Genomic DNA, 72,089 nt, shown 5'->3' with positions numbered 1-72,089 from the left:
TTGGCACGGAAGCAGCAGGAGCAGTAAGCTCTACCACGGCGCGTGTCAGGCACCGGATTCAATGGCCCTGGGGGACTGGAATCGATGGTGCCGATGTCGTCGGTGCCTCTGCAGGTGCCGGTGCCAGGCGATCCGACTTAGACGAGCTCTCTGGCTGCGATGCAGGTGGCACGGAAGCAGCAGGAGCAGGGGGCTCAACCACGGCGCATGCCGGGGAGCCGTCAGGCACCAGCAGGAATCGTAGGCTTTCTCGACCTTGGAGGAAGGGAGCAGCGCCGAGTCGACTTCGGTGCCGGTGACGGCCGGTGCCGAAAGGCCATGGCAGTACCGGCGGGGTCCGGTGCCGAGGAGGCGCTTCTGCCAGCCGCTTGATCATTGCTCGGCACCCAAGGTGGAGGGGTAAGTGAAAGTCCCGCTCCTTTTTGTTCTCGGCTTAAAAGCCTTGCAAATGGGGCACTTAGCTGTCAAGTGTGATTCCCTGAGGCACTTCAAACAGGAGTCGTGTGGATCTCCCTTCGGCATCAGCTTCTGGCAGGCCAAGCCCATTTTAAAACCCGGTGAGCCGTGCATGGGCTCCGGCACCGGGTTCATGGAAGGGGCTACTTCCTGAACCCCGCTAACTATTACTAAACTAACTATGTTAGCAAAGAAAAAACGTATAACTATACAAATATATATATAAAAGGATTATAACTGCATAACTATATACGAGAACTACGAGTAGCTAGGGAAGTGGAGGTCAGCTAAGCCGCGCTCCACTGTTCCAACGACCGACACGGGCGGTAAGAAGGAACTGAGGAGCGGGTGGGCCGGCAGGGGTATATATCCGGTGCCATGGCGGCGCCACTCTAGGGGGCGACCTGCCGGCCCACTGAGTTGCTAGGGTAAAAGTTTTCCAATGAATGTGCACACGCGGCGCACACACCTAACTGGAATGGATATGAGCAATCACTCGAAGAAGAACCGCTTGTTAACTGGCTTCCCTGTGAGGGAAGCTTTGATGGGTTTCGGCTGGGAAGCGTGTAATTCCTGCTCCCGGCCACCGGGGGCGCTGCGCTGCGGGAGCCATGTGGGCTGCCTCCTGGCACTGTTGCTGCTGCTCCTTGGACCTCTGGCCCTGAGGCTCCGGCGGCTGCCTGGTGGGTTCCTGGCTGCTCTGCTGGGCCTGGGCTGCTCCCAGCCGCTCTCCTCAGCCCCTGCCCCCGCCTGCGCCCCCTGCCCACAGCCCCCCCGCCTGCACCCCCTGCCCACAGCCCCCCCGCCTGCGCCCCCTGCCCGCACCCCCTGCCCACAGCCCCCCCGCCTGCACCCCCTGCCCGCACCCCCTGCCCACAGCCCCCCCGCCTGCACCCCCTGCCCACAGCCCCCGCACCCCCTGCCCACAGCCCCCCCGCCTGCCCCCCCTGCCTGCACCCCCTGCCCACAGCCCCCCCGCCTGCACCCCCTGCCCGCACCCCCTGCCCACAGCCCCCCCGCCTGCACCCCCTGCCCACAGCCCCCGCACCCCCTGCCCACAGCCCCCCCGCCTGCCCCCCCTGCCCGCACCCCCTGCCCACAGCCCCCCCGCCTGCACCCCCTGCCCGCACCCCCTGCCCACAGCCCCCCCGCCTGCCCCCCCTGCCCACAGCCCCCGCACCCCCTGCCCACAGCCCCCCCGCCTGCCCCCCCTGCCCGCACCCCCTGCCCACAGCCCCCTGCCTGCACCCCCTGCCCACAGCCGCCCCCTGCCCACAGCCCCCGCACCCCCTGCCCACAGCCCCCCCGCCTGCACCCCCTGCCCGCACCCCCTGCCCACAGCCGCCTCCGCCTGCGCCCCCTGCCCACAGCCGCCCCCTGCCTGCACCCCCTGCCCACAGCCGCCTCCGCCTGCGCCCCCTGCCCACAGCCCCTGCCCGCAGCCAGCAGCTGTCTGCACCCCCTGCCCCCAGGCAGCCCCTGTCGCAGCCAGCCCATGTCACACTCCCTGCCTCCAGCTAGCCCTGCCCTACGCCCCTATCTGCAGCCAGTCCCATGTCCACTGGTGCCCTGCAGTTCTCAGGGCAGTAACTGTGCACACTTGCTTCAATGAGGGGGGACAGGGAGCAGCTGGGACCCACAAGTGCACACCCTAGGTTGACCAGACAGCAAGTGTGAAAAATCGGGACAGAGGGTGGGAGAGTAATAGGAGCCTATATAAAAAAAAGACCCAAAAATCAAGACTGTCCCTATAAAATTGGGACGTCTGGTCACCCTAGCACACCCCACGGGAGTGGTGGGGACCCACACATGTGAAACGGAGCTCATTTCTAGTTCAGGCCCATCTTTTTAAAAAAGAACTTTAGGTAGGGTTAACATACATCCGTATTTTCCCAGAGATGTCAGGCTTTTTGGTTCTTAAATTGCTGTCCGGGCAGAATTTTTAAAATTTAAAAATTCCCCCCGGGAAAATACAGACGTACAGTAACCCTATTGGTACAAAAAATACATACTGTGGCACATCCCTTAAATCAGAACTTTTTATAGGGAACCAGTTGTTAAGATTTTAGCAGCTCATCACTGGAGCTAGCTGTGATGTTACTGGGCCAGTCTGCCCATTTGTGAGCATCAAGCTCTGTGGCCAAACCAATTGCTGTAGTTTTGTGGTTCACATACCAGGTTGCCAACTCGTGTGATATTTGGGGGTTTTCTGGTTGTCCCAGCTCCTGGAATCATATGACTATGTGAGAATCTCAGATATATATATTTTTTTAATTTTATTTTTTAGTGGAAGTGCCTAGCGCTCATGGCTGCAAAGAAAAGAAAAGCTGGAAAATGTGAACTCTAAAGGTTCAAAACCAGAAGGCAATTAAAAAAATTATTTGTATAAGCTCATGATTTTTAAGGCAATCCCATGATGGGGGGGGGCGGGTTCTGACTCATGATTTAGTAATGTTTGGGGTTGGCAATATTGCTAGAGTAGGTGTGGGAAGGTCCATTGTGGCTGCTGTTGAGCTGAACATGTGCTTAGCCTTACACAAATTATCGCTGTGCTGAGTGAGTGTATTTTTGGAATCGTCCTGCTGCCTCGTTTTACCTCCTGAAAGTCCACTGAAGTCTGATGCCTGGGTGCAGCTAAGGTCAGAATTTGGCCTGGTTTCTCTATTGAAAAAAAATCTGCTTACTTCAGTATTTGTGATCCTCTCAGCAAGAATCTAGAGAATTTAGTAGGTTACTCAATCGGGTGAGGAATCTGTTTAACTCCTTCAGTGCTGCACTGGTGAAGTAACCATTGATATTGCTCAAAAGCTGACGATGGGAAAGTGATACTTCTAGCTCAAGCCCCACCAGAATCCACATCAAGATTGCTTCTAAATATGGCTCTTTCTTGTGTGGGTGTTCTGATTAGCAATGAGTCCCATGACAGTTATGGGTTTCTTTGCATATCATTGTCTGTCAGTAGGGGCAGAATGGATTTTAAGTTGTCACTTGACAGCACTAATTGCTGCAGTTAAAAACCTCTTTCAATTTATTTTAAACCTACCTTTGAAAATAATGGAATTACTTTAATGGAATTTAATACCGTAAGAGAATAGCATAGCTGAAGTCCACGTATCTTATTTTGACTTACCTCCCGTACTCATGGCGCTGGATCGACGGCCACGACTCCCCTGTCAACTCCACTTCCGCCTCTCGCCCTGGTGGAGTTCCGGAGTCAACAGGAAGTGCAGTGGGGATCGATTTATTGCGTCTAGATGAGACGCAATATATCGATCCCTGATAGGTCGATCGCTATCTGCCGGATCAGTGGGTAGCGATCGATCTATCAGGGATTGATCGCTACCTGCCAATCCAGCAGGTAGTGTGGATGTACCCTAAGACACCTTCAGCCAAATTCTGTTCTCTGTTGAAGCCATGAAAATGCAGAGTAACTCCACTGACTTCAGTTGGTTTAATTTTACACCCAGACTCTTGAGAGCAGAATTTGGCCCTGCTGCCCTTTACAAGCACTGTATGCAGTGTTGCTGTAGCAGTGTAGAAGTTGGTCCAATAAAGCTATTACCTCACCCACCTTGTCTCTTTACAAGTAATAGCATTCATAAGGTTTGTGGTACCCAGAGACCATGCACCTGTGCACTAAGATTATCTGACAGTCTATCTACATTACAGCAGTATAGTTACTGCAGTGGAACTGTTCCTATGTAGCACTGTAATGTTGATAGAAGGTTTGTTCCCATAGATGTAGTTAATCCGCCTCTCCAAGAAGCAGTCAGTAGGTGGATGGAAGAATTCTTCCATCAGCCTATCTGCATCCACACCAGGGATAGGTTGACCTAATTACAGCATGCAATGTGCGGAATTTTTTCACAGCCCTGAGCAATGTAGCTTGGTCAATCTAATTTTTAAGTGTAAATGAGGCCTAAGCCTCTTACTGCCCACTTGGAAAGTGTTCGGTTTCATAGCCCTTCCTGTCAGCAACTAGAGCTAATATATTTTGAGTCTTAGTTTCTATTAGACAGAGGTACCTGGAGAGGTATTTTTGTAAACTTCATCTGACTTGTTGCTGTGCATATAACCCCTGTGGTGTGCTGTTCAAAGGAAATATAACACAGCCATCTTGCTAACCCTTATCCGGGCTCCTGGATGTGGTTCAGTGCATCGTGGCCTGGGTCCACACCTGCATTTATGTGGACAATAGCGCTGCTGTACAGAGGCTGGTATGCAATTCGGGTTGAGAGAAAGACACAGTTTTTGGGAGCTCTTGCTTGGGAACTGCAAAGTTTCAAATGAGCAGAACAGATGGCGGCTGCAACCTTGGGCAGTGTTTTTACAAACCTAAAGGAGATGTTTCAAAAATGCATGTATGAAGTTTATTTGGCATGTTGAGCTATTAAACTATTTATTTAAAGCCAGGAAATGACCTCCCAGGGCATTATGTACAGTACTGCACATGCACCACACATACACTCCAAATAAACATCTGCCTTCCAAACTCCAATTTAGCACCCAACCTGGTTCCCCCCCAGGAAAATCTGGGAAAATAAGTGAGGCCTGCATCTTTCACTGAAGGTCACCAATTTTGTCAGATGAAAGCAGGGCGAGGGGGAAATGTCACACCAAGCCCCTCCCATTTAAAAGCCATTAGCTGTTAGCTTGGCGGCTCAACGGATTATAGCTGCCCTGGTATCTCAAGGTTGTAAGGACTCAAATCATTTAGGCCAAACTAACCTTAAATTTCACCTGGAAATCAATTTGTAGCTAATGCAGAGCATGCTGCATTGGGGTAATAGGCTCCCAATTTGAAATGGCCCTTGGTACAAAAAGTAAGTGCATTCAGTTGCAATTTCCAAATAGATTTAAGGTGTAGCCCTCTGTGGTTCACACAACTAATCTAACCTCCAAGAGGAAAAGGCCCCGGGGTGCCCCCAAAAGAAAACCACAGTGATCAAACAGACTCTTAGCAGCTGCTGCTAACAGGACATGCAGAAGCAGCTGGAGAACACACCAGGCCTCATGTGAGTAACAAGTTACTCAGCCAACCCCCGTCAAGGAAACTGATCTCATCTCTGGCATTTCTTTAAAACTTCTCCCCCAGCTTCAAAGCCCCACCTCAGTCTTATTCGGAACGGGTCTCCATGGGCTAGTTCTCACTCAGGCCTCAGCCTCTGCTGGACACTGGGCAAGCTTTAGTCTATTGTTTTTGTATCAATGTAAAATTGAAAGTAACTAGTCAGAGAACATTTCCTGCACCAGCCGTGTTGGATGCGCTAGAAATAGAGGGCCAGACCCTGAGCCCAGTAAAGGCAGCTGCAAGACTCTGGTGATGCAAATAGGGTGACCAGACAGCAAATGTGAAAAATCGAGACGGGGGTGGGGGTAATAGGAGCCTATATAAGAAAAAGACACAAAAATCAGGACTGTCCCTCTAAAATCAGGCCGTCTGGTCACCCTAGATGCAAAGCTGCCTAAAACCTGACTCAGCTGGCCAGGGAATGATTCCCTCTATATAAGGAAATCATACAGGAGCACAGAATTACCATAGTGGCTCCCCTGACACCCCCCCCCCCCAGTGGCCTCAGCAAAGAAGTGTGTGGCTGGGGAAAGCAGATGTTGCCAAAGCATCTCTTTGCTTGAGTGACCCTTGACTGCCAGCCCAGCCCCTGAGGAACAGTGGGCAGCTGTTTTACTTTATGCCAGAGATCAGGGCTTCTGTACTTGGCTCAACAGGGTTGAGGGAGGGTGTATAGGCAGCTTAAAGCTGCTATGATGCAGTTGAAGAGCTGACCCATAGAGATGGGTTTATCTGTATAATGAAAGCAATGCAACCCTCGACTCCAACAGCCCCACTATCCACAGTCATAGAATGGAACCCTGGTGCACCCTGCAGATGAGTAATTAGCTGTTGCTGTCTTCTAGGATGTCTGAGAAAGAAAGGAATGGGCTCACTCCATAACAGCTCCATCTGCCTCCCTAGGCAGGCCAAGTTGGCCAGCACCTCTTTATCCTCCATTGTGTCAAAGGCACCTGACAGATCTAAAAGAATCAGCATCTCCATCCATCCTCAGAACCCCTTGATAGCCAGCCAGTGTAGTCTGAGGGTCGCCAACTTTCTAATAGCACAAAACCAAACACCCCTGCCCTGTGGCCCTGCCCGTTCTCTGAGGCCCCACCCACTGTTCGCTCCAGCCCCTCTCCCTCTGTCGCTCACTCTCCCCCACCCTCACTCACTTTCACTGGGCTAGGGGTTGGGGTGAAGGGGGGGGCACGAGGGCTCCAGCTGGGGGTGCAGGCTCTGGGGTGAGGCTGGGGATGAAGGGTTTGGGGTGCAGAAGGGGACTCCAGGCTGGGACAGGGGGTTAGGTGCAGGGGGTGTGAGGGCGCCGGCTGGGGGTGCAGGCTCTAGAGTGGGGCTGGGGATGAGGGGGTTTGGGTGCAGGAGAGTGCTCTGGGCTGGAATCAAGGGATTTGGAGGACGGGAGGGAGATCAGGGCTGGGGCTGGGTTTGGGGTCTGGGTTTGGGGCCAGGGAAGAGGTTGGGGTGCAGACTCCGGGCCATGCTTACCTCAAGCAGCTCCCAGGAAATAGCGGCATGTCCCCACTCTAGCACCTACATGGAGGCACAGCCAGGCGTCTCTGCACGCTACCCTGTCTGCATGCACCCCCGCAGCTCCCTTTGGCCTTGACTCCCAGCCCATGGGAGCTGCAGGGGTGGAGTTTGGGGAGGGGTTAGCGTGCAGAGCCTCCTAAGTATCCCTATGCATAGGAGCCGGAGGGGGGACATGCCGCTGCTTCCCAGGAGCCGCATGGTGTGGAGGCTAGTAGGGAGCCTGCCAGCCCCGCTGCACGGCGCCACTAACCCGACAGTCAACAACCTGGTCACACTATGTAGACTTTATGTGGCATATTTTTAAAACAGCTGTTCCCTGGCTGAAATATTCTCTGAACTATTCTTTTCAGGAAAGGAGAGAGCATTCTGGGAAAGAAGTAGCCTAGAATGCTCGCCGCTTGCAGCACAGTGCTTCAGCACTACAGCTCCATCTTCAAGATGGAGGAAATGTTGGAGCCTTCTGAGAAAGAGGCAATGTTGGTGCTGAGGGTCCCAATTCCTGATGAGTTCAAGAAAGCTTTATTAGAAACAATACTCAACTTGCTGGATAAAGTTACTTTGTCCAGGCCTCCTTTGGAGTCTTCAGGGACATTCTTAAATTCCTGTGTAATAGGCAGAGTGGCTTTTTGCCTAATTACTCTCCATATTCTGCATTCTTAGGCCTTCTTGTTTGGGACAAAATGGTTATGTTTAATTTATTATCTAGCAATATGCAAACACATTCAGCAACATTTCACAACGACTAGGCATTTCCTAGCTTAGTTGGTACTGAGGCTATTAATCCTTGTAAATCTGCTGTAATAATTGTACACAGGCAATTTATAATGAAATCAGACAAATCACTGGGAAGCTTCTGTTGAAAAATCCCTGCTATGTATGTTCCAAGGCATGGTTCTGCCAAAAGTTGTCCTCAAGGATGCTGGAACAGGAGAGGTCGAGGTAGGGGTGAAAGTGAGCTGGTACGTGCTGGTACGGCATACTGGTAAGAACCCACGCCGGCCCGTATGCAGCCCACAGCAGCCACGGCAGCGCTTTAATGTCCCTGCCCCTTTTGCCTCTCCCATTGGTGGCCCTGCTGGTAGGGTCCATACTGGCAGAGGGGGAAGCAACGTTAAAACGCTGCTGCAGCAAAGGACCCTGCAGCACTTCAACATCCCTGCCCCTTTTGGCCCTGTCCCCAGCCACTGACGGGAGCAGGGGGGCAAAGGGAACAGCTGCCCCGGGGCCAGTGATTTAAAAGAGACCCACTGGAGCCCCGGGCGGCGAGGGCCAGGTGGCCTGGAAGGACTGGCTGGGGGTGCTGACCCCTCCCAGCCCCACCCCTTCTGCCTGAGGCCCCGCCCCTTCCGGGGCCAGATCCTGTCTCAGCCCCGTACCAGGAAGTGTCTGGAGTTTCTTTCACCCCTGGGTCGGGGCCATGGCCCCACCACTTTTTAAAGTGCTGAGAGATGGGGGTGGGGGGGAGAGGGGACAGAGAGGAGTGAGCCGGGGACAGGGGCTCAGGGGATGGGGTGCTGTGAGGGTGGGGGCTTGGGAAAAAGGTGTGGCATGGGGGCAGGGGCCCGGGGACAAGGGTTGATGTTGGGGCAGGGCCACAGTTCAAGTGCTGGTGCCCCCCCCCCACACGTTTAGGAAGCTTTCACTGCTCCTGGCTGACCTGTACTGCGTGTGTAATCAGGAGACGTTTGCTCTATTCCCTTCACTGCCATTCTCTTGCTCCTTTGCAGTGGGCAAAATACTAAGGGTACGTTTAAACTAGAGTGGCACAGCTATGGTACCATAGCGCCGGAGTACAGATACTTCCTACATAGATGGAGTAGGGGGGAGTTCTGTCAATGTAGTTAATCCTCCTCTCTAAAAGGGGGTAGCTAGGTTGATGGAAAAAAGTTTCTATCAACCTGGCAGCATCTACATAGGGGTTAGTTCAACCTAACTACAGCACTCAGGCTGCAAACTTTCTCACAGCCCTGAGCAATGGAGATAGGTAGATCTAATTTGTAGACTAGACCTTAACCTCTTGGTGTCGCCCTGTATATCCAGAAAATGGGGATCATGCCATCCTCATCCCATTGACCTCTGTAAAGCCAGTTTGGAGCTGTGTGTTCATATATGTCTGTACATGGGGGCTCCAATCTTGATTGGCGCTTCTGTGTGCTATTGAGCATTAAAAAATAAATAAGAAATACTGTACTGGAAAAATTTCATGGTATAAAACAGTGCTCTATAAGTAATAGTATCAGAGGGGTGGCTGTGTTAGTCTGGATCTGTAAAAAGCGACAAAGAGTCCCGTGGCACCTTATAGACTAACAGACGTATTGGAGCATGAGCTTTCGTGGGTGAATACCCACTTCGTCGGATGCATGTAATGGAAATTTCCAGAGGCAGGTATAAATAAGCAGGCCAGAATCAGTCTGGAGATAACGAGGTTAGTTCAATCAGGGAGGATGAGGCCTTCTTCTAACTGTTGAGGTGTGAACACCAAGGGAGGAGAAACTGCTAGAAGAGGGCCTCATCCTCTTTCACTAAAATATCAAGTCTCGCAAACTCCCTCTTAAAAATGATTTCCAGGGATTTTCTCCTTTATCTGAGTAATAAATTATAAAAGCAGTGATCTTGGAAATATAAAATTTGTTTTTGTGATATGCTTATTACACACTGTTTATTAATAATTATTATTTATCATTACATTACATTATTACATTATGAAAATGGCAACACTATTCCAAGATCTCACTTTCATAGCTTGTATCACTTTGAATAAGCCTGTTACAAGACAAGGCTTCTATGTTTTATCAAGGAGTATCAGATGGGAAACAGCAGGAAGGTATTTAAGAAGCCAACTCAAAGAGTTCCTCCTACACAAGAATTCAGGTCTTGAGCAGTCCAGGCAGATAATGCACGTTACAACAAAGCTTAAATTTGTTCTTCATAATAATTTAAAAAACAAGACTAGCTGCCTATTTAATTTAAAAAGCAGCAAAAAATCTCCTCCTCCCTTTCCATGTCTTATAAGGAGGCTTGAAGTTTGAATCTCCTCAGTGTGACAGACTGCTTGCTTTGATCTGCTTAGTTCTTGGAAGTCCAGGGGCTCCAGGTAGGTTGATCAGACAGCAAGTGTGAAAAATCGGGACAGGAGGTGCGGGGTACTAGGCACCTATATAAGAGAAAGCCCCAAATATTGGGACTGTCCCTATACAATTGGGACATCTGGTCACCCTAGCTCCAGGCTGCTGGCCCTGTGCTGCCCAGAGTCCCTAGGGACAGCTCTGTCTGCCATTAGGGAATTTTTTCTCAAGAACCCCCTGTAACATTTTGCAAACTCCAGTTTGGGAACCAAGGATCTAGCTTATTCCCCTCTTTATATGGGTATATAACCTATACTGGCATAAGCCCATTTAAACTGCTGCCATAACGAGTGAGGAGTGTACTGGTTTAATTATGCTCGTCCAGCTGAAGTTGTACAACTTTTGAATGTAGACAAGACCTTACATTTCCTGCCACACATGGGAGGCCATATTAGTCCAGGAGCAACAATTGTTTGTGCCATTTTATTTAACAACCTCCAGAAGAAACAAGACCTCCATCTGATGACAGTTAATTTTTACCCTCTTGCATAAGAGCTGGACTGGTTTCCAAGCCTAGCAGCAGCTAGTTTGAGTGTAAGGCCCTGTGATTAAAACCACATTATCAGCGGCATGGTTCTGGTCTGGTTCCTTGCAAACCATGCTATAACCATATTAATAAACTATGTTTTAGTCTATGTGGTGGGAGTTGTCACCTGTGTTCCCCCTCTGTGGTCCACTCCAGGAGTGCCCAGTCAGGTCTATCCTCATATTGACTGGGTACATGTCACCTCAGGAAGGGATACACAGCTAAAATTCTAGACACCATTAACTACTGCAGTCTTTATCTACCCCAAGTTCTTTCTTTGTCTTTTGGTCTCTGGAAAATCTAGTTTGAAAGAGTAGATGCAAACCACCAGGGGTGATGTATCTCTGGAGTGGTTTACAGTCTTAGCGACTCATCTTAATCAGATCTCCCCACTACTGTTTTCAGTTCTTGGAGAAGCTATGGTAACCCTCTCCCATGAGGGAAAACACAGTCTTACGTAAAACCTTCATAAATTTAATACAATGGTCCCTAAAGATAGGGCATGCTGTTGCAACATCTGTTACATGGTTTTCTATTACACAGTTTGGTTAGCACGGTCTGGAGAGAAAAATCTTCCTCTCTACAGTAGTTAGGAAAACTACTAGCACTAGCTATGCTTTAGCAACGAGCATGTTTCAACTTGTTTGATTTTAGCATATTTTAAGCCACTGTGGGAAACCGGGACCGTCCCAGTGTGTGGTAAGTGGGGCGCGCTGACACTGCCCTCACTGGAGATTTCCCAACACACCACACTAAATGCCCGCCATGCAATAGCAAACTGGGGTTGCAAGCTTTCAGATGGCAGTCACCACCCGTGAGGGCACTTCTCATCATGCTGGGGCCTGTGTGCTGCAGGGCTGGGTGGAGAGCTCAGCACAAGACTTGAGGAACGTGCCCTCCCATTGAGAGCTTTGAAGACACTGCTAGGCCATCCCAGCTTTGCATCATGATCTAGCCCCACCACTTGGTGCTTGGTTGGGTGCAGGCCCAAAATAACCGCATGCAACCAGTCAGTGAATACCTGAAGTAGCTGCCTGGTCACTTTATTCACTGTCCGTTCATCCGCAGCAGCGGCAGATAAGCCACTGGGCCAATGCAGCCTGTGTCCAGGGGCCCCAACCCGCTCCACCCACCTGGTGTTCCTGGAGGGTAGTAGGGTCAGGGTGCGGGGGCTTCCCTGCTCCCTTGCAGGAGTGCCAGGCGGGTGGAGTGGGGCAAGTCCAAGTGCCCCGACCCCATTTCCCTAGCAGGAGCAGGGGTGGGAAGAGACTGCAGGTGGAAGGAGTGGGGAGGGGCCCCCACTTGTTCTGGCCCAGGGCCCCACAAATTGGTAATCTGCCTCTGATCCTCAGTACCCTGTGTCTGAATGCTAGGCTCAATGAGTCACCTGCCTTGTCCTTCAAATAAACAAGAGAGCATTGCTGCTCTGTGCTGCTTCCATGTTTTTGGCAGTAAGCTTGAAAATGGCATGAAAAATAGAGAAGGAACCAAGGGATTTATGGGAATTTGGCTCCAAACTCCCACAATTCCCTGAAAGGCGTGAGGATATTGAGGTCACATAGGAAGTCTGTGATAGAACCAGGAACTAAACCCAGCTCTCCTGAATGCCACTCCATGTCTTCATCACTCCATTCTGATCTCTGTGCATGAAGTGCAGCCTTAAACTCTCTGCTATCCATACAAAAAGAAATCCTCAGTCATGGCTGTATTCTTAGGGTTTTTTACATTTGTACAAAAGTGAGATTAAGTCAATAAAGCTTAACTAGAGACTTAAAATGTGGTTATTGGTTATTACAAAATGGAAAATTGTGAGCAATTAGTCTATGTGCACTAATTGCTTTCAGTAATTAGAGGGGATAAATTAAACTGTCAAGAATTTGGAAAAGTGACTGACTCCAATGGGATTTGGTTCAATTAACTATCGGAGAATGATAAGTGTCAGTAGAGGCTGTTACTGAAATGGTGGGACGTGTTCTCAGTAAGAAAATCCCAGATATTTTCTTCTGTTCACATTAACATGCTGATTTATTTTCTTCTCCTTTGGAAGCAAAAGAGGAAGAGCCAGTTAATAGTAGCTTATAGTGGTGGTTTCTCTCCCCAGAGGCTGTAGTCTGAGATCTGCATACTTCACTCTTCCCGCATGTTTGTTACCCCTGACCAAAAAAAAAAAAATTAAAAAAAAAAAAGAGCCGCAATAAAATGTAATCAACAAAAATCTGGTAGAACAGGAAATAACAAGCTGTGTAAAGAAGTTTCCTAAGCACGAATGGTGTCACAGCCTAATTAACAGGCCCTCCTTCTGTCCTTGTTTAGTAGCACGCAGGAGTTGCCATACTTGCTCAGACCCAGGGTCTCTGCAGTCTCTGACAGTGGCTAGCACCAGATGGCCTTACAGTAGGTAGATGTGGGATAATCCACCCGCCACATTAGGCCTTTGGATTTAATTTTTTGGAACCAGACAACAGTCTTATTTAGCTTTGGATTCCAGTTCCATTTAAGCCTGTTTGTCAGTTCCATTTGAGCTGAATGGGAACCTGAGCTGACCTCCTGCAATTCTGATACAGGTTTGTTTTCTTTTGCCATTACAAGTGCAAAGAACACCCAAAGCAAGATCCTTGAATGGAAAACCACAAACAAAAAGCATTTGCATTTCAGGGTAGTGACTAATTTGTTGCACCTGTACTGGGTGTGACTCTGAAAGTGAACTAAAGTGCGTCAGATATGGGTGGGGCTGAATGGTGCAGTCACACCTGTACCAAGTTAATGAGCAAACTGCTTCTATTTAACCTGGGATGGGCGCTAAGGAAACCAAACTAAAAAAACAGAGCTTTAATCATTTTATAATTAATTAAACTCACTGCTGCTCATTTGTAATCTATTTCAGCGCTTATCATTTTCCTGGCAAGGCTCAGCTAAGCTTTATCAAAACCCATGATCCACAAGGAACTCTGCACCTTATACTTAGCGGTAACTGAAAAACAGCTGAACGTCAGTTTGAGTTGTAGAGTTCCAGTTACAGATCAAGCTCTTCTCCCTTGGAATGCACTGGGTCGTATGCGGCTATAATTCTGTTAGTCAACACACATGCAGTAACAATAATGCTGAATCACAGAGAAAGAGCAACTCGTAATTCTTTAAAGCCAAATAAGGCCACAGCTCAGCCCATGATGTTCCCTAGTCCCAGCTTCTTAAACTGAATTATTATTGTTCTCTTCCTATACTAAACCTCCAACCTCGCTGTAATTTTTAACTGCTTTATTCCCCATCATTCAGTCCCATAACCTAGAAGGGGTCATTTCTGTAAACAGCCTGAGACTGGTCCCAGAATGGACTAGGTTCAAAGTAAAAATTGGGATTTTTTTTTTTTATTTTGCTGTATCTTTTCTCTAGTTACTCGGGAAACTGGCAGAGATCTCCTCAGGCTGTAAAAGAAAACTGTGTACATTTGTTTTCACTGAGGTTTCACTGCCACCCAGCTACAGCAGAGATGGGCATCTTATAACTGCAATACATCACAACGATCTCTATGTTAAAACTGCCCAGTACTCCTTTATTTTTAGTTTCATTGCACAGCCCTCATTCATTCCCTGAGTATCCTCCAGCTTGTGCACTTAGAGGGTCTACGGAAACAACAGTATATGATTATGTAATTAAAATGTCTGCACCAGATCTTTGACGGATGTGAACTGGGGAAGAGCCATTTACATCAAAAGCACTATGGCAATTTACACCAGCTGAGAATCTGACCCATCATCATAATGCATGCACATAATTTTTGAGTGCTTGACTTCAATAATGTTCTTGTAATTAGGTTGGGGGGCTTGTTTCACTTTTATGGTATGTACTAAATAAGCTGCATCCGCAGTCTGCATGAGCTTTCTGTTGCAGCTACTTTGTTTCCTTGGTTTTTTCTTTTTCCTGATTGACAGAGGCTAAATCAGTTAGGAATGCACCAAGGATAAGTGAATATGCTGGAAATTAAGATTGTAAGTGCATGTTAATGTACCATATGCTTGATTTAGCTGCAAAGCAAGTAAGAGCTATTTGTGTCCTTGCTGATTAATAACAGCCACATATCCCTGTGGCCTTGTTCAGAAACTAGATCCCTATGAAATCGCTCTGGCATTGGAAAGGAAAGCCCCGTCAGGTGAATCAGCAGTGTGTACAGCACCGAGTTACATGTATGATTAACACGTTTACTGAACAAACAAACAAAAAGGAAATGTTGAAACTGCCTGATGATGAGTGTAAGGGTGGTGGAGCCATTAACATAACAAAACAAAGACTTGTCCTATGCTGTGTGTGTGTGTGTGTGTGTGTGTGTGTGTGTGTGTGTGTGTGTGTGTGTGTGTGTGTGTGTGTGTGCGCGCGTGCATGTGCACATGAGGTGGGCCCTGGCCCATTCTTTTAATTCACACCTCCTTGTATTGCAGCTTCAGCTAACTCATGGATACCTTCATAGCATGCCTGTCAGACACATTTACTGTTGCTCCTTCCTCTCACCATAGTCAGTCTCTGGGCAGGTCTACACTAGAAGCGCAGCTGCAGCACATCTGATGAAGATGCTCTCTGCCGATGGGAGGGTGCTCGGCCATTGGCATAATTACTCCACTTCCATGAGAGGCAGAAACTGCATTGGCAGGAAAGCGCCTCATGATGACATAGCACCAGTGTGGACAGCATTTAGGTCGCTGTAGCTTGTGTTGCTTGGGGAAATGGAGTGTCTGTTTCACACCTCAGAGCGAAACAAATTAGCTTGACTTAAACTGTAGTGCAGATCTGCACTTGGTTTTTCTGTTACCATCGGTGACTTGTACTGAATGTAATTGAAAGGTGATGCGTAAAGAAAAAAAATTGGATGTGTCCTTTTTTTGCTTCTTTATGAGGTGAGATGATGTCTGGAAAAATTCCCTTTTTCAAAGCATTTTTCCTGTTCATTTTTACCTGAGAAATTCAGGTCCTCTTGACCCTGTTTGTCCTGAAAGCATCTGTGGAGAACCATGAGGCTGCTGGCAATCAAGGATATTGTGAGTGTGCAACCTGCTTAATGGAGATAAATTATTTTTCTTCAGGCCATTTAAAACACTTTTAAAACCTACTTAATGCAAATGTCTAAGAAAAACAGGAGAAAATACATCTTTAAGAATCAAACACTCCTGTCTCTTTGATTAATGCCAAGAAATTTTATGCTCACATCTGAGACCTCTCCCATGCTAAATTGATGTCTCCAAAGGCTACCTCAGCAAAGTCAGGGGAGAGCAGATTTGACTTGCCTTATTTGAGGGTGGGGGTGAAAGAAAACTTTTTGTGCTTCTGTATACATCATAAACAAAGCAAAAAAAGGCGAGAACCAAATGTTCCCCCTTCCTCGTCATCTTTAATGTCTCAGCAAGCCTGGAATACTTTGTACTCTCATTGGTGCACAGTTCCCATCTGATAGAATAACTGAAAGTTACCACCAAAGATCTCAAAAGGAGACAAGATGCAACTTTAGGTCTCAGCTACCCTAGAATGAAATCTATTTTGCTATAAATGGTTAAATAGTTTAGCACAGCTTTGACCTCAGCATCTCTTTATTTATAACTGCCTGGAAGTTCTTTGGAATCTGCTTCTTAACTTTTATTTCTCTTTCCAACATGCACAGCTACTCATTAGTAGCTGTAGGGTTTATCATAAGTACTTTTGGTCAGTTGGCGCTGATTTTTATTAAGAGGAATGAATAAACATTTGTTTTGAGATACATGGGAATGGCATAGATTTTTTGCAAACAGGTATAAAAAGGAGGTTATATTTGGGGCCTATCCCTGTTTGGCTCTTGAGAATTGAGATTCCCACCCAATCTAAGATTTACAACCTAGAAATATCACTGTGCTGTTTTACATAAACGCAGAATGTTCCATTTTAGCACTGTACATAGAGGGTAACATTTTTCAGTCATGCTGTCATTTTATTTCATGTGCAGCACACAGTTCTTTGACTAAGGAAGGGCTGCACTTTCCTTGCTCTGATATGAATATGCAAAGTGATGCAGTTACAGTAGAGGTGACAGGACTTGAGTTTCTGCCCCCTCCTCCTTCCAATGTTGACTCCAGCATCCTAGAAAGAGCAATTGTGTATTCTTTCACCTGGTCCCCAGATCTGAGTGCAATTTCACAGCTGTCACTTGGAATATTTTAGAGTTGCTTTATCCAATTCCAAACACATTCAGAAACTAGAAGATGGATCCAAGGCAAAGTGCCCCCAGTGAACAATCTTGCAAGCTTACGTCTGGGCGCACGTTGGGTAAGAGAGTAGAGAGCTAAGTCCAGTCCCAGCTGGAGCTCACAGATATGATTCCATTTATAGGGAAGGATTAAAATGGAGATGTAATTAATCTCTGAATTTCCAATGTGCAGGTTCCCTAAGGGAGCTTAATACTGCAGTACCAAGAAGAATCATGAAGCAACATTCATTTATTTTTCCCCATCCATGAAATTCAGCAATCGAATGCTAGAGTGTCAGACTACAGCTTGTCAACCAGGGTTATTTAGGGGATATTTAGAGGAAGCTGGCATTGTATAAAAAGAAATAGCAGACTAACATAACACTTCTAGGCATCCTTCTCAAGAAGCCCGTATTACAAGGGACATTCCTCTCTCTGGACCTAAATTTACCTGCAGTGCAGCCCACACAAATCTGGCATTATTTCCATTTGAGTGCTGTGAACTGTTTACATCTGAAATGCTGAATCATCAAAGTGAGGAGATAGAAAATGTCATTTGGCATAAGAAAAGGATGTGGCAGTTGGCTGGCGCCATGGCAAGACAAGCAGCTAAAAGGTGATTCGGGAAGGATTTAGAACGGTGGCCCATGGATGGCAAATGAACCAGTGCAGCTGTTAGCCAGATACAGGCTGCAATAGCAACGTAGATGTGAGTTCTTTAAGGCAGGGACTGTCTTTTTATTTTGTGTCTGTACAGCACTGAGCACAAAGGTCTATGACTGGGGCACTAAGAGGCTATAGTAAATACAAATCATAAATAATTTTGGGATGGGAAGAGCACAAGACTCATGAAAGTTGGGCTAATTGGAAATGGAAAAGGTACAGAGATGGGCAACTAAAATGATTAGGGGTATGAACCAGGAGGAGAAATTAAAATGACTGTGAATTTTCAGCTTAGAAAAGAGACGACTAAGGGAGGATATGCTGTAGATCTGATAAATGAAATTGTTTTCAATTGTTCACTTTATTAATGTAACTTCTGTTCACCATTCACTACACTTGCCTATACTGTAACTTCTGTTCCATAGTGTAATTCAAACCCCATTTTAAAACACTCACTCCATTTTGTAAAAGCTTCCTCCAACCTTCATTTTTGCAAACCCTGCTGTAATCTTATTAGTTTAGTTTAGATGTGTAAATGAGGTATGTATGAATGATGGAATCAACCTCCAGCCCCAGCCTGTCCTGATGAGATAAAGTTCAAATACCAACGGCTGAAGACCTAGACAACAGCCCTAAACAAAGTAAGAAGCATCCACCCTAAAAAGAAAAGGGCAACAGAACAACAGAAGGAAGATCAAAGCCAGGTCCAAGGCTGAAAGTCACACCTGCAATTGATGGGTGATCAATCTAAACCCAGAGGCAGCGTGACACAGCAAGACCTATAGACTTTGAATCCAAACTAAAAGCCTATAAAAAAGAAGGGTGAGATGAGAAACTCTGGGTAACATTCTGCTGCCAACATGGAAGGACATCAGTGCCTGTCCAACAGAGATCCAGCTCAGCCTTGTGCCCAGCTTTCCTGGCCAGTTAGCTGCCACAAGCTACGAACCCAAGCTGCAAAATCAAGCCATGAACTTAAGCTATCTTCAGGACTGGTAACTATGCAGCAGCTGCAGAACACCTGATGAATATATGTGTGTGTGTGTGTGTGTATAGGTATTAGGTATTATAATGTGAGAGAGTGTGTGTGTGTGTGTATAGGTAATAGGTATAATGTGTGTGTATAAGAATTAAGATATTAGTTAGTCATAAATTGTTATAATAAATGTGGCATCTTTGCCTTGTCCCCTTTAATAAGATCCAGCTGATTTTTATTGATCTAATATAATTGGTACAACATTTTGGTGGAGAATAGCGAAAGGGGGATAATTGGTATTTTTGCCTCACTTATTGTAAACCAATCTGTGTGCACACAACCAGCTCTACAGAGCATGGTTCTATTCTTGGTTAACCAAAACCTGCTGACCCCCGTGTGGGTAGCAGGAAAATAAAAAGCTCTTAAAATTTTTAACAAAACCTGCTGGCCTCCGCGTAGGTAGCAGAAAAACATAAAATTGTTAACAAAACCTGCTCGCCTCCGCGTAGGTAGCAGAAAACTTAAAATTGTTAACAAAACCTGCTGGCCTCCGCGTAGGTAGCAGAAAAACATATTTTGTTTAACAAAACCTGCTGGCCTCCGCGTAGGTAGCAGAAAACATATTTTGTTTAACAAAACCTGCTGGCCTCCGCGTAGGTAGCAGAAAACTTTTTTTTTTTTGTTAACAAAATCTGCTGGCCTCCGAAGAGGTAGCAAAAAGAAAGAAAGAAAGAAAAATCAGGGGCAGCAAGAGGGTCCCAGGGGCCAGCAGTGCTGCTTGCTGAACAAAATTAAAAATGTTTAAGAAAAGGCAAGGGAAAACAGTCTCAGAGGGAGGAATGGAGTCAAAAGTAGCTTCTACCTCACCTTTTATTAAAAAGATAATGCCTTCTAAACAAATCCTGCAGAGATATGGGCACAGTCCTTAGACTGAACAAGCCCTTGCAAATATCTGCACCATTTTGGATCTAGAGGATAGCTTGGCCCAATATATCCTCATATGTAAACCCCCAAATGCAACAAAAAGAAACACTGCAGGAATCTGGCTGCTGTGGGAGGCTTGTAATAACAGCTACCTCCACCTAACAGCCTGTAAAAAGAAAAAAAAAAATCTCTAAAAGAGAAACTATTCCAACTAAAAAAAAAAAGAAAAAAAAAAAGGAACATTTGAGACCCCAGAAGGGGCAAACTTTTGGGACCCCTCTGGAGAGTGGGAAGGGGGATATTTGGGTAGATTCCTCCTCCCAGGGCCAAAATGCCATTGCAACAGTAACAACAGTGCCTGCTTCTGCCTCAGACCTCCAGGCCATGGCAAAATGGCTGGGAATTTTAAAATGAAAAAAAAAAAAATCTAAAGTCACAAAAAAATAAACCACCTAATTAGTATTTGTGCAGCCCCAAGTACCAAACACACTGTGGCAAAGACTGAGCAGGGTCTGCCATGTGGGAGCACTGTGCTAATTTGTTTCTAAGCTTCTATTTTTCAGGCTCTGAACCAGAACATGAAGAGAGCTGGTATCAGCTGAAAAGTTATAAAATACCATGGTTATAGTGTCGCGACAAAGTCTGTGTTCAGTGTTCTGTGTTGCAAGTTCTGTGTCTGTCTCTAGTGGTGTCCTGTGCTAGCACTGGGTCCAGAAAAAAAAAAAATACTACACTAGACAGGACAAATGTCTTTTCCTCTCTCTACTTCCCCCAAGTCCATCCAACTTAGCAATCACAACTTGTGTCCAAAAAAACTTTAGTCCCCAGTGCATCAGGTTTATTTTTTGTTAGGTTATCTAATAGTCATTTTGCTGTTAATTTTTGTTATTGATACATTTGTATTGTTAGTTACATTTGCTTATATTGTTAATTCCACACTTTCCTCTATGCACTCTGGTTCTACTCCCCCAAGCCCTAAAGGGCAGTTCTTGGGCCCCCATAACCTGTAAGACCTTGGCCCATAATTGTAAGGCCCCATCTTTCAGGTCCCCAAAAACCTCTTGAAAACAACTGTTAAAAATAGGGGATTTCGCAACATTTTAGTAACAAAATGGTAGTTTAAGTCCAAATCAGCTTAACTTTGCATAACAACTGTGGTCCTCCTACAAAATCTTATTTGCTGTGTGTGCTTAAAAAGGTCCTGACTTCATTAACTTTTATTGTTTGATGGCTATTGCTGCATCAAACTTGGTCCTCATTTCATTTGTCAATGTACCCAATAATTGTAATGGTTTTATTGTATTCCCAATTATTATAACTATAATTGTTTTCATTTATGTGTAGGTTATATCTGGTGTTTAGTCAATTGTAATAGGTTTAGTTATATTCACCTAGTTAAAATTATTTGGTTTGTTTGCAACAGATCACCTTGCCCTACAATGTCAACAACTACTGTAATGGTCATAAAACAAGGGGCAAAGTGTTGTAGAAGCAGCCCACCTGGTCAACAGTTCTAAACATAATTTTTCATCCCCTCATTGTCCTATTAGTAATCCTAACTGTTATGTTGGTTCTGCCTTAAAACAATTACATAAAGTGTGACCCATTCAATGGCCCTGGATTGAAGGGTCAAAAGGGGGACAATGTAGAACTGATAAATGAAATTGTTTTCAATTGTTCACTTTATTAATGTAACTTCTGTTCACCATTCACTACACTTGCCTATACTGTAACTTCTGTTCCATAGTGTAATTCAAACCCCATTTTAAAACACTCACTCCATTTTGTAAAAGCTTCCTCCAACCTTCATTTTTGCAAACCCTGCTGTAATCTTATTAGTTTAGTTTAGATGTGTAAATGAGGTATGTATGAATGATGGAATCAACCTCCAGCCCCAGCCTGTCCTGATGAGATAAAGTTCAAATACCAACGGCTGAAGACCTAGACAACAGCCCTAAACAAAGTAAGAAGCATCCACCCTAAAAAGAAAAGGACAACAGAACAACAGAAGGAAGATCAAAGCCAGGTCCAAGGCTGAAAGTCACACCTGCAATTGATGGGTGATCAATCTAAACCCAGAGGCAGCGTGACACAGCAAGACCTATAGACTTTGAATCCAAACTAAAAGCCTATAAAAAAAGAAGGGTGAGATGAGAAACTCTGGGTAACATTCTGCTGCCAACATGGAAGGACATCAGTGCCTGCCCAACAGAGATCCAGCTCAGCCTTGTGCCCAGCTTTCCTGGCCAGTTAGCTGCCACAAGCTACGAACCCAAGCTGCAAAATCAAGCCATGAACTTAAGCTATCTTCAGGACTGGTAACTATGCAGCAGCTGCAGAACACCTGATGAATATATGTGTGTGTGTGTGTGTGTGTGTGTGTATAGGTATTATAATGTGAGAGTGTGTGTGTGTGTGTGTGTATAGGTAATAGGTATAATGTGTGTGTATAAGAATTAAGATATTAGTTTCAGAGGGTAGCCGTGTTAGTCTGGATCTGTAAAAGCAGCAAAGAATCCTGTGGCACCTTATAGACTAACAGACGTTTTGGAGCATGAGCTTTCGTGGGTGAATACCCACTTCCTCAGATGCATGCATAAGATATTAGTTATTAGTCATAAATTGTTATCATAATAAATGTGGCATCTTTGCCTTGTCCCCTCTAATAAGATCCAGGTGATTTTTATTGGTCTAATATAATTGGTACAACAATGCTAGAGGTCTATAAGTACTTTTTCACACAACATAAAGTCAACCCATGGAACTCTTTGCCAGGGGATACTGTGACAACCAAAACTATAACAGCATTAAAAAAAGAACTAGATAAATTCCTGGAGAATAGGTTCATCCGTGGCTATGAGCCAGGATGAGGCGGGATGCAACACCATGCTCTGAATGTCCCTAGCTTGTTTGCCAGAAGTTGGGAATGGGCAACAGGGGATGGATCACTTGATGATTACCTGTTCTGTTCATTCCCTCTGAAGCACCTGGCCTTGACCGCTGTTGGAAAACAGGATACTGGGCTATATGGACCATTGGTCTGACCCAGTATGACCATTCTTATGTAAAAATTAATTATAATAATAAAAAATATTTAGTAAAGAAACTCCCCAACATAATGACCTCTCAAGATAGCAATGATGTGAGATAACAACCTTGGCAAATAACACATTTTAAAAATCTTGGCCTAGTAGGAAACATTTATATAAGTTTCCATTCCCAGTCACAAATCTAGCATTCTGGAGCAAAGTCACTAAGATATAATCCAACAAACAAATGTTTATTTAACGTGCCCCTTCACTTTTCCCTCCACCACACACCACTCAGTGGTGTTGTCCTTGGTCAGAGGTGCTTTCACATGAGTACACGTCCCAGGTGGGGGGCAAGAAGGCACCTTGCTCATTCCTCCAGCTGCTCACTGTTCGCTCTGGCCACGGCTGTTCGTTGTGCCACCGTTCACTCCACCATTCTGTTGCCAATGGCCCTGCACAGTCACCTTCTGCTGCCACCTGCCATTGTGACCTCTGCAAGTTGATCTCTTGAGGTTCCACCAGCTCTCAGTGATTTCAGCTGAGCTCTCAGTGAGAGAACCTCACTGCTAGTGCAGTCTGGGCCGTCTCTTACACAAAAATGCTGTATCCACAGGGACACTGTCCCCACAGTAGGACTAAGCACTTAGAGCTGATTATCAGTGATTTCAGCTGCAGTGGTCACTTAGAACAAAAGACTGTCTATGGAGCCTAATCAGCTCTGTCTTTAAACAGTGGAGAGGGTCAGGTCCCCACCCTCTCTCTTGATGCCCTCAATCTGCACAGCCTAAGTACAGTTCTACTGCCCTTTACTCATACAATAAGAACAACAACATTTCATTCCCCTCCCCCACTCCCACATTCAAGTGATTTGCAACCCAACCGCAGCCAAAATCTATCGCTGGGGCAATACCACTGTTTTCTGGATACCTAGGTAACTTAGGTGTGAATGTAAATATAATCTGGTCCTAAAGCCTTTCCCTCCAGTCCCAGCTCATCACTAGCTTACAAATCATCATTTGAAATTATTAGGTTGGCCAACATCACTGAAATTAGTGGATTGACATTGTCATAAAAAACAACAGCTGTATAAGGAAGCTAGTCTATGTTCATACTTTTCAAATCTATTATACTTTTTCAGATATACATATTTTATCATACACTGTAGATGCTTTTAAAGTGTGTATTAATGTTTCAATTTCAATTCAAATTTCCAAACAGTCACTAAATTGGCATGTTTCAGAGTAGTAGCCATGTTAGTCTGTAGCCACAAAAAGAACAGGAGTACTTGTGGCACCTTAGAGACTAACAAATTTATTTGAGCATAAACTTTCATGGGCTACAGCCCACTTCATGGGATGCATAGAATGGAACATACAGTGAAAAGATATATATGTATCTATATATACATACAGAGAACATGAAAAGGTGGGAGTTGCCCAACCAACTCTAAGAGGCTAATTAATTAAAATGAGCTATTGTCAGCAGGAGAAAAAAAACTTTTGTAGTGATAATCAAGATGGCCCATTTCAGACAGTTTGACAACAAGGTGTAAGGATACTTAACATGGGGCAATAGATTAAATGTGTGTAATGGCTCAACCATTCCCAGACTCTATTTAAGCCTAAATTGATTGTATCTAGTTTGCATATTAATTTAAGTTCAGCAGTTTATCGTTGGAGTCTGTTTTTGAAGCTTTTCTGTTGCAAAATTGCTACCTTTAAATCTGCTTACTGAATGGCCAGTGTTCTCCTGCTGGCTTTTGAATGTTATGATTCCTGATGTGAGATTTGTGTCCATTTATTCTTTTGCATAGACTGTCCAGTTTGGCCAGTGTATATGGCAGAGGAGCATTGCTGGCACATGATGGCATATATCACATTGGTAGATGTGCAGGTGAACGAGCCCGTGATGGCGTGACTGATGTGATTAGGTCCTATTATGGTATCACTTGAATAGATATGTGGACAGAGTTGGCATCGGGCTTTGTTGCAAAGGTTAGTGTTAGGCTTTGTTGTTCCTGGGTTACTGTTTTTGGTCTGTGGTTGCTGGTGAGTATTTGCTTGAGGTTGGGGGGCTGTCTGTAAGCTAGGACAGGTCTGTCTCCCAAGATCTGTAAGAGTGAGGGATCATCTTTCAGGATAGGTTGTAGATCTTTGATGATGCGCTGGAGAGGTTTTAGTTGGGGGCTGAAGGTAACGGTTAGTGGCATTCTGTTATTTTCTACGTTGGACCTGTCTTGTAGTAGGTGACTTCTGGGTACTTTTCTGGCTCTGTCAATCTGTTTCTTCACTTCAGCAGGTGGGTATTGTAGTTTTAAGAATGCTTGATAGAGATCTTGTAGGTGTTTCTCTGTCTGAGGGATTGGAGCAAATGCAGTTGTATCTTAGAGCTTGGCTGTAGACAATGGATCGTGAGGTGTGGCCTGGATAGAAGCTGGAGGCATGCAGGTAAGTACAGTGGTCACTAGGTTTCCGGTATAGGGTGGTGTTTATGTGACCATTGCTTATTAGCACAGTAGTGTCAAGGAAATGGACTGCTTGTATGGATTGGTCTAGGCTGATGGTGGGATAGAAATTGTTGAAATCATGGTGGAATTCCTCAAGGGCTTCTTTTCCATGGGTCCAGGTGATGATGTCATCAATGTAGCGCAAGTAGAGTAGGGGCGCTAGGGGACAAGAGCTAAGGAAGTATTGTTCTAAGTCAGCCATAAAAATGTTAGCATTCTGTGGGGCCATGTGGGTACCCATAGCAGTACTGCTGACTTGAAGGTATATATTGTCCCCAAATGTGAAATAGTTGTGGTTGAGAACAAAGTCGCAAAGTTCAGCCACCAGATTTGGCATGTAATTAGTTCACAAAACTTGCGGGGAGGGGGTTGGGGAAATTCAAAGGGGCCAGGGTGTAGGGAAATCACTGCTTTTGATCCAGCAGGCTTGGATCTAATGTAATGGGATCTGACATATCTAAGCAATGCTTTCTGGCCCTATGGTTGATTCCTCGGTTTTCTCTTGAGCTGAATGTCTGCCTAATGGATTGACACCTCTGCTTCTGTCTTTGGGATCTGCTGGGTTTGGATCTTCCTTCAGAACTGGTGTTTTCTTGGAGTCCAGAACTATGGTTGACATGATTTTCAAAGATTATGTTGGCTTTTATTGCTAGATGAATTAGGGGCAGAGGAGAGTCTATGCACTGTTTCAGCTCCTTTAAGAGGCTCAGACCTTGCTGGCTTGGCTGCCAATGTTTCCCACAACAATATTGTTTGCTCTTTTTGGAAGCTTTCAGCATGAAGGTTGAACAAATCAAGCATCTCGATGGACCGTGTCCTTCAACATGTTACGGCCTTGTAGTCCTGGTGGACTCCAAGAAGACCGAAAGGCAGGAGACACAGTTATTAAAACCTGGCTGCTTGGTTTGAGGATGTCCCATCTCAGAACTGAAGATGATCTTATACCTAAGACTTTAAAACATATAAAAGACTTATGTAATTCTGTTGTAAAACTATTTAAAAAGGATTGAAAAGAAGGAGCAGCTCCTGAACGATCATCCAAATGTGATAAAACGACTTGATTGTCCTTCATGGGGGAACAAATTATATTGCTAGATTCTTGCTGGGATGCACCAAGGAAAACTATGCCAGGCTGGGAATGATGCTTAAAGAAATGGAGGTCCATATGCTTTTCAGTGGGATTCAGCTTGTCCCTAGAGGAGGAGAACAAAGGTGAGACAAGAGACAGGATTATGAGGATTATGCAGTGGTGCTGTAAGGAGGGTTTGGGGATGTTCGATCACTGGGAGGTATTTGAGTACAGTTCTCATGGGATGGACTCCACCTCAGGAGGGAAGGAAATAAACTTCTGGGATGAAGATTGGCAGAACTGCTTAAAAGAGCTTTACACTAGGAATTTAGGGGAGATGGTTGGCAGATGTTCGTGCAAACTCCTTGCCTGATTCTAACACTGAGTGGGAGAAAAATCAAATGAAAGAGGATACAGCAATGAGAAAGAAACAGAGGGTAGGAGAAAGGACAACAAGAGGAAAGATTGTGCCAGTACCACTGAAGGTAACATCCAGGTAGGTGATACTGGCTGTAAAATGACCTTACCTAATCTGGCAAGGAATCTGGGTGATGCCAAGCAGGAACTACTATGATGTCTATACAGCAGTGCAAGGAGTTTGGGTAATGAAGTGGAGGAACTAGAACTACCAGTGCAGGAAGTGTAACCAGATATTATAGGGATAACAGAAACATGGTAGAATAGTTGCGATGACCGAAATACAAGTAATGAAGGCTATGTGCTGTTCAGAAAAGACAGAAATAATAGTGAAGGTGGTGGAGTAGCATTGTATATTAATGATGAAGTAGATGGTAAAGAAATTAGAATGGATAAAATGGAATCTGTTTGGGGTCAAAATCACTTTGGAGAAGATGACAGCAGAGGCTCCACTGGGATAATGCTTGGGGGGTCTGATACAGACCCCCAGGATCCATCGGGATCCTCTAATATTTTTAATGAAATAAATACTACTGGGAATTGTGTGATTAGGAGAGACTTTAATTTTCCCAGATCTAGATTGGAGGACAAATGCTACTTATAATGGTAAGGCCCAGATATTCCTGGATGTGATAGCCAACAGATTTCTTCACCAAATAGCCACCAAACGAAAGAGAGGATGCCATTTTGGATTTAGTATTTGTAAGTAGCGAGGACCTTATAGAAAAACTCTTTGGTTCAAGTGATCATGAGTTAATTCAGTTTAAACTAAATGGAAGGATAAAGCAAAATAGATCTGTGATTACTGAAATTTGCCTTGATTTCAAAAAGGCAAACTTTAAAAAAAATTAAGAGAATTAATTAGAGAAACCAACTGGACTGAAGACCTCAAGGATCTGAATGTGGAGGAGGCATGGAATTACTTTAAGTCTAAGTGGCAGCCACTATCGGAAGCCTCCCTCCAGCAAAGGGGAAGGATTGCAGCCCACACTGGATGAACAAGCATTTCAAACAGGCTATTACAGAAAGCAGAAAGTCTACAAGGAATGGAAGAAGGGATGGATCAACAAGGAGAGCTACCTCCCAGATGTCAGAAATTGTAGGGAAAAAGATAACTGCCGAAAGCCAGACAGAGCTGGACCTTGCAAATGGAATTAAAACCAATAGTAAAAAGTTCTTTAGACATAAAAAGAAAACAAGGAGAGAAATGGGATTGCTAAATACTGAGGACAGAGTGGTGATTAAAGACAATCTAGGTATGCCCCAACACCTAAATGAATACTTTGCCTCAGGTTTTAATAAGGGCAATGAAGAGCTTGGTGGCACTGGAAGGGTGTCAGAAACTGAGACATGGAGGGTCAGGCTTAGTGGCTGGACCCTGTGAAGTAGGCGTGTCCCAGAGCTCAGGCTCCAGGCCAAGCCCAGAAGTCTACATAGTAATGAAAAAGTCCCATAGGTAGAGCCCCGCAAGCCTGAGTGGGCTGGCAGGAGCAAGCCCTGGTTGACACACCCTGTGCCACTTCCCAGGGGATCCAGGGTTCCGTGGCACCTCACCACCACCTGCCCTTAGTGTGTATGAATGGTGTGGAGGGGAGTCTTGTAGGTTCCAGCTGCGGATCAGCTCCTTCAAAACCACTGGCTTGTGGCAACACAAGCACTGGCTTCCAGCCCTCTGCCTCTCTGGCCAAGTTAGTTATATGAGAAAGATACAGGACAGGTGAGGTAAAAGATGGTGACTCACCTTTTAACTGTTGTTCTTCGAGATGTGTTGCTCATATCCACTCCAATTAGGTGTGCACGATCCTTGGAGAATTTTTACCCTAGCAACACACGGTGGGTCGGCAGTGAGCAAGCACTTGTAGGAAGATATTTTTTGCTGGAAGGGCTTGGGGGAATCCAGGTGTGGGACAGTCTGGGTACACGCAGCTCAGTGGGGGGGGGATCTGGATGCACAAAGGGTTGTTGCAGGGGGGGTTCTAGGTGAAAGTGGTTGGGCTCAGCAGAGGGCTCTTGGTGTGGGAGTCTCCGTGGGGCATGGGTCTGGGTGCAGCTAGTTGGGGGGGGGTCTGAGTACAGGGATGTGGGGGATGGAGTCAGGTGGTTTGGGGGGAAAGGAGGGCTCCAGATGCAGGGGCTGAGGCTCAAGAGCATGGTGTTTGGGTATGGAGAGCTAAGCAGGTCCTGGATGTCTGGGTTCCCCCAGGAGCAACTGCAGCTTATTAGTTATTCCTTGGAACACAGCTTGGTTGAACACCCCCTTTGTCCCCCCACTGCTTGTATTTATAGTGAGTTTATTATAAAAGAACAGAGCTTCAAGTTTAGTGCATATCAGAAGCAAGTGGTTACATATAAAAACCAGACACTAAACTAGTTCTGCTCCTGTCTAATCTCATCCAAAGTTCTCATTAGTTTTCAACCGAAACAGTTGAAATTGCTGTGATTTCTTTTCCATGAAGTAAACCTGCTGGCTGTTAAATGTCCTAGATCAGCAGCACACTAATTTTTCCCTGGACCCCCGCCCCCCACTAATGGATGCTCAGGGGAGTGGAGTCAGGGCTGGGGAGCTGAGCCACAGTAAGAGCAGAGCTGTAGGCAGAGTGGGACTGGGTAGCACTCCCCCTATCATGCAGGGAGAGGCTGCCCATTTGTCCAGGTTCCCCTGAGGTGGGGGAGGAGGATGTCTGATAGTTTGAGGACCACTGCCCAAGATGAAGGATGCGTCTCTTTACACTCCTAAATATACCAGCACAGACCCTTGATGTGCACTTCAAGATAGGGTCCTGCCCCAATGTTTAACACTTGTGTTCCTGTTCTGTCTCTGCCAGCTTTTCATTCAGTTGGCAGGCACCCCTCCCCACAATTGTAGAACATACATACACAGTGTTTCCCCTGGCAGTAAGTGGCTCTCCCCCTTTCTCTGGAGGAGGATCTCAAGACATGCCTGAGGTATTACCTGCTTTTAACTACACACTTAAAGAACATGTTTCTGTGTGCACCAAACACCTCCCAGTGCTTTTCATAACCATGTAGGTAGACTATGACAAAGGCTTTCAGAACAGAACCAGAGGGAGCCTAATGAGCTTTGCCAGCCAGGTTTCTTGCATCAGTCTTTTCTGTCATTTCAGCCCCTCCTTTCAGTCTTATGCTTATGGTGTAATGTGTCAGTACTTGTTCTACTCATTGTTGAAGTAGTAGTTCCAGGTTTGCTGGCACGAGTGCCATGAATCCACCTTAGACACTCAATTGTAATGACCAATTTTTTAGAGATTAGTGCTTAATTCTTCCAAGATTTGTGAGAGGTCTTTTGAAAATAACCTCTACATCACACCAGTATTCCCTTTAGACATTTGCCTCTTACAGTTTTGGTAAGCTTTGAATTTTATTCTTAATGGAAAGTAATCCTATTTTACCAGCTTTGCCCTGTAAAGTTCATTAAGAAATTATGACTACAAATCTTAGTGGGCTAATCAGCAGCCAATTCTACTCCCATTCTTGGGAGCAGGGGTAAGGTGGCTGTTATCACAATGCACTGAGACATTTCTACTGAGACTCACTTTCCTGCTTTAATTTTAATTTTTACTTTTCACTTCAATTGCTACTACAGGAACAGTAGCTGTACACTTCAGGCTCTCTCCTTTTCAACCCACCAGTTTTGCATGTGTAAGAGGTCTTTATATTTTCATAAATCAGGATCTGGCTAGTGTAATCATTCTGAAAATGAAAATTCAGGCTATTTCCATGGTGTACCTTTGACTCTCAAATTTTCTGTAGTAAATTTACCAAGAACACTCCGGCCCTGGATTTTTTTTAATCAACACTTTTAATACCATGAAAAATAGCCTAACTTTTTGCTATGCTCTAGTCTCTCCAGGCTTGGAATTTGCAATCTCAGGGAGGTGAAGCCTAATGTGACTAACGTTCTTCACACCTTTGAGTTCTAGGCTACTCTAAAAGAGTAATAGCTACTACTGTCAGTAACCAGCCACTCTGCTGTTCCACCCTCTCCTACCCACTGCATACCATAAATCCCAGTTTGTGATGGGGTCCTCAGAAGACACCTTGTGGCAATCTTCCTCAGTTTCAGTAAGTTGTGTCCCCTGGCCAGATCAGAAACTTTTAGAGCCCTTTCACCTGGCATGCAGGGGGTGAAGTAAGGGATTGGGGGGAGGAGAAGAGACACAAAAACCACACCCCACCTTCTATGGCTACTTACTGCAGAATACAGATCTCATTACAACTGAGGCAGCACCTGCCCATCTCAACTGAAGCGATACAGGACAACTGTCACTGTATTATGTACTGGCATAAATGTGTCATCAGGTGCCAGACTGTTCATTATCTCAGCCAGCCCTCTAATGTGCTACAAAGCTGCAAAATCAGAGATTGCACCAAATTATTCAGTTTACAGGCATGATACATGAAACAGTGATGCTTAAAATGAGTGGACTCTGTGCAGTTCAACTTTTTATTTTAATAAAATCAAGAGTAATGCACAGCACATGCAGTGCTAGCATCTAAACTAATACAATAAGCAATTACTAAACCTACAGTGACTTGAAGTTGAATTTTTACATTCAGCAAGTTTAAACCCATTCTTTGCATATGATTTTTAAATCCTTATTTCTGAACTGAAAATATTGCTGGCTGATAAAACTTGCTAAAATGCACAAGTCACTGATTATGCCAATACAACAAAGATAACCACATGTTTGAGGATTGCAATGTGCCAGACATTCACTGAAAAATAAAAAACAAAAACCACACACAACTAAACAAAACTCACGCAAACAAACATCTGAGAATCTGGACACTTCACATCAGTGTTTAGAAGTGTTTCATTAATATCTTAAGACAAGTGTATCAAAACCTTGGCATGTTTAATTTTAAGTTGCCAATTTTTGTTTTACTATCAGAAAGTTATGGCTACACTGCCAATGCCGGGTCTGCTTAATTTGACTTAAGAGTTTAATATGACTTAAACATTAAAAGCTCACACTACCCCGAAATATATAATTTCACGCATACGGTGACATTCAACATTCAAGTGCCAGTGTTTTTGTACTGTCTTTTGGTCAAGTTTCTTTAAACTTTCAAAGAATCACTTTTAGGCTTACAAAAATAAATATTTGTCAAAAATGTTCAATAAATATTACACAAAACTAGCAGCAAAAAGTATCTAGAAATCTCGTGTGCAAATAGTTTTCTTCCCAGCTATCATTCCCATGGTCCCAAATAAATTTTAGAATCTAGTTCCTTCTCCTTAGACAAGCTGCGTTCAATCTCCAAGAGACAAAATAAGATTGGAAGTTAAGGACACGCACACAAGACATATATAAAATTCTCTGAATGTGCAATAAAAGAAGTATTTTGTGTAAAAAGTTATGGGCAAAATGTACAAGGGCCTAAACCTAGACTAATTGAAATAGCACCATAACAAATGACCTCAATACTGTCAAGTGCACCTACTTAATAAAAGTTTTAGAACAAGGCACAATACACTTGAAAAAATCTATTGCACTTTAGGAGATTTTTGCCATTTTCCTATGCCACTGTAGATTAAGAGTTGATAATGGCTCTGGCCACAAAAGTTAGCACAGAAATTCCAAGTGGCAGAGGCATTTTACTTGTGGACAATACTTATCTTTGGCCAGATTTAGCATAAACAGACTATAAATACAATGGAAACCTATGCAACTAAAACTGACTAAAACTGCACTTTAATAGCAGAATTGAAACCTTGTGCAGTTACGTACATTTCCAACCTCTGATCTCAAGGTTTGTTTGTTACTTTTCTGGAGCCATTTTACAAAGTCTACAGTAAGCCAGTTTAACATCTCAACGCAGCTTGAACAGAGTAATGTGAATCTGCATTAAAATAAAGCCTGCTGCATAATTCTTCCTGTTCATACCCTCTTGACCAAAAAACATCAACACTAGCATGCGTTATTAGACCAAAATCAGTCAGGCCCTTGAGGAGGACCAATCACTGTCGTGGTCAGCCATTCTACCATTTCAATTTCATATGGCAGGCATTTTTAAAAAGTCTAAATAGATGAATTCTCCTAAAAACTATTTCAAGTTATCAGACCTTTAAACGTTCCCTGTAATATTCTGCCCACATTTGGCTAGCTCACATTAATGATCTGCCTAAACATTGAAAAAGGAATTGCTGTATTTACTTGCATTAACTTCAAAAACAGTGCTTTTAATGTATGCATGTATCCATACATCATCTCATCATGACTGGAATGGCTTATTAAAGACTATCAGGTTCTAAGTACCTATCCAGGATAGAGTGAGCAAATCAGAACTTTAACTTAGTACAGTTTTGCCACATTAGAAACGAATTCCATTGACATGCTTCAAGATGTTTGTTTGTTTTTTTTTCTCCAAATCTGCAAGTATCAAAAGCCCTAATGCAGGCTACCGTATAAGTTTTTGTAATATTATGGATGAATCGATGATTCCTGTTTAAGTTGTATCACACCTGTGTGCCAAGGTTTGATTTTAGCTCAAGTTCAGTAATTTTGATTTTGTCAACAATTGATATCTTGAGCATTACTGAGCCAACAGGACATCAAAATAAAAGTTGTCTAAAGTTAAAGGCACAGTACATTAACAAACAAATGATCCTCAGTCACAAAATTAGAAATGCAGTTTGGGGTTGGGGATGGCTGGGAGGGGAGTTAATCCTGACTACAGCAATGGAATCTTCACCTTCAAAATAGGGCTGCTTGTTCCTTTTGTTTCTTCTGTGACCTTGAGCTCCCTTAAAAAAAATTTCAGTGGAGAATCACAGCTGGTAATGTACTGCGAGTTCTTGAAGCTACACAAGGTATAGTCTGGCTAAGTTACATGTGGTTTCCATATTAGCTTGTTTGGTAGGATATCTGCTGCAAGCAGATTCAGTTGCCCCACCAGTCAACCCCCTGGGAGTTATAGTTTCCTCCATATCCATCACTATTGTAGAAGCCGCCTCCATAGCCACCACCTATTAGAGAAAAACAAAACCACATCAACTTACTAAAACCTTTACATCCACAGTCTACGCCAGGGGGTTCTCAAACTGGGGGTTTGGGACCCCTCAGGGGGTTGCAAGCTGTTGGCCCCCAACCCAGACCCAGCTTTGCATCAAGCATTTGTAATGCTGTTAATTAAAAAGAAGTGTTTAATTTATAAGGGGGGGTTGCACTCAGGCTTGCAATGTGAAAGGGGTCACCAGTATAAAAAAGTTTGAGAATCACTAGTCTACCCCCTTTTTTTCTTCTTCCCTGGACAGAATCTTTCTTTCTGTTGAGAGGGAGAGAGTGTGTGTGAGGGGAGGAGAGAAAATCTTGAGGAGGAGAGAAAAAAGACATTGTTTATACATGGTATTGTAAAGCTACAATTAAAAGATTAGGAAAGCTTTGGTGTGTATGTGGGCACGCATGTCCTGCTTACCATAATTTTGGGTACCACAACAGATACTGTGCCAGCTAAATCCTCCTTTGCATTGTTTGGTTTGGTTCAGTGTAACAGACTATTAGTCAATTCACAGCACTTACAGACCAATTGAAGAGTTGGCTACTTAAAAGATTCAGAGCTGGTTTTCAAGCTGCCACCAGCTCCCTCCTTTGTATTTGATTACAAGACAGATAATTACCTCCAAATCCTCTGCTGCCTCCATGGCCGCTGCTGCTACTGCCACCACCACTGCGGCTGCTGCCTGGTCGACTACTGCTAAAGCTACTACTGCTGCCACCGCTACTTGTTCGATAATCTCTGGCACCAAATCCTCCACTGAACCGGCTATACAGAAAAAAGCATTATTCACAGTGTGTTCTTACTGCATTCTAGTAGAATGCAATTAAGATGCAGCTTTGAAAGCTAGAGTAGAGTTTTGTAAAGCTGTTTGAAATGAATATTTGCATAATATAGCAGTGCCCTTATTGCTTCGTTTCAGCACCAGTGTTTGTTCCTTGCAAGCCTCATTGCTAGTTGGACAGCACAAGTCTTAACATTCCATTTGAAATAAGCTGAGGAAAGAGGTGCTACTGTTCAGTCTACATGGCTTCCTTTTCAGTTGAATAAACCATAACCAATTGCAAGAATGCAGAATCCTACAATAATTAAGAGTTGCTTTTCTCAAGTTCAGTTGTAGGTCCAATGCAGTACAACCCATCCCTGCACAACTGGGGTAGAGGAAACAGCTGAAGAGCAGTACTAGCTATTTAAGGAACTAGTGACACATACCATTATAATTCACCCCACAAACTGATACCTATGTATCATTGCTTATGAAATGTCACTGGTTTTGTATTAAAAAAGTAATATGAAAAAACTAATTATGCTGCTGATGTATTCTGCTGCATCATCTAGAGTTGTTTTTCCTATATGAAGGAGGAGTTCACTCCCTCTTAATCTATAGCCATCTACAAAGATGGCTACAGTATCTTCAGCCCCATGTTTACTGGCTTGGTAACCACAGTATAGCACTGCAATGAGAAATATTTTTGTCCACATAGCAGCAATTTATTGGTTAATAGGACAGAATAAATATATCACATACAGCAGTAAAAAGTGTCTCAGCTGATGCAATATGATTGAGACTTTGCTTTATACTGCATAACGGCAGCTTAAAAAAATAAAAGCACATCTGTTCTATTCAAAGTGGAAAAGCACACTTGTTGCCTTTCCAAAACAAATAATCCTGCTCCCTTTAACATGTAAATAAAGCAAAAGCAATTTATAGGTGAACACTAAAGATTCAGTACAATACTTTGATTTAGTGAATGGGGCTAGCTTGCTAAACAAATTCAGCTGCTTAGCAGCTTAATGTCAGAACCCACTTTACAGTAAATCTTATAAGTCTTTTCCAACTGTTTCTAGTTGGTCTTACTTGTTCCTCATCCCAAAATCATCCAGCTCTTAAACTGATTAGGAACAATCCTCTTAACTGGATTTGGGAGACTTTCAGAATAGGACATTCTGGCATAGAGGGGACTTACATGACAAGATGTGGCTTCCTATGAGGGGCTCAGTTTGAAGCAAACTAAAGAAAAACTTCTAATAGAAAAGCAAATTCTCAAAGTTCATTTGTATTTCCAACTCTACTATGAAGGAAGGCAAATGTTAAGAACAACTTGGAGCAGTTTAGAGGTGCCACAGTGCAATCAGAGATAGCAGTACTAAAATATATCAACATGGAAGACAGATTTAGCTAACTCTCCAATCTGAAGTGCAATTAAAGCAAAGTTTTAGACAATAGGAACCTGAATCTGCAACCATGGAACTGGCATAAAACAGAATATGCCCTTAAGTAGTCAGAGTCCTAGTCAAGTTACCTCTTTGAACGCCCACGACTGCTGCCACCCTTATGAATCTGCTCATAAGCCATGTTTTCCAACCATGATGGTACTTCCTGTTTAGCTTCAACAAGGAGATCTAGCAAGTCCTTGGTGATGTTTATGTTCCTCTCATTGAAGAATGAGGTGGCAAGGCCTTAAAAAAAGAAATTGATTCTCAACATTAGGTAACTTGGTATGATGCTTCAAGTCCAAGTTCATCTGAGCTACACAGAAAGAGTCTTAACAGGAGAACAAAAAGAAAGTTAGTTGGTGGGTTTTATATTGAACAGGCTAGGCCTGTACTGAACTTTAAAGATACTTGAAATTGGTCTTAGGACAGGAAGCTGCCTAATAAAAAGTAAGTCTCTCTCACAGACACCACTAGGCTTAGAGTGCATGCAAGCTTACTAGTTTCTCTTTGAGGATTGACATCTCAGGCAATACAAAAAACCACTTTAGAATACTATGTAATTGAGCTATCAGGAAGGAAGATACCTAGCAGATGCGGAATTTACTCAGACTTAAGTCAGCAAACATCCAAATGTTTGTTCCTTCCCTGGGAATTTGCTCTCTATGAAGGGACGTGCGTGTGTGTATAAACACTCTCCATGAGCCTTCTCTTGTGGCAAGTTGCTTTATTAACCTGATGTTAGGTAACCAGCCTACAGGATTTGGCATACTTTTAATCCAGATTATGGTGATATACCAGCCCTTGCAGCAACAACCTGACTGCATTCCAGACACTTATTTCTCATTTGTAATAGTTCGTGTTTTAACAGAACATGCATAAATGTCAGTTGGTCCATGAGCACTTGCATGCAAGAATTTAGCAGCGTTTTTTCCCTAAAAAAGCCAACTGGAACTCTGCTATACTGGTTTCTAGGGCTGTCAATTTATCAGTTAACATATGCAATTAACTAAAATGTAATTGAAGTTAAATCAGTTTTAGTCACACTGTTAACACAATACCAATCTAAATGTATTAATTAAAAAATTGGTTTTTCAAATATATTGATTTCAGTTTGTATTCTGCATAAGTGTACAGTGCTCACTTGATATTACTACAAACAAACATTTGCACAGTAAAAACAAAAAAGTTTTTCAATTCACCACAGACAAGTATTGTAGTGCAATTTATTGTGAAAGTGCAATTTACAAATTGTTTTGTTGGAGTGCAGTTGTGCAACAAAAAACAATGTAAAACTTTAGAGCCTAGAAGTCCACTCAGTCCTACTTCTTGTTCAGCCAATCAAGAGAAACAAGTTTGCTTACATTTATAGGAGATAATGCTGCCCTCTTATTTACAATGTCAGAAAGTAACAGGCATTTGCATGGCACTTTTTTAGCCAGCATTGCAAGGTATTTTACATGCCAGATAATGCTAAACATTTGTATGCTCCTTCATGCTTTGGCCACCATTCCAGAGGACATGCTTCCATGCTGATGCTTGTTAAAAATTTTGTTAATTAAATTTCTGACTGAACTCCTTGGGGGAGATTAGGTCTCCTACTCCATTTTACCCATGTTCTGCCACATCTGAGACTGCTATAACAAATATATGACGACCCAGCACATGTTTTATTTTAAGCACACTGTTTTGTCAAATAAGCAGTGAAGGTATCAATGGAAGAGAGACTGAAGCAATAAGACTTGCATAGAATTTTGCTCAGTTTTATTAAGCTGAAATTAAGATTACTGCTGCAAAACTAAAAGTAAGCTAGCTTTGTTTTGTAGTTCAAGTTTCCTCTATTAGAGAATGTATATAGTGTTACTTATAACCCAATGGAATACTACATTTGAAGAGCATCTTTTAGTAGACAATGCACTTAAGAGTCTTACCAAGGTTTCCCACACGGCCTGTACGACCAATGCGATGTACATATTCTTCTATGTCACTTGGCAAGTCAAAGTTTATTACATGTTTCACATTTGAAATGTCCAATCCTCTTGCTGCAACCTAATGGTGAAGAAGTTCAACTGTCAGCTCTTAGCAAAGCTTCACAAGAATGAAGTGAAATAAACTAAACATCTTATAGGAAGAAAAAAAGAAATTAGGGACTTACTGCTGTGGCAACCAGAATTGGGCTTCTGCCTGAACGGAACTGGTGTAGAGCTTCCTCTCGGTCTCTCTGAGAGCGATCTCCATGAATGCTTGTACAAGCGTACCCTTCGTGGTAGAGAAAGTCCTCCAGAGAGTCAGCTCCCTTTTTAGTCTCCACGAACACCAGAGTCAGTGAATCTTTACCTAATGCAAGAAGTTAAACCACAGATTTGCCACCAGCAATGCTACATCTGAAAATATTTAGCGCCCTCCCCTCCCCCCCACTGCAGTAAAAGGCAGTTTCTTATCTTCTGCTCCAGTTTAACTGTGTATTTATTATATTACTTCATTGAATGAGAGATGAGTACCAAGGCCATTTCCCCCTCCCATGATGTTTATATTACCCAAGTATTTTATTTGCATGCATACTGTTTTAAGTCAAAGCCAAAACATTCACAACATATGAAAAACGGAGGAAAAGACTAACAGCTTTTCCTCCACCTAACATAGATTCTCATTACCTGAGCCATTAGAGCTGTGTTGAAATTCTCCCAAACAGTCTTTACCTGTGGCATTTAGCAGGTCAAGCAGAAATGACCGTTTGTCTGACTCTTCCACCCACACTACTTTCTGTGTGATGTTCTCAGATGTAGAGCCAACTCTGCCAACAGCCAGAAAGATATATTCATCCAGGAAGTCACGGGCAAGCATCTAGGCGGTAGACAAAAAAAAAATCCCCACTGTTATCCCCCACAAAGACTGGGGGAGTTCAAAAAGTACTTACATTAAGCTTGTAGGTCAAAAGCATCAAGCTAGACAATACCTGGATTTCCTTGGGAAAAGTAGCACTGAACATCATGGTATGACGAACTCCCTTTGGTGGCATAGTATCTTGTTCAACAATACGGCGAATTTGAGGCTCAAACCCCATATCAAGCATGCGATCAGCTTCATCCAGTACCAGGTATCTGGGATTAGATTAATAGGATCAAAATTGCTTACAGTGAGGAAATTTTTTCCTTTCAATTACCATATATACTCGTTCATAGGCTGAATAATACTGGTAAAAACAGCATCAAAGATCAGGGGTCAGCTTATAAATGGGTCTACACCAAAATTCGATGATTTAAAACTCTACAGAATCATTGAATTGAATATCTAATACAGGGATCAGGAACCTTTGGCATGCAGCCTGCAAAGGTAAGTACCCTGGCAGGCAGGGCCAGTTTACCTGTCATGTCTGCAAGTTTGGCTGATTGCAACTCCCACTGGCCACAGTTTGCAGCTCTAGGTCAATGGGGGCAGCAGGAAGTGGCATGGGCCGAGGTATGTGCTGGCCGCCACTACCCATTGGCCTGGAGTGGCAAGCCACAGCCACTGGGAGCTGAAGGGCTGTGCTGAAGATGCTGCAAAGAACAAAACATCCCAACCTGCCAGCAGCAACAGGCCAGGAGCCAAAGATTTCAACCCCTGAAATACAGGGTCCACTTATGAAAGGATCATGCAGTTTTTGCTATTTTTACCTATTCGTTTTGGGGGGGGGGGGGGGCTGGCTTATAAACAAACAGGCTAACGAACAAATACATATGGTAGTTTAATCCCCACACACAAGCCAGGCTTTAAAAAAATTGGCAATTAAATATTTAATGCAGTATGCCAAGATTATTCAATGACCACTTGTATGACCTGACATTAGTTGGGAAGTACTTATGAGCTATATGTAGTTTTAGATGACAGAACTAGTCAATTTAACAACATTAAGGCATGCTTTTACAAATGTTTGACAACAAAATTCTCAGAGCACACAGTATGATCATTCCCACAGGAACTTCAGCTTAGAGCAGGGGTTCTCAACAAATTTTCTGGTGGCCTCAGAGTACGGCCACCAACTCTTCCTTGCTCTGACAATTTTTCCTAAAAATACTAATTTAGGAGGAAAAATATGCACATAAATGTCGAAACCTTTCATAAATTACAATGATTTGGGGTTTGTTGTTTTTTTGCAAACAGTAATAAAAAGGTACAGTGGTCTTTTTGTAACCTGACCTAAAAAGAGACGAGAACCAAGAATAAGGTGCTTTGCATGTTCTCACCTTTTGTTTCTTTTGCTGGCTCTCTTTTTAATAAAAATTTGCTAGCTAGTAAGCCTGCTGCTGTGAAAAGTGATATTTGTAAGTTTGCTGCTGTGAAATATTAACAGACTTGCTAGCTAGCTAGGAAGCAATGAAAAGCAGTATTGAATTTACACTTATCACAGCAGATTTACTCAACCCCGGCAAGCTAGGGGAAAATTAAGCTGTGGATAGAGGTGGGTAGGAAGGCAGTGGGGGCCAGTTGTAATTTGGAAAGGGGGGGGGGAAGAGACCCTGAAACCCTGTGGCCAAGGACTGAAGCCCACTGTCACACAGCCAAAAGATGCAGCTGGGGCCAAGGGTGATGGGTGAGCCTGGGGCCAGAGCCCCGTGGCTAGGGCCCAGCGATAGTCTCCACTGCTACATGGGGTCAGAGCCCAGGGATGGAGGCGGCAACAGGGGCTAGGCAGCAGGTGGTGAGCCTGGAGCCAGTGCCCACAGCCACTGTACAGCTGGGGCCAGAGCCTGCTGCCCTGTGGCTGAAGGAGGCAGCAGGAGCCAGTGTGAAGAGGAAAGAAAGAGTGGTGAGCCTGGAACCTGCTGCCCACCACCATGTGGCTGGAGTCAGAAGCCCAAGCCCCACAGCCTCCAGGAAGGTGGAGAACTCACCAGCTGCCTGCTTCGACAGCATTTCTGGCTCCAGAAAGGGGTAGGACCCAACTCCTGGCAGCCCCAGGCAACCATCCCCGCAATCACTACCGAGGAGGTGGTGGACCCAAGAGAAGGCCCTGGTGGCCACATTTGAGAAACACTGGCTTAGAATGTCTCATCCACAGCATGCTAGATTAGTACAAGAAGCAAGTTTGTAGGAGACTGCTAAATAGGTGCAGGCTGCTTGAGAGCCATTATCTGAGTGTCAGACCAGAGGAACACTGGGGGGGGGGGGGGGGTTGGGAGGGAGAAGAGAAGAGGGGAGAGAAATGGTGTTATGCAAATACTGTCATGTTTTAAAACCCGAGAAGCATATGGAATTTGTATTGTGAAATTCAACTTTCAACTGGTAAGCCTTTCCTAAAATGACTGTCCAACATGAGAAAATACTATGGATCACTACTGTTTGTATATATATGTGTATATATACACACACACACACACTTTTTTTCAGTTTAAAAACCAACAGCTAAATCCCAGGATCTTGTCAGAAATTCTATAGACATTTGTTAGATTGTCAAATTCCAAAGTTATTTCACGTACTTGCAGAAGTCCAATCCAATCTTCCCCCTCTCCATCATGTCAACCAGACGTCCTGGAGTTGCCACAAGCAAGTGACATCCACGTTCCAAGTCACGTATCTGTTGACCAATGTCAGCACCACCATAGACAACACAAGGACGAACTTTGGAACGATATGCAAACTGTAAGAACAGAACTAGTTATTTTCTGTTTTTTTAAAAAGCTCAGGATATCATACAGACAAGTTGCCAAAAAGATACCTTTCTGGCTTCTTCATAGATCTGCACTGCCAGTTCTCTAGTTGGAGCCAGGACTAGAGAGATTGGGTATTGCTTACGACGTCCATACCTTCCATTTTCCTGAAGGACAGAAAATTTAGAATACATACTAATTTGAAGATTTGAAACTAAAGCCATTTCAAACCCCGGGCACATCCTTCTCCCACAATTCTGAAACTTTCTTGCCACCAGCACAGCACTCGTGGCTGAGCATGGATCACAGACCAAGTAAAGCATCCACAGCTTTCTTTGCTCTAAATTGGAGAACTATCAAGGCTATTTATATTCCAAAAGACCTGTTGCTATGAGTTGTTAAAAAGTACAGGAAGTCTTCCACTACAGAAAGTCTCAATCATGCTTTAGGCATTGGTTCTGAAGACTTGTGTCCCAGCTACACTATCATCATCAGGTATGCTAGGTTAACACAAAGCTAATATGTCTTTAGGGAATGGAACTACAGAGATTTTCAAGACTCCCTGTAAACATTACTTATTTTTAAATCTTACAGAAGGGATTCAATACTGACATTTATTGGAGGAAAAACAAAATTTCTTACTCCATGGTGCAGCAACAACTTTACTTAGAAATAGCCACTTTTCAGTGGCTACAAGACATGCTTATTACCAGTATAGTTTTTCAGCCTTCATTCTGGAAGCCACACTGCAAGAGATCCTTTCACATTTCTATTATCTGACTAGTCCTAAAGAGTTTAGTCTCTAGACCATCAAGAACAGCTCTGTGGTCCTCCACTGGCCTAAACGAAATTGAAATTTGGCTTCACGCAGTTTTGTTTTAAGGTCTTCCTCTTTTGTTATGAGTGTCTGAAGACAAGATTTGTTAATTAGATGGTAATATTTGAGCCAAAAGAAAAAAACACAAAGAGGACCACGACGTCTGTAAGTGACCAGACAAGCAACAAATGAGCAGCTCTCTGAAATGGCCCTCTAAATTACTGGGGGTAAGAAATTGGGTACAGGCCTCTGAAATAGACTGCGTGTTAGTATGAATACTATAATCAGACATCTCTAGAAAGAATAAATATTAACAGAAGAATTGCAGGCAAGAAAAGAATCCTGCACAGGGACTGAGCTAGTTTTAACATTTCTGGGACTGCACATCTAAGAACTTGCCTTCATAGCCCTCAGAGCATCGCCGGGACCATCTGTATAGATCTGACTCAATATTGGCAGAAGAAATGCAGCAGTTTTCCCAGATCCTATTAAGAAATAGGAAGGTTAATTGTGACAATAAAAACTTGATGGAAGTATTGATGCTATCAGCTGCAACACCTTACACAGTATTCCAAGCAACCTAGCTGAACTAGACTGTGCTCCTGATGTTAACAAGGCAAGAGATAAGAGTTATGTGTTTGAGATGTGTTGCTCATGTCCATTCCATCGTAGGTGTGCACTTACCACATGCACTGGTGCTGGAAGTCCCCCCGCAATCCATCTATGGTATCTGTAAGATGACTGGCTCTGGTGTGGTGCACACATGCATCAGCATAAGGGATGGGACCGGGTCACAGATTGGTGGAAAGAGCTATTAAGGGCCCTTCAGGAACCTGACTGACATCTTATGCAAGAATACAGATTTACCCTGGACACGAGGATGGAAAGCCAATATGGCTGCCAGGTGCACCTTGACTGAAAAGGCAAGGCCCACATGCTTTAAATGGAGCAAGAAATCCAAGATGAACTGTAGAAATGACTGGGTCAGGGAGATGTTGCACTCAGATGCCCAGCAGGAGAAGTGTTTCCACTTTGCCAGGTAAGTTGCTCTGGTGGAGGGCTGCTTTCCAAGAGAACCTGCTGTACCTGACTAGAGTGCATGCGGCATCCAAGCTGTGAGGTGGAAAGAGATAAGACTGGCTCCTGCATGCCAACAATGATCCTATGACAGTAGGTCTGCAGCTGGACAGGAGACCACTGCCTGTTCCATGAGACAGTTGAAAAACAGGGGAGCAGGATCCACACCACAGGCTGGAAGGTCACCTTGGAAGCACACCCTCAAAATGCCTGCTTACCACCCAGTTGGTCATGGATGGAGCTCAAGTGTGTATAGGATGCTGACTGGCGGCCTTGCTGGTGCTTATTGCTCTTGACCTTTTTACAGAAAGGCTCAGACCCATAGGCTTAGAAGCCAACCTTGGTCAGTTTTTGCTTAAGCCACTTCCTTACCAGCACAGGCATGTATAGGTCCACGGTGCACAAAGTAACCCTCAAGTCTTTCAGGCTGTGCAATTTACTGTTTGTCTGTTCTGAAAACAGTGCCAGACCATTGAACGGGAAGTCCTGGATCAACTGTTGAACCTGTGTTAAAAGGCCCAATGACTGCAACTAGGACACCCACCTCATTGAAATAGCTGAGGACATGTTTTAGGCAGAGAGTCTGTTGCATCCGAGGCCACTTGTAGGGCTGCTCTGGCCACTGCCCTCATCTGATAGCCAGGAAACCCTTCCTGGGTTCTTCTGGCAGTGAGTCAGAACTTGGCCATGGATTGCCAGCTATTAGATCACTGCAGCCAAGCAAGACCTGGTAGTTGGCCACTCAGCTGCAGTCTATGTAGCATAAAAGTTTTTCTACCAAGGAGATTGAGCCTCTTTGCCTCCTTGTTCTTAGGCACTGATCCCAGTTGGCCCTGTCTGTTGCACTATGAGCTGCTGACAATCAGTGAGTTTGGGGCAGGGTTGGTATAAAGATACTATGTCCCTGTTAAGGGTATTTTTACTCTGCTCACTTGGAGGTGGGGGCAAGAAGGAAGGTGTCTACCACAGGGTCCTAGTGATTTTCATCACTCCCTTGTGCACCAGCAATACCACCCTGGCAGGAGCTGCTGTATTCAGTACATCAAACAAGGAGTCCAAGGGCTCTGCCAACTCCTTGGACTTCCAGCCCCATGTTCAAGGTGACCCTCTTCAAGAGCTCCTAGTGAGCCTTGGTATTGTCCTGGGGAAAGTGGGTGAAAGGGCTCTGCTACTGTCTCATCAGGTGAAGATGAGGAGGCAGGTACAGGTCTGCCAACCCTGCTGAACCCAAGGAGCCTGCTCTGACTCGCATGTCTGAAACAGAGACAGGTGACAGGCTATCGCTAACAGTTTGTCTGATACCCAAGGCTGGCCTATGCCCCTGCAATGGAATCCTTAGGGGTTCCAGAGTTGCCAGGGGGCTTGCCACTGGTCCTGGCCACCAGTGACAGCATGGCCCCCAGAGGGGAAGGCAGATGCTCTTGATGGGTGATCCAAGCCCATGGGCAGGATCTCTTTGCTGTTGGAGTCTGAGGAGGGGGATACATGTCTGGGGACCAGGATAGTGCCATGGCCAACTGTCTGCCCCAATCCTGACAGTTCTAGTCCCAAACCTCTGCAGAGGACCTGTACGAGGGCAATGGCTCTCACAGTGCTGTGATCTTGGTGCTGGTACCCTGACAATTGATGCCTGATGTTTAGCGAGTGATACTTTTCTGTTGAGTAGGAGTGGGAATGTGAGTGAGTAGACTGACCTGCTGGAGACTGCCGACATGCTGGTGATGAACTGTACTGTTGGTCCAGCAACAGGGCTCTGGGGACCAGTGTCTCAATCCTCTGGATTGGTGCCATGTGCTGGGAGAGTGTCTTGGGTGCTCCTGGCACCAGGGCTCTGGGGATTGTATCATGCCTTTGTGGGTCTATGCCAGACCACTGGCGATCATTGCCTTGAGCCCAGGAACAGACCAGGAACTCTGACAGGCAAGCCAACTTGTGTCTGTGGGATGATGGTGCCACTCAAGCAAGCGCTGATGGGACAGCCCCTGTGGCAAGGAGTGGTGCAACACTGATGGGGACTGTTGGAAGGGTCCCAAAGCCGGTTTACCCCTCAAACAGGGCACATCCATAGCCTTAATGGCCTGAAAGGCCTCCAGTGTGGACACCAGCGTCAGGTGTGAGTGCCTCTGTGGCTCCCTGGGGTGGAAGGTGGATCTTGAAGTGGGCTTAACAACTCAGCCCTCATGGGTCTTTGCTATTCTCCAGCCTTCTCCTTCCCTTTATGGGACACAGGAGAACATCCCCTCCCAGCCTCTTTGCTTTTTAGCCAGTAGCAGGGGATGGGGCTTAGTGCTGGTCTGAGCCTGGTGTCAGCAGTGTGCTCTGCAACGAAGCTGCAGTGCTAGGAGCAGAACCCAATCTGGTTGGCTCTGAGGCTGGAGTAAGGGCCGACTCTAATGAGTGCTCTGAGACAAATCTCACTCCTTTTTGTTCTGTGGTCTGAAGTTCTTGCATATGTGACACTTATCACTAATGTTGGTTTCCCCTAAGCACTTCAAACAGCTTCTATGGTAATCACTGACTAGCAAGGGTTTCTTGCAACAGGCACATTTGAAGCCCAGGGACCAGGGCATGCTCTGTCCTTAGGCTAAGTATCATTGGGAGTAAAACACTAAATCCACAGTAGGGCAATGAAAATTTCTAACTATATACAGGAAGTTCTCAACTGTTCCTAGCTGTGACAAGTAAGCTTAGAGAGGCAAGGAGATGTTCCAGCATGGTCACTGGCAATAAGAAAGTGGAGGGAGCAGGTGATGTGCCTTATACTGATGCATATGCATGCCACTCCAGAGGGCATCAGAGCCGGGTCCCCTATGGATACCACTGAGGGGAGAAAAAAAAAAATCACTTCTTGCACAAGTGCCTGTGGCACGCACACATACACATACAATGGACGACATGAGCAAACACTTGAAGAACCAGGAATTCAAGGCTGAGTCAAGGCAGACAATTTTACCCCCCTCCCCACATCTTTCCCTACATTGAGTTAATACTGATCTCACTTGGGCCAAAGGAACACTATAAAAATACAGCAATTGTCTGAAATGGCAGAAGCAACCATATTCTGCCTTAAGGTATGTACTAAAGCCCTAAAAATGCTGTATTCTAAGTCCTAAGAGGCACCTAGCATCCACAGAGGAGGCATGACAAGTAAGTTACCCTCACCTCTATAACTGGTCAATCCAGATTTTGTGCTAGTGTGTTGTTCTTGCTCTAAGGATAGCAGGCTATAGTTCCCAGTATGAAGGAAATGCAGGAGCACTAAGTTTGTCTGTCATGAGCAGTTGTTTCCTTTCCTATTAGTTATCATCTGCAGCTTGAAGATTTGATCAATTCCCACCTCCATTTCAAGCTGAACTGGAAAGTCAGTATTGTTATAGGTGCAAGGTCAAAAACCTACCTGTCTGGGCACAGGCCATCAAATCTCTCTTGTCCTTGATGATAGGTATAGCATGTTTCTGAACGGGAGTAGGACGGGTGTAGCGAGTGAGCTCAATGTTGCCCATGATAATTTCTCCCATGTCAAGGTCACTGAACTGTAACAGACATTAGGGGGTGAAGGGGAGAAGTTAGTGGGGGATTGACTTCAGAACCTTCTCACTGAAAAAATATAGCTCAGCTCAAGTGACTCATGTATCCATAGGATTAATCTGCTCAGTACGTGTACACACAAAAAATTTAACAGATTTTAAACCTGAATATTAAAAAACCCCATGTCTTTGGTTCTTCTTTATGTATAAGCAGCATAAAAAGTTTAATACCAAGTAGAAGGCTCATATCAGAAGTCAGGCTTCCAAGCAAATGAGACCTATGCATAAAACCACAGAACTAGTGGTCTCCGTATGTGACATCCCATCTAAAAATTCTCTCCTATAAAAAACCCACCCACTCATGCACCCCTCATCCCTACAACTGAAGGAAGAGCAAGCTCTTGCACCACTTCTATAGACCAAGATATCCTCCAATAAAACATTTCAGGCTTTCAAGTTGCCAAAAAGCCATTAGCCAGTAGCAGAAGAGCATCACTAGGTTCCTTCTCTACCCCTTTCCCATGAAATCTGTCTAAAGTACTGCAATGGTCCTTAATTCAGTTTAATCTTGCACAATAAACCAGTGTGTTAAACTGAGAAACCTGCAAGTCATAATCAGTTCATCATAAAGAGATGCCAGAAACACAGTCACTAATCAGATATAGAAAAAATGTATTAGTGGTCTCAAAGCACTTGTGGACTGACCACATAGCAGGTCTCTTGATCACTGGCATATGGCAGGCCATCACATGTGCTGAGAACAACCAAAGTCATCTGGTATGACAAAGCATTTACACTGCAGGTTGCCTGACAAAAAACCCAGAAAGCTGTGTTTAAGCAGTATCCAGAAAGCAGTGTTCACCTGTTGCTGCCCTATTTCAGAGCAGAATTTATCTGTACAGTAACTGAAGTTAGAGATGTTTTGTCCCTATGGGTGGTCCATCACAGGATGCCTGCACCCATGCAGTCTTGATCAGAGAGTGCAGTCAGCAGTACCCACAGGTCCAGACCTGTGACCTTTACATACTTGTGCCCTGATGCAAAAGGCATCTAGAGAGGAGCAGATCTGCCACCACTTCAATTCCTTCTCAGCCACAAAGCTCAATATGGCACCTGTACAGTAACAGGAGTTACTAGAGATAAGTAACCTGAGGTGTCGCAATGGCTGCTTCACTGTAGTAGACTCCCAAGCAGTAACTTCTGAACACCCCCCTAAAGGAGTTCTAAGGAAAGACTCATGAATCCAACCCATGCCCTTCCTGGCTTGTGAATGGGTCATGAACAGCTGATTCAGAGGAGGAACCTTCTGTTCCTCCTTCAAAACATACAATATTCTGACCAACAAAGTAACCCACCCTGCATATTTCAATTCTAGCCAGCTACTGCCTACTGTCAAAACCCTCATTCCAGAGCAAGCTCAGAGAAATGAGCAAGAGGTCAACTACAAGCTCATCTAACTGAAGACACTAGACCTAACAATCTGGATTCAGGCCAGGACATGGAACTGAAACAGCTGTAGAGAATTAGTGCCACTTTCAGTCATAGATACAGGACAGACGTCCATTCTCATGGGTCTCTTTGTAGCATTCAATACAGCTGTCTAACTAGAGAGGTGGCAAGAGTCCAGGGTAATGCACTAAAGTGGCCTGAGTCCTTTCTGGAGGCATCCAGCTAAAGAGTAGTGATGGAAACTGCACCTGCACCACTAGAACCCTTGCTTGCAGGGTTCCACAAAGACGAATTCTCTGGTACTTTTCAGTATCAACATTTAACAGGTGAACTGTAAGATCACATGGACTCAACTACCTATCCTTCAGCACACAACACAAGCACCACCAAGATGGCCCAGTGCTTGGATGAAGCTGACCTTGGTAAAACAGGTGATGCTGGTGGGCAGAGAACTATTGAGTTCACAACCATGGTACAGATTTCAAGTTCACATTCACAACTGGTCAGTTCAGTGAGGAGTGCACTTGGATTCCTTTGGACACTGTTTCACATTACAATAGCCACAAGTAATGGTTTTATAATCTCCAGCTGGCCAAGAGACTATCCCATCACAGTGAAGACCTGGCCTCAGTCATTCATGCCTTTGTCACCTCTCAGCTGGACTACAGCAATATACTATACCTGGGCATGAAAACACTTCACTTTGTAAACTCTGGCTAATATAAACACAGCAGCTCACCACCTCAGCAACACAAGCTACTGTGAGCACATCACACCTGTCCACTCTAAGTTGGCTTCCCATAAAATTTTGGATCAAGTTCTAGGTCTGTCCTTATCCTCATCCTCAAAGCACTCCTTGGTCTAGGCCAGCAGTTTGCAAAAGGTGGGGGTCAAGAGCCCAAAATGTCTGCACTGCATTTTAATAGGGTAACCAGGGCCAGCATTAGACTTGGCTGGGACTCAGGCTCTGACCCTCTCCCCAGTCATGTAATAACTGTTGTCAGAAGGAGACTGCAGTGCAATGAAGTTTGAGAACACCTGGTGTAGGCCCAGGATACCTAAAGACAGTCTAAAGTTAGAACTAAGACTGTGCCTGAGGAGCAGAGTTGTTAATGTACTCCTGGTGGAGTTCTGCACCACTGCTCACTGACAGAATTCACATCCTCACAGAAAAAAGAGACTGACTGGGAAGCCCCAAGATCAGTCATGTGCTCCTCCAAAGCAGCACAGGTATTTGTTTGGGCACCTGGAGCAGCAGCAGAAAGGTAAATCACAAACTGGGGGTGGTGGGAGTGTGAGGGAGAAGAGAGACTCCAGCCAGTGGCTCCTACCCTACACCAGGCTCTGTCCCAGTTGGCCAGGACAAGACTTCCCTTGCAGGGGGAGAGAATGACTGGGGCTGGGTCAGACACCCTCAGAAAGCAACCCAGCAGCAGGAAGCACTGCTCCACACCCACCATACCACCCCTTGCACTGCCCCAATAAGCATCCCACACCCAGATCCCCAAAACAGCTGAACCTATACTGCCACCCAACCAACCCCCAGCACCTGGACACCCCCTGTGCAGCATCCCATTGCCCCTGCACCCAGAACCTCCCCCAATAAGCCTGTGCATCCATATCCCCCACTGAGTTGCCCACACCCAGAACCCTCTCACCCCACACTAGGATCCTGCTGAGCTGAGCTTGTTTGCCCATACCTGGTGTGGAGGGGCAGGCCCTTGTGTTGAGTCAGGGTTGGGTGCAGCCTCACCGCTGAGTTGGGAGGGGAAGGAAGAACAGTTGCAAAGTGCTCCCACTGCCATGCTGGAGCCTCCACATTTTATTTGACAAATAAAATTTGCATAATTTTAAAATGTTGTGTATAGAATTTGAGTGCAGATTTCCTTCAGGAGTACACAATGGAATTCTCAATGAGAAAAAAGTCTGCATAAGAAACAAGGTCTTCTCCATGGGTGAAGAGACATTAGAATGAAGTCTGAGGAACTGAGGGCCATAAACCTCACCACCTTCTACTTTAAGTGCAAGGTGCATTTCTTTAACCTTATCTACTATAAGCACATTGCAACAGGTTTAACACAAAAAAACCAAAAATTTACAAGACAGTTCAACACATGCGCTTCTCTCTGGGTAAAATCTTTTCAGCTGCACACCTATGATGTAGCTATTAAAGTAACATAAGGGAAGCTGTCAAACAAGTGAATCTCACCATTCATAGTTTGCTTACCAACTGTTCTGTCATGCTTTCTGATTCACTCAAGTATGGTGGATCCATTATATATCAGGAAGAAAAAAGTTGCTGGACATAGTTTAAGCACTAGAAGCACCAAATCTCAGATTCATCAGGTTTCTCTTGTAAGTTTACTTGGTATACAGCAACTGAAAATCTAGATTTGTTATTAAAAATGAATAAGCTTACACTTTCAATATGTGGAGGACAGTTGCTGCCTGTTGCCTCAACGGGAATGTCATCATATTTCTCAAAGTTAATGCCTGTATTGCCTCCGGAGAAGAGCTCTCTGAAAGGAGATGATAGAAGACATCCGTATTCTAGTAGTTAACCTAGATTTGATTGGCATGCAGATACCTAAATGAAGTTAAGTTACTCACTGTTCCAGACGATCACTTGGTGGAAGTGGTTTTGACCAGTCATCTTCATCTGACTTTTCAGACCAGCGACTATTTCCACCACGGTCAAATCTGCCAAAGCCACCCCTATCACCACGACTGCCAATACTATCATAGTCACCGCCTCTTCCACGATCCTCAAATCTAAACAAAAAACCTATTTTAAAATCTAGCTCAACAAGGGTGGTTGTCTGACATGCAAACTGAGGCCCATTATGTTTAACTGCATATTAATTCCACACATTAGGTAAAATATAAGTGTTTATTCCAAATCTGGAATCAAATTCAACAAAGCAGGGCCCTGCCCATTGAGCTGGTGTACATTACATATACTTTGTTCGGTTAGTGACTAATGTTTTAGGGGAAAAACAGTGCTGCTTCATACATTAACTGCTCAATTGTAAACTAGAGCGTGGATAAGCCTAATAATCCAAATAGGAAGCTAACTAGTTATAGGAGTTAACAGAATTTTTTAAAAATACTGTTACTTAGGAAGTTTTAAGTTGAGAGAAACTGACATTTACCTGTAGAATGGCAATTCATAATTCTCCCTTTTACATGTGTTTGAATTACAGGTTTTAGTGGACACCCATTCTAGAAAGGTGACAGTTTTGTACAAAAGGGAGGCACATGAAGCAATTCATTGACTACTTTATAGTAAAAATTCACAACTGGCAAGTTTTACTTGCTCCTATATTTTATTGCTAATACAAATGGAAGTTTTCTGAACAAGTACACTTGGCTCTTTGTCATGTCAATGACTGCATTATACAGGTAAGCTCCCCTTTGTAAAATGGGCTTTGGATAAAAGGTAGAAAAGAGTCCTTACCTGGGTTGTGTTTAGTTTTAGGCCTGGTAAACCATGTTTGAGAAAATTCAGGATACAGGACTAACGAGGCGAAAAAGGTCATTCTCACCACACTTGTGCATACAAACATGAGGTGTTTAGAACTGACCAAATAAAGGGAGAGAACCTGCAAGAGTCTTACCCAATTGTTTTATTAAATTCACTCAGATTTTGTTCTCAAGTACACTTTTGATGAGGAAAAAATGTTGAGAACATTCTAACTTCAATTTTGTCATTTTACATTAATCACTTGCTCCCAATAAACTAGTAAGGGTTCACCTGTGATGCAAGCATCCTATTGCCATTCCACAGAACTCCAAGGTCATTAGCTAGTCCAAAGACTCAAACCAATTCACTCAGTGTTTCTCAACCTTTGTGCCGGCAACCCCCTACCTTAAACTTGGTGTTTCAGCTGCCCTGCAGCATGGGGCTCCCAGAATCAGCTGCCTCATAGGGTTGAAACCACATAATTTAGTTTTGTGGGGCCCTAGGCAACTGCCCTGCTTCTTACCCGCTAATGCCAGCCCTGCTTATGACCCCTAGGTTGAGAAACACTGCTTTAAGTTATTTATAGTATTGCCTATTCTGAAAGACTAGTTTTCCAAGCAGGGTTCTCATTCTGCTGCCCCAAATTACTAAATAGCCCTGTTTCCACGTCATATGGAGAACTGAAGCTAGAGTGAAGCAAGATCATAGTTCTACCATAAAACTTTAGTGCTGATGTAACAGTTAGTTTTGCACTGCATGGAGCAAGAAGATACTAACCTTCCTCCTCTTGACCCATTCCCACGTTCACTAAAGAAGCTCGATTTTCCCCCACGGTCACTCCGAGCACCAAAGCTGCTGTATGCATCCTTGTCTCTACCAGAATTCCACCCACTGTCAAATCCTAGACATGGAAAGAAAAGGGTTACTTTTCTAGTCATAAGTCAGTAAGTCTCTGTTCAGGGTAACAAACCAATTTTAACAAGCAAAAGACTCAGTTCAATCTAAAGCTACCATGAAGGTGCACATGGGTTAGGAGCTAGCCAAAAGGTAAACTCCAACAGAGTGCATTCTCCCTACCCCCACACTTTATTATTACAGTGATTAGAACAGGAGATGGATTTCAGACACGTGGCTAGCTATACTCATGCAGTTAGTACTGTACAACTTTCCAATATTCTGTGAAACGACAGGTCAAGCAACATTTTAGAGTCCAACTATGCAGTTATTTAAATCTACACTACTTAACTACATAAAACAAGGACTTAGTACAAGGATAGCCAAACTGGCTTGTGAGCCACATGTGGCTCTTACCATTAAGTGCAGCTTTGAACACTTCCCCTTCTCTGCCCCCTGCCCCCCCACAAATTCTCCACCTACCAGACCTGGGGGAGAGGAAGCTTAGGACCTCTGCCTTGCAGCAGGGTGGGGGGGTTGGGACTTCTGTCCTTTGGGGGGGTGGGTCTTGGAGCTTCAGCCCTGTGGGGTGCACCTGCCAAGGCTTGGGGCTGTAGCAGGAGCAGGGCTGAAGCCCTGAGCCCTGTCAGGTGCATCCTTGGCTCTTTAACTTCTGAGACTGTCATATGCGGCTTGGAGGGTCAGTAAATGTGGCTACCCCAACTTAGTATAAAATAGTCTCAGCATGTTGTGCTCAACCAGAATTGCACCCTAACTGCTGCAATTAAAAACCCAATCTAAAGCACACTGAGCTCTAATTTACTAGTCTAATCATATTCTGGGAAGGAATGTCCATGGGCACTTAATGAAGCCACTTTTCACCATACTCCAGCCATAGTATCTCATTTCTTAGAATTTCATAGTACTCCAAATAATGACAAGACACCAATGACTGGCTCAATTGCTATGTTAGACTACATGGTTAAAAACTGAAACTATAGCAAACTGCTACCCGTGAAAAGTCTAACTTTGAAGCTGGAGAATCAAGCTGCTCCCCCTCCCCCTTCATAAATCTGAGCTCCAGCCTCCTTTGGCTGCTGAACAGAAGAACAAGTTTCTCCAACCCCTACAAGAAAAGCAGGCAAAACTCCCCAGCTCCCACCCAAAACTGAAGGGGTCACTACATCTGTGTAAGATTGTATCTTTGCATCCAGAAGTTCTGAAATTGATTATCCTGCTCTCGAAGGCTCATTCAAAAGAGACCCTACATGTTGCATAATATAGACTGTCCCTATCTTTCTCTGCTTACCTGTTTTGAGATGGGAAATGAAATACTAAGCCAAACTCCCCTTTCCTACAACCACACCAGGAGGGTTCAAAATGAGATACCAAAGATGGGACCACAAATGCTAAAGACAGATTTACATATGTATGGAGTCGTTATCACAAAACTTTAACTCTGTCCTTAGTTATATGTAATTTAGAGTGACTAAAAGCACTTCCTGACACTTGAATTGGTTTTGATTTGGGAAAAAAGTTTTAGGACCATATTTGCATTTTGGCAACCCAACCTGCAGTCTAACATGAAAACCCTTTATTAGCAAGGGACCTTAATGAATAGAGGAGTGCCTGTTTTAAGGCATACCTTACACACAAGCAACTCTAAAAAAAGTGATAGAGTACTCATTTTGTGGGTGCTTTCCAGGGGCAAAAGTTCAGAATCTGATGTTTTGATTACTCAAACTGAGCGAGAAGACTTGTTTGTAGTTACAGCACTGGACTGGGAACCAGGAAATCCGTTTTATTCCTTAAAGTATAGACTTCCTGTATGACCTTGGACGAGTCACTTTGGTTGCATTACTCGTTTTAGACTGTAGCAGACTCCCACCTTTCGTATTCTCCGTTTACAGTGTAAACTCTTCAAAAACAGACCTTCTATCCATGTATAATATAGCAGCAAACATAATGGCACCCCAATTTCAGTTAAGGCCTGTAAGCCCCATTTCTTGAATCCTGGTAGGTGAAGACAGGCAGCTCAGCACTAAACCAGTACCATGTGCACTAATAAGTCCAACTTCAGAAGCCACTAGCATTCATGTGCTATCTCAGTTCCACAGGCTACAAATTTAAACCAAACTGAAACTTTCTGGAGGAAAAACTGTTCTCTAGTTGTTACTATAGAGTAGTTATCTTCTCTCCACACCAAACTGCGGGAGTGCTGTTGGCTGAAAGGAACAAGTTTAACAGTCCCCTCGCCCACCTCTGTTGTCATGTCCAGATCCTCCTCTAGATCCAAACCCATTGCGATCACGATCATAGCCATTCATCCGGCTGTCTCGGTCATAGCCATTCATATAGCCATTACCTCCGCGACCAGAGTCCCAGTTGGGGGAATCTTTGGCAGAGAATAAAAAGTGAAACAATTAAGGAAAAAGTAACTCATGCCAGTGAGCAGTTTGCAAGCTCCATAGCACCAATCTGGAGGTGGTGTAACCTTTAGTGCCAGAATGCAAAAAGCTGCAGCAATACAGAATCCTTCCAAAGGCAGGGGATCCTTTTAGGTCCCTATCCTTAACTGGAGCTACAGACCATTTTATTGGGAAGGATCCATGGCAAGAACAGTTTCTCTAGTTTACTAAATAAACATTGTGAACAAACTGTTAACTCTTATGGAGAAGAGACTCCAAACTCAGTCAAAACCGAATCTGAGTTTGTTGAAAAGACTCCTCTGAAAGCTAGTTTAGTTAGATAGGTCAGATAGTGTTACTGAAACACCAAGAGTATCCTGTGCACTATGGTTATTGCTATACTATAAGTTGATGGAGCCTATTGCAAGAACTCTGGGTAGTTGAGAATAGCTCTAGTACTCCATATGAAGGTAACTGAAATAGCAATTGAGGAAGATTTAAGATTCTCCTCTCCAACCTTATCTGCTCCTTAGTTAAGGGATTAGAATAAACCAAGCCATCAGGCTTCCTTTAAGAGTCAGGAAAGCCAGATTTTAGTATGTTTTTCACTTGAAGACAGTTACACAGGATGAACTCCTAAGAATTTTGGACTATTGTGTAGTATACTGTGCCACATAAGCAAAGCCTGTTAGTCAGGCAAGCCTTACTAGCAATGCAGTATTGGAAGACAGATCATAGTAAGAACCGGTTTTAAGAAAGCAGAAGAGATGTGGTTAGCAATGAATCAATGACTGGGTCCAGAGAGTTAATGGCTGCATTTCTGGAGAGGTCTCAATTGCTATGTTAAGATTTCACTGGTACAGAAAGGAACAGATCCCAAGAGGTGAAGATTGATATCCTCATTTCATATAGGGAATGACCCAGCAAGATACAGGCACAGTGAATTAGTTTCAGCAAGGTTTAGATCTAGTGTCACCACACAAAGCTGTGCCTGTTTTAAAAGTCAGTCCAGCTTTCAGTTAAAGTAGCACAGCTTTGTTTCAACCAGGCCTTAGTAAAGGAGACATGCAGCCACTCAAAGACAAACATTTATACCAAGGCAGTCAACATCATAGTAGAGAAAGTAGTATTTAGAGTGAGTCTTCAGTCTGAGTGAACTGTAATCTTAAATTTGTGAAGGCAAACAGAACAGATTACAAGCTTAAGGAACAAACTGTGCCATTAACTAGCAACAACTAGGAGACAGTATTTTTAACTGTGAACTGCACTAGTGATGTAATAAAACATGGCAAGCAACGTACAAGATCTTACCAAGTGTCATTTATACCCAGGCAAATGTTCAAGTTAGACTGCACACACTTTCCTCTGCATGAGCAAGTGCAACTCAAATAAGCCAGTGGAAATCAATTTTAACTTTGAGACTCATTATGCATGATGATTTTTATCTGTTTCCAAATATGGAGAACTCTTAAACCATGGTGCAAATAGAACTGCAATGTTTGTTAGAAATAAAAGTCTGATGCAAGTTGACTTATCCTGCAAGTGTGTGTCGAGACCTTGGCTTTATAGCCATTTACTGGTAATCTTTGCCAAAGTCATTTTACTAGGCTTTCACCATAAGCGGAAGGGCAGCCTTTCATCCCCTCACGTCTACTGAGGCAATGTGGTCTGGCAGTAAAGTTCTAGAGAAAGCTATGCTAGAAGTTGTAATAGGGTATAGTGGTCAAAGGCCAGGCCAGGCGGGGGCAGGGGGAAGACAACAAACCCCAACCAACCTTGTTTTCAAACCAACTCTTCATCCATCTGGGGTGATTACACCATCCATGGTGATTAAATGCAGAATGCTACTGGCTCAGCTGATTAAGCTAAGAGCATACCTACCCTAAGGATAAGTCTATAAGGGTGCAATTTCTTACCAGTGTAGCCCCGTGGTACTACTGAAAAGCAAGAATTCATCCATACTCACGTCTTTCTACTGCTTTAGAGTTGGTATAAAAGATTACTTACTATTAACTATAGCCCATGAACAAATGGCCAGCATCAAAATGCTGTGTTTTGGAAGCTTGCTTGGATACCAGATCATGTACTTTCTTAATATAAGCTCACTATAAGATTCTACAGACCTAAGCTATATTTGACTACCTTAAAGTGTTACATAAAAACATTTTAAGCCAAGCAGCAGCTAGTAGACATATCTCCAGAACAGCTGAAATGCAGTCAGAAAGGATAATTGCCAATTTAAAACGGAAAAAATTGCAAACTCAAACATGGCTTGTTAGTTCATTGAGTCACTGCTGTATAGCCAGTTTCAACTCATGCTATAGAATAGCATAGTTATACATCAGCGCACTGATATTGACTTACAGCTTCTTGGTGGTGGCCCTGAATTGGAATAGTAGTTTTTCATGTAGCTACAGATATTTCCTGTCATAAAGAGAGCCATGAAAACTCCAGGGATATAGCAGAGTCAAAACCAAAAGGCTTAAAGAAAGTTCAAGACCGAATGTATTCTATACTTCCTCTAATCAGGCACAGTTCCATCAACCTGATCATCAAAGAGGCATTATAGAGAAGCTAAATGTACAGAGATGAAATTTAAGTGCCTAGTATAGTTACAAAAGAATGGGAAAAAAGATTTCCCTAGAGGACAGACAAAATTCTACAAGTTAAAGGATTTTGTTTTCTCCCAGTCATGCCATATAGAAAATGGTTGGCACATTCATGAGTCAGCTGAACAGTACAGCATCTCATTTCATCCAATAAGACTGAACAATGATTTAGCCAGTTAGTGAAATGTAAACCCTATTAAAGGAAGATTTACCATTGGTCCTTAAGTATCATCATCTTGGGCCAGCAAGCATTTGAATCCGTTCCACTCCAGAATTACTTGAACACTCTGCCAACTCTACCATTCAAGGAATTGGTAAATCAAAGGGTTCTACTGCAAGTGAAGCAAGATGGTCTCCATAGGCAGTTCAGAAAAGGATTAAATATATACCCACATTAGAAATAAGGCAAATAGAGAAGCAGCTCTCTTCTACCCCACAACATGGCCTTGGATCCACAGCACCAGGCTTCTCCCATCAGTAACTGCATCCTGAAGAGTCTTCCTCCAAAGAAATATGGTATAGAAGCTACTTTTTTTTATAATAATCTTGGAGGCAGACTAGAGCATTTCCCGCCATCTGTAGTAAGCTGAAGCAGTGGCATCCCCATAATCTCAGGGCTATGCCATAGGTAAGTAAATTTGGAAAGTTGTGGGCTAAAGGAAAAACACATCCATAAACAATGCCAATGCGATTTAGAATGAGTTACCATGCATTGAAAGGGGAAATATCAGCAGCACTTCGGCTCTTCCTGTAGATGAGCAGTTAGTGAGGTTTGGAACTTCACTCTACCAGGTCTGGCCCATTCTATCACTTATTATTCCATTATTTGTATGCAATATTTTCAATTTAAACATGAACTAAATTCTTTCCCAGACCCTTCTTAAGCTGCAAAGGCTCTCTATACATTCCAGCATGTTCAACTAAAACAGGCTGACATTGTGCTGCTTTAGGCAATACCTACCTAAGGGAAAAAAAGGTGTATTTTAATGTTAAGATAAGGCTAGTTATAGTATGGAGGGGTATGCTTCAACAGCCACAAACCTGGAGATGAACAAGTGCTTTGCTCAACAGTTTTAATATTGAATTTTTAGAAGTGCCTGCAAGCAGAATAAGTTTATGGTTTGTGCTAAATGGCTCCAGAAGTACTAGGCTGAAAAGGTCAAATTAGTTTCCATTTCAGTATCTCCAAATATCAATTGGTGCCATTATCCCAGGAATACTAGTGTTTTAGACTAGATCTTATGTTAAGTGAATTAATACAGGGGTCTCAATTAAGAGTTCATTAAGTAGATAAAAATTGCGAAATAGTTACATTAATTCAAAGATGCTTTATGTGCTTTAACTAGTCAAGATTTAATAAAATCTATTTTAAGGCATACTCTTAAAATTAAAGAGTAACAGAATACACAGAAGCGGTTTCTTGGATTACAGTGGTGGTTTTGCTAAATTTAGAAAACTATTTGATTCAAGCTAGTCAGTCTTCTTTCCACTAGCAAGTTGCATTAATTAATGTAACAGCTGATTGACACTTTTCAGTAATACCCATTGCCATGTACTGTAGTTTTAGCTGCCCAAGTCTAACTATTGGGCTGTCATTTTTGACAAGGGATTGTGCCATGTTTGTTCCACCCATTCAGTGCATATCATGTCCGCACACTCCTGCAACAGTGTGCTAATACCACTCACTGAGCTGTCTGAAGGCCTTACCTCTTTCAGACTCACTAAGAGGGAAAAGGAAGGAATTAAGGATTCCCCCTCCTGTGTATTACATTTCTACCCTCCCTCCCAAACTGAACTGTCCATAGACCAGGTAAAGATCAGACAGCTCCATTTTATCTGATGTAAGACTCATGATTTTATTCTAAAGTAAGCAGCCCCCTCATAACCTATATATAAACCACACAGTTTCTCATATATTACATGTTTCCCTATGGCAGCAGGAAACACATTTGCAGTTTTGGGCCACAGGAAAAGGACATGGGTACTGGTTATATTGCACTGCTGCTACTGCCTATGGATTATTCTTTTTATAAAATAAAAAAAAAGACATTACACAGAATCTTAACTGAAGTGTACCAGAATCATTTTTACTACTCAATGCCAGCCAGCAACAGTATGAATGTTATCAATCTCCAGTGTAGGGTATTGAGGCATGCCTCCTATCCATAGGAAAATGGATCCAGACTGTATACTTCCTCAGAAGTGAAGTTAAACTAATTTTTGGAGATATCACACTGCACTCAAGAGATCCTCACACTAGCACCAATGAGTGATTAGAACAGATATGGCTGACCCCAGATCACAACGAAACAATCATTTATTTAAGGTTAAGAGTCCATCTTGCTTCAACACTGTCATTTGATTATGACCTATGCAACCTGGAAGCTGATATAGTCTCAGGCTTGGTAGACACATCCTGCAATATAATCAAGTGACAGTTCAACTACAGCCAAAGACAAATTTAGTGTATCACTAGCTTAAACAGCCAATGAAAGCCAAGGACTTTTATGACTATGTAAAGAAAAATCTAGCAGTATGTATAGTCTCATTTACACTATGAAGTAGTCTAAAATGTCAAAAATCAAATGCATCTCTTACTATGAGATAATTCAAGCATGACTGGTGCTTGCAGTTGTCCTTTACTGTATATTAGCATGAAGTAATGCCAACACATTAACAAAACAAAAAACATACCCTGTTTTGAAGGTTCTCTATTCCGTAAATGAGGAGGAATGTATCGACCTTCTAAAAAGAAAAAACAAACACTAGTTAGTTTTGTTACAGAACCACATACAAATGTATAAGTAGCAACATCTGTTAAAAATCTGTCTTCACCACCAAAAGTGTCTTTATTCTGAGCAAGATCTGGTTCAACTACCTGCCTCTCAGGGGACTCTTCATGCAAATACAGCATCCCAATTAAGGCCCACAGAATCTGCCTCAATTCTAGAGGCTTCAAGAGGAGCCCAAGACAGTGCAGTTATGACACAGACATACATGCTGTACACTGTTTCACAAGAAAGTGTTTGTCCACCTCTTCTATTCAACACAAAAGTGCTGTTTGGCCTCAGTCATCTATGTGCTTTATGCCTCCATAGCAGAGAACTGGTTGGTTCTCCAGTTTTCCTTGATCAGTGGAGTTTAGCACCATTTTGGAGAGCTAGATTTGACCCAAACCCTCTGACTTTCAACTTCTGAGTCCAAGGGTAGAGCTCAGTTTTAGCATGTCGACACTTCAGGAAGTCCTGACCTTACACAATAACATTTTAGAGGACTTTCCGTAGTATATCCATTGAAATGCTTCTTGCTGGGCCTCCCCAATAGTGACCTTTCAGAAATGACATCTTGTTCCATCTCTTTAGGGAATATTGTTTTTTTGGTGGGCTTCAGTATAGTATAGTAAGATACTCTACTTACCACCCAAGGATGCTCTCTACATAGCACTCCTAGTTTTAAGGAGCAAAGAAATTGATGCCACACAGCTTCGGCACTGCCTATAACACTACTTGAGCAACATCAGTCCCATACAGATACTTTCAGGAGATGCTGAGCTCTCTAAATATCTGAAGACAATCCACCATCCCCTTTCAGAGCATTACTAGAAGCAAAATGATCACTCCTTTACTCCAAATTTCACTATCTCAGCAGAAGACTACACCAAGATACCCTTGCTTCAAGTGAAATTCTTATAAAAGAATCAAATTTGAAATTCATACTATCAAAAGGAAGATTCCCCAACTGACACTACCTATATGAGGGCCTCAGTCCTGTGCTGCAGTAAAGAGCCTCCCAGAAATGTGATTTCCATATGCCGGAAGAAGCAATTCATATCTTCAACCACTATGAAAAGATGCCTACTGGGGCGGTTTGTCTTGCATAGGCAACTAAATCTGAGTTGAAGGGGCCCCCTCATGCAGCTTAGCTTCTAACTAAATGCCTGCTTCAAAGACTTACCTGGTGGGGAAGACCAGAACTAGTCTCAAACTTGGAGACCAGCTTCTATCAAGTTAAATCCTGAAGGATCTGAATAAGTTTTCCCTTTAAACAGGGAAGGAGTATTAACCCATACTACTCTACTCACTGATTCAATACATCCCCCCACCCCGTCCAATAGTCAACCCCTTTAGTTTCCCCCCCCCCTTACATTAAGTCATTTTTAAATTAAGGCCCAGAAGTGAGTGATGTTTTTCAAAGCTGTACAAAACAAGCAACAGCTATATATCTGGATATAGCCAAAAGAGAACAGGTATATCGAATTATATACTTACTTGCTGTGCTTCCACCACTCTGAGAGTCTGAGGAATTCAGGTCTAGACCAGCAAACTACAAAAAAAAATATAGCATTCATGTAGTTTGTATTAACACATTGCCATCGACTCATATCATGCATGGCCTTAGACACAGCCCAGTGACAATTCAATTTTTGAATGCTTTTATGCTCAAATGAATGTGCACCACATTCAATGGCTGCTTGGTAACCAGAACCTACCTCTCAGCACTTGCAATTCAATAGTTAAGATAATCAAATCAAGAACTCTAGTCATTTCCCTCTTACGCTACTAAATTTTCTTTAGGACCATAGAAACACTTTAGAAAAATGGTGCAAAGATGATCATACTGCTTATAGAAAGCAAGGTTCCCAATACACAATTTTAAAAAGCATGGTTGTTCCAGAAGTGGAAAGAGTATAGAACAACAGTCTTCAGACAAAGTTTGATTTTTGTGTAGTCACATAAGATGCCTGTCTTCCTTTTACTAAAAAAGCAGTATGGGGGTGGGAACCCACTGCTTTAGTAACACTTGCTAAGTGACTATATGGTGTAAAATCTAGGCCTTAAGGTGTTTTTTTTAATGATAAAAAGCCAGTAAGTTGAATTGAAAGATTCAAATATATTCAGTGAGTATGCAGCTTTCGATAATGGTACATCATTACATATGTTAATTTAGATATTAATCTGCCAGTATTTGTAGCTTCAATTTCACCTATATTAACACAGAGACAACAAAACCTTGTTATGATTACAACGCAGGCGGTCATTTGCCAATAGTTGGCACAACTCCAGATTCAACTTGGAGTGGGGTTAGGTAGCCTACTAGTTGTACAAACCAACTACCATTTATAAAAAATTCTAGGGAATTACAGGACTAAGATTTTCTTGGAAAGGCTGAAGTGCCTCACAAACATGTCTACAAGTGGTCTCTGAAACTATGATTGTGTAAGATGATGGTTTTTGGCAGTGTGCCATCAACACTTAAATACAAAAACCTAAGCGGAAGAAACCTTCCGTGTGCACACTGTTCTTGCTGTCAACACTAACTTGTATAAGGGGGTGGGGGGACGTTTCTATTTAGGTAACAAATGCTCAACTCCCACTTGAACAAAATTTGCTAAGTTTTGCATTCCTATGAACACGAAGTACACAGCATATGCGCTGTTCGTTTCAGAGCCATGGTGTTTAGACTTGCTGCCTACTGACACCACTGTTGTGACAAGCAAGTGTCATTGCAATTCTGGGGAACGGGTCGGGGGAGAAGGTAACCAAGCGCAGATTTCTGTCCGATTCGAAGTCTCAATTGTATCCTTAACACAGCCTGCCATTTTAGGCTAATAATTATTGACAGGGGAGAGGGGAGTCGCTGCAGCCGCTGTCCTGGCATTTCCTCTCGAAGTAGGTCAGACAGCCGGTCCCCGCTCCGAGGAAACACGTGACCGGTCGCTGGATTTAGCGGAGCGGCTGTTCCCCGCAGCAGCTGAAATCTCAGCCCGCAGCGCCTGCTGCAGCGCCGCACTGAGATGGCTGCCGCAGTGGTAAATGCCGGGGGGAGGGGAGCGGGTTCCCCGTCACAGCGCCGCCCAGCGAGGGCCGGACTCGGGGTAATGGGCGAGCGCGCGGCGCGAAAAGGCAGGACTCAGCTCCCCAGGCTACTTGCGCCGCTCAGGCACGTGGCCAGAGTCCCCAGCCCACCGCACCCCACGGATACGGGACACCGGGCTTCCCCTAGCGCCTCGTTAGATGCGGCCGCCAGAGTCTCCGCCCGCCAGGAGGCAGCGCGAAGCCGGGTCCGCCCGCGACACTCGCCGGCAGCGTGTAAGCTACGTTCCGGCTCAGCTGCGTCACTGCGGCCCAGGCAGGCAGGAGCGAGCGCGAGAACAAAGGAGTCTCCCCCCCCCCGTCCCGGAGCGCGCGAGACAAAGGCCCGGCCCAGCCCGCCGCCTGCCTCCGTCACACGCACAATGGCCGCCATTGTCCCCGCAGCCGTTCCCCGCAGCCGCCGCCAGGGGTCCCGGGCCTCACACAAAAGCCGGGCTCGGGGCCTGCTCGCCAGGCCGCAGCGACACGCGCAGCCCGGCGGCCAGGAGAAACATCCACCCCTCGCCCGGGGCCTGCGATCGAGACCAACCCGGCGATTAGTCGCGCCACAACGGAAGCTGCGCAACAATTAAATGCGCAAAAAGCCGGCGGGCGAGGGGGTTACACGGGGGAAAAGATCGTGACACCCTCATTGAGAACTGATCCCGCGCCCGCAGGATTCGCCACAATCGTGACTCGATGCTGCCCCCCCCCCATCGATTATCTCGCGGCCCCGGCGGCCCCTCACCTGCTGGTCTAGACTGAGGGCATTTTCCACCGCCACATGACTCATAACGAGAGATCGTCTCGGGAGGTCGCGCTCCGCGTCTAGAGAGTCGGATTCGCCGGGTCTCGAACTCGCCGCTGCTGCCGCTTGTTCACCTCGAATCGTTTCGCTTCTCTAACTGAAACCCCCCCGGCTCGGCCCGGCCCTTATATATCCCCGCCCCCTCCCTGCCAGCGCGCTGACTTCAGCACGCAAACTACGCCCCCTCCCGGCTCGATCCCTTCCCCCACCCGTGCAGCAAGGATCTCGCGAGAGAACCTGCAGTTGTGTATTAAGGGAGGGGAGGAATCCAGGACTATCGCGAGATCTCCGTGGGCTCGTCCCCTCGGTTTTCGACGGGTGAGGCTCCAGAGGCGTCGCGCGAGATCTCCTACCATGGGCTTCTATGACTGCAAGTGGAGCCGCTCGGCTTTCCTGGAGGATACCGCGAGATCTCCCCCTGGTTGCCTCCAGCCACCTCCGGATTCTAGGAGAAAAAGTTCCCGAAGTCTCGCGGGATATTGTTGCTCTCTCCCCTCCGCTCGACTCAGAGCTCGCGAGAACGCTCAGTCAGTCTTTGTTTCGCGCGGGTACGGAACGTTCTCTCCAGAAAGAGCCGGAATCTAGGTCACGTGGGCGGCCTGCGCGGGCCCGCCGCCATGTTATGAGCTTCGCCGCCGGCGCTGCGCAGAGTATAGTGGGGCGCGGCCCGACCCCGTGCGAGCAGCGGTGGGTGCGGGCGAGAAACTGCTTGTGTAACCGGGGCGCGGCGTGATCCGCCCGGACCGAGTGTGACCTAGAGCGGGAGCCCAGGCAACGGGGGGGTGACCCCTCCCCGCGGGTTGGTGCCTCGTGGGCGCTCCCCGCACGGCGCAGGCCGGCCTGCCCTTGCCGCCCCCAGTGTCACTGTTTCTTCCCGTTCCGGAAGATCCAGCGTTGGGTCCCCCCCCGTCCCCAAATCATCTGGGCTCGGCGGGATCCGGGCAGCCGCCTCTGCTCCGGCCTTGGCTGCGCATCCTGCCTCTTTGCTGCTGCCGCCATCGTCTGCCTAGCACGTGGCACTGAACCTGGCACCTCTTGTTGCCTCCATTTCCCCCTTTAGCGTCCCAGAGGGGCTGCAGCTCCAGGCGCACCTACCCCAGCCAGTCTGTGCCAGCAGGTACCAAGACGGATGGTCTACACTGAACTGCACCATATGTTTATTGAGACAGCACTCTATCCATCGGATCTATTGTTTTGCAGCAATATCAGCTATTAATTTTGGTTTGGCAGTGATGGTAGCCTTGTCTCACCTGCTTCTGCCACAAAGGGAGAGGAGATAGCTCAGTGGGTTGAGCATCAGCCTGCTAAATCCAGGGTTGTGAGTTCAATCTTTGAAGGGCTGTTTAGGGAATGGGTAAAAATCTGCCTGGGGGATTGGTCCTGCTTTGACAGGGGTTTTAGTCTAGATGACCTCATGAGGTTCTTTTCAACTCTGACATTCTGCAATAAGCAGTGTTCCCATCAAAATCCATAATGCTACCACCTTATTCTCAAGATTCAGCTGTGTTATGATGTCTGCAACACACTGTTGGCTGGGCAGGCAAACAACTAGTTCTTGTTTATTATGCAAGAGCATGATTGTGTGCAGAAAGTGCAGTAACAGTAAAACAAACTTATGTTTCATCCACCTGCTGTATCATTACAAACCTTGGATCTGGTCCTGTAGATATTAGTAATGTCAGTCACTTGAGTAGTCCCATCAAGGTCAGTTAGACTACTCATTTGTAGGTCAGAGCTCTCAGTTAAAAGTTATCTGGGTCAGGAATTGCACTTTTACTACATACTTGTATAGGACTTAACACAACTGGGCACTGATCATGGCCTCTAGGGCTCAGATCCACAAAAGCAATTAGGCTCTTAAGTCCAAAAGTTTGGTACTACCAAGTTCCTCAAAAGCTGCTCAGCTGCTGCGTAACATCCCATGGCCCCTAACTTTTTGCTGTAAAGAAGAGGTCCTCATACTGGGTGGCACAGAATGTATGGGGGGAAAGGGGGCATCAGAAGCTTTATGGGGGGAAAATTGCACATGTTCAGAGCTAGGTGGCTGGAGAGCAGTGGCTGCTGGCCAGGCACCCAGCTCTGAAGGTAGCACCCCCACTAGCGGCAGCACAGAAATAAGGGTGGGATGGGATTGCCAGCCTTATTTCTGCACTGCTGCTGGCACTCGTGGCGGCACCATTGGAGCTAGACATCTGGCCAGCAGCCACCAGTCCCTGCTCTGCCTTTAGAGCTGGTTGGCCAGAGTGGCAACTGCTGGTTGGGTGCCCGGGGGAGGAGGAGGGCATAATCTACTACAGACAAAGAAGCGGGAGTGAGTGATCAAATAAGTTTGAGAACCACTGTGTTGAGGTCCCCGTGGCAACTATGTTTCTGCTGCTGGGCATGTGTGCAACACCTATCTCACATTTAAGCACCAGCAAGCACCTCAAGCCAGGTGAAAATAGGTATTACCCTCTCTATCTTGCCTGCAGGACTTGGTCTGGTAGGTGAGTTCTGAGCACATGTACTGGATCATGAGCCCATATAAGACTCCAGAACAGTTGGTGCCTCCCCTGTAACCTTTTGTCTAGTTAGTGGTTATAGCTCTCAACCTCAGAGACCTGGGTTCAAAGCCCCTCTCTGTCTGATGGACAAAAGAGATTTGAGCTGGGGTCTCTGACCTCTTGACATAACAGCGTCAACAGGAGAGACTGAAAAAGACACACACAGAAACCCATCAGAATATGTCATAGCCCTATGGTTAGGACACTCCGAAGAGGAGGGACTGGAGATCCCCTCCTCAAATCCTTTCATCCCAGTAAGCAGAGGGGAAAATGAACCTGGGTCTCCTCCATCCCAAGTAAGTGCTCTAACTTGACCTAGGTTCTTTCACAATGTAGATACACCCTTACCTACAGATGCCATTGGAGTGGGGAGGGAGAGTGGCACATAGCGCCACATCACCCACTTCACAGGGGCTCTTCTACAAACACAGGAGAGGATTCCCACATCATCCATAAACATAGGTTGATTACTACTGTTATTTGTACTCTCCTATAACACCTGTGCATCAAAATCCTTTCTCTCCTATTCAGATGTGATTTGCAACCACCTCCTACCTCCAAATTCATAAACAGGCTTCCCTCAATTTTCCCTAAAGTTGAAACCCTACAGTTTGAAGTCCTCTCCTAGGATTAAACTAGCAGATTTGGATACAAGCAAACAACCCTCCAAATGAATTATACATAGTCCCTTTCACAGACATATAACCAACTATTTAAGGAGCATTCTCTGTTTTTTAAGCAATGTATTTACCATTCTTCTGCTTTATTCCTCCATAAAGCTCTCCTAGCTGAATGTGTCTCAACAGAGTTTAGAAAAAAAAAAGTATGTTTGTTTTCCCCTCAGATGTGTCTGCTTATGTAATTTAAATATTTGTAGGTGCGCCTCATCACCAATGATGCCTAAGATTAGTATAAAAATAACTGGTTCTGTATTCTAAAGGAAAACTGTTGGGTAGTTTAGAACCCAAATGTAGTGTTTAGACAGAAAGGGTTGTAGAAAACCTATTGTTAACAGAAATGTTTTAATTCATTTTCATTCATAATTCATTTTCTTCTACATTTGAATTTAAACATCCCCCTACAATGTTTGCCACCCTGACACAGTAGCCTGCCCCGGCACCATCCCCACCAAGTCCCAGCTACCTTCATCTAGACACCCTCACAGATTCCAATTCCCCCTGTGTATCCAGATCTTCCCCCCACTCCCGTATCTGGACCCCCCACTGAGCAGCTCACACCAAGACTGCCCCACACGAGCAGCCCACACCAAAACTGCCCCACACAGAACCCTCTCATCCCATACACTAACCTGTCCATACTTGGATCCTGCCAGGCTAGCCCCATACCTGGATTGGGGGGCAGGGCTGGACATGCGTGCAAGACTCTGTCCCTCTCGCTCGCTATCTTGGTGCACCTGGCATGGAGGAGCAGGGGACAGGCTTCAGCAGTAGATTTGTTTGACATGTGCATTGCATGTGCTGAAGAAAACCATAATTACTGGACAGGGTCTGTTTTGTGCTGAGAAAACAGTTTAGACTTATTTTATTGAACGACAACAAAAGGTAGTAGCGCTCCTATCCCAGGAGAACAGAAGCACTGATGTAGCTATAACACAACTGGGGTGGATGCTTTAAGCTGATGGGAGAAAGGAGCTCTCCTGCCAACATAGCGCTGTCTACACAGGGAGGGTTAGGGTCAATATAACAATGTTGCTCAGGGGTTGGATTTTTCACATCCTTGAGTGATGTTTTTATACCTCAGTAAGTGAGTAGTGTAGACCTTCCCAGAGACTCCTGTGACTTCAACAGGAATTAGATCAAGCACCTTGAGAAATGACTCTAAAAACCTATAGCAGGGATATAATTTTCTATTACATTCTATAGGATGATGCAAAACATCAGTGGAAAAGTGACTCTGACATTTAAAAGTTTTAATTTAAGTAAAATATTACTGTTTTAAATTAGGTCCATCACACTATTTTGCTCTATCTAAAACCAAGAAAAGCTAATGGAAAGGAAAGACAATTACTTACACATTAAGATAAATACAGTATTTTTATATTAAGATAATGTTTATATAACTCTAAAACCAGGGAGACATGATTCATAGTTAAATGAAAGTGCTTGGTTCTGTTTATTCAAGAATTTGTTTTTATGTTAATGTTGATTTTTAAGTGGTAGCTGGTAAACATGGCAAATAATTAAGTTAAAATTTTTAAAAGGCTGATTATATAATGGACATAAACTGTATTTGTGATTTTAAGTACATTGTAATTTAACTACCACTAACAATCAGTAAATCCAGAAATTAGACTGATTCATATTATTAAGCCCCTTGCCCCCCAAATATAAAGTCAAATAATGCCTATGATCCTCCTTACTCCCACACAGCCAAGCAAGCAGAAAGGAGGTACTACATCCCCTCTAAGGGAAATGAGCATTTGTACTTTCACTATCGCCCAAGTTGGTGGTGGTGGCTGCTACAAATGGGAGAGACAAGAACACCAAGCACTGATCCTGAAAGGCAAAGATTTGAAGAGGCTGGACTTGTTTTGATGCAAACTTCATTCTACAGGTAGTCTGCAACTCAGAATTGCAAGCCAACAGGCACTTACCAACACGTACTCATGAGCAGAGCCGGCTTTAGGACGTATGGGGCCCGATTCTAAAGAGCCGCTGCCGAAATGCTGCTAAAGACAGTGGCCGCTATTGAGCTGCGGCCGAAGATAGCAGTGGCAATTTGGTGGCAGCTCAATCAGTTGCTGCTGTTTTCAGCAGCACTTGGGCAGAGGGTCCTTCCTCGGCAGCAGTTGTCTTCCGGGGCCTTACCTTTCAGGGCCCCTCTTCTGGATGCTGCGGGGCCCGATTCACAGGAATCGGCCTAAAGCCGGACCTACTCATGAGCACTATGATTTCACCTTCTGGGAGAACATTCCTAAATTTGCAGGAATGGTGGATGAGGGCAAGCCAGTTGCCACAACTGCTATCCAGTACAGTTTGAATGATGTAAATGCAGCCTAGTCTCAAGATCTGCTGAAAAGAAAGGGCAAGGGTTATAGGAAATAACATCCACCACCCTCTTTTTCAGCATCAGTGTGCTCATCCCTCCAAGCCATCTCATTCAAACAGACATTTTGTTTCATTGGTCAAGGGCAGTGTACCAGTTACTCTAGTTCCGTTTTCCACTGTTTGTTTACAAATCACTTACCCGCTTCCTGTGTGCTTGGACCGACATAACATCGGATTGGTCGGTCTTAAGGATGATGGAACTAGGATATGCCCTTCATTCAATTAATTTCTATCCCTCCTTCCCACCCCACTTCACCACTCTCACAAGATCGTCCTTCCGCAATAGGTTCAATTGCTTCTTCAGGCAGGAGCCATAGAGGAAGTCCCACTGGGCCTTGGGGGAAAGGCTTCTATTCTCACTAGTTCCTTATCCCAAAAGCAAAAGGAGGTCTTAGGCCTATTTTAGATCTAAGAGAGCTGAACAAATTCCTGAAGAAAATAAAATTTTGCATGATTATCCTAGCTTTCATTTTTTGCCTCTTGAACAGTGGGCAGGGCCAGCGCTTCCATTTAGGCGGCCTAGGCAATCGCCTAGGGCGCCAGGATTATTGGTGGGCGGCGTTTTGCCGGAGGGGGCGGCAGGCGGCTCCGGTGGACCTACTGCAGTCGTGCCTGTGGAGGGTCTGCTGGTCCGCGGCTCTGGTGGAGCTGCCACAGTCATGCCTGCGGACGGTCGGCTGCTCGTGTGGCTCCGGTGGACCTCCCGCAGGCACAACTGCGGCAGCTCCACCAGAGCCACGGAGCAGCTGACCGTCCACAGCCACGACTGCGGCAGCTCGACCGGAGCCGCGGGACCAGCGCACGGGGCAGCGAAATTGTCGTGTGCCTAGGGCGCTAAAACCCCTACCGCTGGTCCTGACAGTGGGACTGGTATGCTGCCCTCAACTTAAAAGATGCTTACTTCCATGTCACAATACAACACAACCTTCTGAAGTTTCTCAGATTTGTGGCAGATTAGTCCACTATCAGTTCACATTCGGTCTCTCAGCTGCTCCTCGGGTGTTCACGAAGTGCCTGGCAGTGGTGGCAGCACATCTACAAAAATCAGGAGTTCGTGTGTTCCTGTCCCTGGACTACTGGTTGATGAGAGACTGGCCTGAGGTTCAGATGTTATCCAGTGTACCCACCATCCTGTCCACATTCAACATTCTGGATCTTCTAGTAAATTGGAGCAAGTCAATCCTAAAACTGGTACAGAAGATAGAGTTCATTGAAGCAGTCTTAGACTCCCTCCACAAAGGCCAACACCAAGGCCAAGACTTTGCTACCACAATCCAGATTCAAAACACTACAAGGCTTGGTGCTGTGACTGAAAGCATATCCTCTGAACATGGCATGCAGCTGCTTCAGTCTGTTGGGTCACATGGCAGCACTGTACCAATGTGGTTCAACACGCCAGGCTGCATCTTATTAATATGCATGCATGGATAGTGTTGGTCTATGTCCCAAGTCGTCATCATTTGGACAAAGTGGTTTAGGTTCCCTTATCCATTTTGTCATCTATGGATTGGTGGATGCACCCTCTGAAAGTCTGTTGGGGATCCCCTTTATCCCCCTGCTACCAGCCCTCACTCTAGTCACAGATGCATCAGCCATGGACTGGGGGCTTATATGGGGTCCCTGCAGACTCAAGGTCTCTGGTCATCTCAGGCTCTAATGGTTTATGACTAGCCTATTCAGCTTTCCTCCCACATACTGTCAGAAAGAACTTGTTATTTCTAACAGACAACTCTGCGACGATGTTTTACATAGGGAGGAGCACAGTTGGCCCAGTTATACCGGGAGGCAATTTGCATTGCTGCTTACCTTCCAAGGAAGCAGAACACGGTGGTGGATCAACTGACCAGGATCTTTTCCTGAATACCACCTGTGGTCTTTACTCACAGAGATTGCCAGACCCATCTTCCAACTTTGGGGAACTTTCCAAGTGTACTTGTTTTCAACAAAATCCAACGAAAATGCCATCATCTTTGTTCCCAGGGGGTATCACCCCAGGCTTCCATCTGATTCCCTATCTGCTCAGAGTGTTGTTCAAAGTCAAACAAAACCATGTGTGTCTCATCCTTACAGCACCGACGTGGTCCCAAGAACACTGGCATTTGACCCTACTGATCGTCTCAGTCAAGCCTCCGCTGTCTCTCTCACTGGAGCCAGACATGATTTCTGAGAATCACGGCTGCCTGCTCCATCCCAGCTTGTGAGCCTTC

The 72,089-nt window shown here is 44.6% G+C and overlaps 1 protein-coding gene across 6 annotated transcripts; it reads right to left on the bottom strand.

The window, feature by feature from the left end:
• Nucleotides 1–30,954: 30,954 nt before the first annotated feature.
• Nucleotides 30,955–64,362, bottom strand: DDX3X (DEAD-box helicase 3 X-linked). 6 transcript variants are annotated; one of them, XM_030576230.1, is made up of 19 exons: nt 64,212–64,362; nt 61,880–61,934; nt 60,306–60,356; nt 57,367–57,426; nt 54,855–54,989; nt 52,478–52,601; nt 50,848–51,009; nt 50,657–50,756; nt 46,659–46,794; nt 42,584–42,669; nt 41,436–41,534; nt 41,197–41,357; nt 38,694–38,838; nt 38,392–38,581; nt 37,893–38,074; nt 37,669–37,786; nt 35,827–35,983; nt 34,146–34,291; nt 30,955–33,494 (listed from the first exon to the last, which is right to left on the bottom strand). In XM_030576230.1, exons 1-19 carry the CDS (start codon nt 64,254–64,256, stop codon nt 33,409–33,411), a joined length of 2,238 nt encoding a protein of 745 aa, XP_030432090.1. In that variant the 5' UTR covers nt 64,257–64,362; the 3' UTR covers nt 30,955–33,408. The 6 variants fall into 6 exon arrangements, with proteins under 6 accessions (XP_030432090.1, XP_030432100.1, XP_030432108.1 ...); XM_030576240.1 differs by having other exon boundaries at nt 38,437–38,581; nt 64,212–64,360; XM_030576248.1 differs by lacking the exon at nt 57,367–57,426 and having other exon boundaries at nt 64,212–64,361.
• Between the last annotated feature and the right edge of the window lie 7,727 nt (nt 64,363–72,089).

Source organism: Gopherus evgoodei, chromosome 1 (assembly GCF_007399415.2).
Source record: "Gopherus evgoodei ecotype Sinaloan lineage chromosome 1, rGopEvg1_v1.p, whole genome shotgun sequence".
Taxonomy (NCBI): domain Eukaryota; kingdom Metazoa; phylum Chordata; order Testudines; family Testudinidae; genus Gopherus; species Gopherus evgoodei.
Note: the sequence above shows the minus strand (reverse complement) of the source record. Positions and strands in the feature narration are given on the sequence as shown.

Excerpts from the sequence above, each read along its gene's own strand:
- DDX3X (XM_030576230.1), bottom strand. The coding sequence starts at position 64,256 with ATGAGTCATGTGGCGGTGGAAAATGCCCTCAGTCTAGACCAGCAG. Across the intron at positions 57,427-60,305 it reads TAGAGAACCTTCAAAACAGG|GAAATATCTGTAGCTACATG; the intron begins GTATGTTTTTTG and ends TCTTTATGACAG. Across the intron at positions 35,984-37,668 it reads AGGCCGTGTGGGAAACCTTG|GCCTTGCCACCTCATTCTTC; the intron begins GTAAGACTCTTA and ends TCTTTTTTTAAG.